At 40.7% G+C, this 71,027-nt stretch overlaps 2 protein-coding genes across 5 annotated transcripts; one reads left to right on the forward strand and one right to left on the reverse strand.

The window, feature by feature from the left end:
- Nucleotides 1-221: 221 nt before the first annotated feature.
- On the reverse strand, nt 222-8,596 carry ORMDL1 (ORMDL sphingolipid biosynthesis regulator 1). Of its 4 annotated transcripts, none has more exons than XM_030454363.1 (5): nt 8,473-8,550; nt 7,479-7,644; nt 6,624-6,804; nt 4,087-4,238; nt 222-1,725 (listed from the first exon to the last, which is right to left on the reverse strand). In XM_030454363.1, the coding sequence occupies exons 3-5, from the start codon at nt 6,795-6,797 to the stop codon at nt 1,590-1,592; spliced, it is 462 nt and encodes a 153-aa protein (XP_030310223.1). In that variant the 5' UTR covers nt 6,798-6,804; nt 7,479-7,644; nt 8,473-8,550; the 3' UTR covers nt 222-1,589. The 4 variants fall into 4 exon arrangements, with proteins under 4 accessions (XP_030310223.1, XP_030310222.1, XP_030310224.1 ...); XM_030454362.1 differs by having other exon boundaries at nt 6,624-6,817; XM_030454364.1 differs by lacking the exon at nt 7,479-7,644 and having other exon boundaries at nt 6,624-6,817; nt 8,473-8,596.
- Nucleotides 8,597-8,604: 8 nt separating this feature from the next.
- PMS1 (PMS1 homolog 1, mismatch repair system component) lies at nt 8,605-58,022 on the forward strand. The gene is made up of 13 exons (XM_030454360.1): nt 8,605-8,660; nt 12,285-12,438; nt 17,141-17,323; nt 19,327-19,429; nt 20,651-20,814; nt 30,751-30,867; nt 34,277-34,399; nt 36,523-36,666; nt 37,959-38,845; nt 44,823-45,278; nt 45,805-45,935; nt 54,972-55,132; nt 57,582-58,022. The coding sequence occupies exons 1-13, from the start codon at nt 8,653-8,655 to the stop codon at nt 57,771-57,773; spliced, it is 2,823 nt and encodes a 940-aa protein (XP_030310220.1). The 5' UTR covers nt 8,605-8,652; the 3' UTR covers nt 57,774-58,022.
- The last annotated feature ends 13,005 nt before the right edge of the window (nt 58,023-71,027 follow it).

Genomic DNA, 71,027 nt, shown 5'->3' on the forward strand with positions numbered 1-71,027 from the left:
TGGGCCGGTACCGGGGGTTCCGGCACCGTGTCGAGAAGTTCGGGTCCTGTCTGAAGATCCTCGCCCCTTCGACACAAAAGGGAGTTTGTTCCAGTGGCCGTAATTTTAGAATTAGCCACGGAATCGCTGTCCGTACAAACAACACAAATAATTCATCATTTCCAACGGCTGAAAAACCAAAGAAAAATAAAAACCCGTGACTCATGGTGTATTTTTTTGACGGCATCTTTATCGATACAGTAAATAGCCAGAAAATCCTCTCAGCAAGAAAAGCAGTATGCCACTGAGGGCTTTTCTCTGGTTTGGTTTTTTTTTCTCCTGTCACCACAACCAAAATGTAAATCAAGTATTTAACAGAGTCTTCTGTTAAACCTCAGCCAGTTTTGGCTGACAGACATATGGCAGGCTTCAGAAATTCATCCTTTTTACAAGATAAGAGTAATAAGTGCTCAGAGCAAGAGCTGTACCTCCAGTCACTCTTCTTCCAGAGTTGATTATGCACAAGATTACTCCTTACTACACAGTACCTCTAAAACACAGCATTCCTCCACATTTCCAAGACATGCAAATTACTTAATGTTTTGTTTTTTGTTTTTTTTTCCACAAAAACACACAGTTAGTCCATGTGATTTGCCTACTCACCTACTTCTAGTTCAGCTTCTACCCTTAGGACCTACACAGAGTTTCTCTTTCGTGATCTGGCATTGTTGGCTGCTTCTCCTACAACAGCAGGAACCCTTTTCCCCCACCATTACCCTCAGCTACTGAAAAATAAACCTGTCAGTCAAGTAGCAGAGAAAATAATTAAACAAAAAATAAATCTATACCTTAAAAGAAATTTCCATTTTTCAAGCTGTCCCATTTACACATGGAAAAGGCAGTATCTTGGTAAGCAAGATGAAATAAACCCACCAGTAGCAGCTTGTAAAAGCATGCACAAACTGAGCCATCAAGTTGTAGAAATCCCCTGAGCTGACAGTTAAGGACTTTCTTCAGTCTTTATGACAAAAAAAACAGAAAAAATAATTAAAAAAAAAATATCACAAGAACAGATAAGGCATGAATTACACCATGCTGCTGTCACAGTACTCACTGTGAGACAAACTTTTACAATGCAATGACAAGCACCACCACCTGCAATCCATAGAGCAGAAACTGGCTACTTAATGTGAGAATGTGGCCTCACCACTCCTTGGCCTTGAGCATCCTGGGTTTCTATGCAAAGTTACCACCTGCATTATGGTTGACTGAGTATTTGTGAAAAGTTACTCTCATTTCAACTGGTATTTGCACCTTCCTAACGGGTCACCAGCATCAGCCAGACACACACAGTCCTGGTGGGAATGACACTTCAGAGCTGGGCCTGCCCAGTTCTTCATGGAAATCTTTCTTCTCAAGGTTTCCAATTCACATTGAAGTATTTGAAGGCATCTTCCTAGAAACTCGACCTCCATCCCAGACAGGGACTAGGAATTGTATCTCAGATGTAAAAGCATCTCTCACTGGATATGATTAGATACACAGCACAGCTGACTACTCATTTCCTTCACCTGGGGAGCACCAGTAGCCATGTCAGGGGGGGTCAGTATTTAGTATTTATTGATGCCAAAGATCCGGACCCCGTGCAGCTGTGGCAGTTTGGGGATAAGCACGGTCAGGAGAGAGGTTGTGTTGAGGATAAAATGTGTTGGATCATACTTGGTGTAGAAACTCGTCAGGAAGTACCTGCCAGAGAGAAGGGAGCAAGCTTAGCTGGTGACACCTTTGTCAAAAAAAATGCAGCAAACAAAACCACAGTCAGAAAAAGTGCTCTAGGAACCAGTCCTGTTTTACTGATTAACAAACTACCTGTTCCTCTATTAAATCTCCCACCTGAGGTTCTAGGATATCCACAGCAAAATCGTGGACTCTGTTCTCCCCACACTTTTCATGGTGCATTTCTCCCTACCCAAGTCTCCAACTCCTGCAGCTGCAAGTCCTGATTTCTGACACAGGTTTTAAATGCTGGAAGATCCATTACCGAAATATTCACAGTTCTGCTACCCCAGCAAGCTCAGTGACAAAGAGTGTGACATTTTCTCAGTGCAAAAAACATTTACACTGCCCACACCTGTGACTTTAAAATGCTTCCTGTCTGGCAGATGTTACCAGCACCTTTTTCTCTTAAGCTTGTCCACAACCTGTTCAGCTGACAGAATAAGAAAATGTGACTCAGAAAATCCAGTTCACTACTGACTTCTTTACACTTTGAGCCAGTAATTTAATCCCATTCTTTGCAAGAACTAGTCACAGAAATGAGGCTATTGGATTGTTAGGTTTTTTTTTCCCAGCAAATTCAGCTGCTTATGCATTATTAGTGCATGAAGAAAACCATACACTAGTGTCATGAATATAAAATTCCCACTGGAGAGTGGGAAGCTATCTTTGAAGAAAATAAGTAAATTTTTTTTTTCAGCACATAATTTTTTTCAGTTTGTTTCATTAGTGAAGCAACTTGTTAATACAATCCAGATATTCCCTTCCCCTCCTGCCCTGCCATGAAAATGGACAGCTTCCTTAAGGAAAAAATAGAAATACTTTTAAAGTTGGTTATTAAATAAATATCTGATTTCCTTCAGTTATGCAGCCACACGTTGTCAACAGAGCCAGGCAGTGTGGAATCCCTGATGTATTTACATAACCGGTACAAACAAAAGACAATTTGAACAAAGCAAAACCAACACACAACATCTTGGAGCCCATTCAGTCAGTGCTGGGCCCAGTGCTGTTCAATATCTTCATTGATGATTTAGATGAGGGGATTGAGTCCATCATCAGCAAATTCACAGATGACACCAAGCTGGGGGGAGTGTGGATCAGCTGGAAGGCAGGAGGGCTCTGCAGAGGGACCTGGACAGACTGGAGAGTTGGGATGATCCCAACGGGATGAGGTTCAACACAACAACCCCATGGGGAGCTCCAGGCTGGGCACAGAGTGGCAGAAAGGGATCTGGGAGTCTGGATTGCCAGGAAGCTGAAGAGGAGCCAGCAGTGTGCCCAGGTGGCCAAGAAGGCCAATGGCATCCTGGGCTGGCTCAGGAACAGCGTGGCCAGCAGGTCCAGGGAAGGGATTCTGCCCCTGTGCTCAGCCCTGGGGAGGCCACAGCTTGAGTCCTGTGTCCAGTTCTGGGCCCCTCAGCCCCTCAGGAAGGAGATTGAGGTGCTGGAGCAGGTCCAGAGAAGAGCAAGGAGGCTGTGAAGGGATCCAGCAGAATTGCTGTGAGGAAGGGCTGAGGGAGCTGGGGGTGTTGAGGCTGGAGAAGAGGAGGCTCAGGGGAGACCTCATCACTCTCTACAACTCCCTGAAAGGAGGTTGGAGCCAGGGGGGGGTTGGGCTCTTTTCCCAGGCAACTCTCAGCAAGACAAGAGGGCAGGGTCTCAAGTTGTGCCAGGGGAGGTTTAGGTTGGAGATGAGAAAGAATTTCTTTCTGGAGAGGGTGATCAGGCATTGGAATGGGCTGCCCAGGGAAGTAGTGGATTCTCCGTGTCTGGAGATCTTTCCAAAGAGCCTGGATGTGGCACTGAGTGCCATGGGCTGGGAACCACGGGGGGAGTGGATCAAGGGTTGGACCTGATGAGCTCTGAGGTCCCTTCCAACCCAGCCCATTCCATGATTCTATGACTGCCACACTCTTCATAACTCACAAGTTGCAAAATGGTTACTAAGTGCTGTCACGTGCATGTGAGAGAGGCAGTCCGTTTCTATTTTCAGTATTTCTGACTTCACAATATCTTAAAAAACTTCAAGAGTTAACTAAGTTTTCCCCAGTGTTCCTAATCTTTAAAACCTGCCCCATTAATAACTGTTTACAACTGTTCAGCGGGTGAATTACAGTGTTGAAAGGTGCAGGAAGAGAGATTGTTGATGACATGGCCTGTAAACATGTGCTCCCTACCTCTGTGATGTGGAAACAAATAAGCAAAAAAAAAAAACAAAAAACAAATAAATGCTTCTTAGAATGTAAATTGCAACCCACTTTGTTGCAGCATTTGAAATTACAGTTTTATGACTCAATAAATAATCCATAATGCAGTTTTTCAACTCACAGAATTATAGGAGAGATTGTGAAGAATTTTCTTGAAGATGTAAATTGTACTCCATAATCCAGTTGTTCCCAGTGTGTTAGCAGCCTGGCTTTCCCCTGATCAGGTGTTTCAAAAGGAGTTCCCTTTACAGCATGCAAAAACACATACATTCCCTGGAGAAAAAAAACAAAAAATGAGAAAAGTGGCACTTTCAGCTGTGGTTTATTTCAAACTGTTACACTGCTCCATGCATTGTGATGGAAAAAAAAAAAAAAAAGAAAATAACATGAGAAAATAAATGAATTCTCCCCCAGAAGAGCTGTTAGCCTGTGACAACAAATTACAGAAGAAGGAAGAGACAAGAAGTGATTTGCCTGAGGTTGTGCAGGCAGTGGCATCTCATCCATCAGACTGCAAAAACTGCATCAAACCAAGAGAATTAACAAGCACTCTGTTAACAAAGTTCAGGATGACCAATTTACATTACTGCTTCCCTAAGCCAGTGTTAAACAAGTTATGAGGTAGAGTCTGTATATATATATATATATATAAAAAAAATAAATCTATGAATAGTGGCAGAATTTCAGAACTTCTGAAAGTTTCCTCAGTCCCCCCCACCCTGTAGCTTCAGATACTTAGAAGCCAACTAACAGCAACCTGTTGAGCACCACCTGCTCATCTCATTGCTGCTTTTCCTTATCCACACCAGACTGTTCTTCACTGTTGTTTCTATTTGATGAGGGCATCCCACATCTGCTCTGAAAAATCAGCTTGTGTCCACAGATCCCTCAGACATGGCACTCCCCCCCCTCTCAGCTTTAACAGCCATTTGTTTTCTATCAATGAGAGCACAGCAACTCCAAGCAGAAAACATCCATTTCCTTTCTTTCAGATGTGTTTGCTTCTTATGCACAAACTGAAATTGTTATGGAGAGCTTTATATAGAAATATAAACATATTTATCTTATATAGATATATTATATAGAGTGAGCTTTATATAACCCCTCGTTTCTTCTGCATTCTTATGAAGGTGAAAGTTGAGAGAGTAATTTCACATCTTTTTCTGATTTTTTTTTTTTTTTAAACAGCCCCCTGACCGAGGCCTATTAACTTAAAAGAAATAATTTGCTTAATTAATTCATGATGCTTGCAGTGTGTTAGTTTTAATAACTTCATCAAAAAAGCACTTCTTGGACAGATCCAAATGCTTACTACACATTTTATTTCACACTGGTAGTTGCAGAAGGGACCACAAAAAATGCTTTCAAGGTCACCTAAGAGTTTTCCATTAGTGGAAAACCAGGGTTTTTTTGTTTGCTAACACTTCAGTGATTCTTTTTTCAAAAGAAAAAAGCACCATTAAAATGCTGAGACATCCATAAGTGCAGTTTATACTCATGTTCCACAAAAAAACTACTTGCCAGTGCATGTTCTCATCATCCCTGTTGTCATTATAGCTACATGCAATTAATTCAGTAAGGCATTTAGGAAATACTTAGTAATTCTTGTCTCTGCCAACATCTTCCAAAGTCAGGCATGCCTGGCTGTTGTCAAACACACAAAATGCTCAAATGATGCTTACTACCTCACTTTTCCTTTCAAGCTTAGCTACAAAAATGTAACCCTTGAATTTTAAAAAAATATTTTTTTTACAGAATTCCAGAGTATATTATCCAACCTCAAACTTGAAACTGAACTCTCTTTTTCCTAAATAAGAAAGAAGCTATCTTTCTGTCAAAACTTCTTTGCTCCTTATCTTAACCAGCTGAGTTAGCAAACCTCAGGCATGATGCAAATTGCTGGATGATGGCCTTAAAATTATTACAACAAAATCACAGTATCCTGTTGAGAGGAGGAAGAAAAGAATCTTAAAGTCTTCACCTTCCCAATCATTTGCACACAAAAGTCATGCAAACCACAACCCACTGAATAACAAATGGTTTCAGGGCCTGGGTCAAGGCAGTCCAGTTTTCCCACTGCTTTCAAATAGGATTTTTCTTATGTCACATTAGTGACAAATTTTTCAGCTGATGTCATCAGGTCCTTCTGAACTAAAACCTATACAGCTTGAGGAGAAATCAAAGCCAGAAGAAAAAAAAGAACACAAATGTTTCTCTCCAAGAAAACAGGTGAAGTGCTGAAATGAAACATTTTGGGATAGTATCAGACTTAGGCAGAAACATTAGTAGATAATACCCAAGCACCACAAATTCAGGATATTTCATGGATTCAGCACAGCTCTAACAATATACAAAATGTTGTAAAGGTCAGTTGGCATGATGATTTCATATTTACAAAATTCTAGCTTCATTAAATGCCTTTTCAGAGAATACATAAAATAGGAGGAAGATTACCTGTTTTGTGCTTAAACCTAAAGGGATCACATATCACCCCTCCCCAAAACCAGCCAACTCATTTAACAAGCCAAGCAGAGCTGGAGTTTGGTCTAGCTGGACATCATTAGCCCTACAGCCTGGCTATTTTCCTCTTCTCCTGCTACTAAAAATAAATCTGTATGACCAACCTTTTCAGACTCTGTGATAAGGCAGGGTACTTACCAGGTTGTGAATCACATTTGTTAAAGTCCAGGCGACAGGGACACTAAAGAAAGGAATGCTGAGCAGGACAATGTGCAGCAAGCCAACTCCGAGCGCGTATGTCAGCCACATTCCACGACTGTTCATCACCCTCGTGTTGGGATTTACCTCACTGTGGGCAACTCCAACGTTCATTTTCACCCTAGAAAACAGAGCTGTTTGAAGAGTGGGGCTGCTATCAGAAAGAAGTACTTAACAGGGGTCATTTTTGAGTTTGGGGCAAAGCTGTATTAAATAAGCAGAGAGTGCGAGTGAAGACGTAGCTCAAGATCTTCAGAGGATGGTTCAGAAAAGGCAATCCAGAGGAGATGATTTTTTTAAAAAAAAAAAGCCTAAACAAAGAAAACCTGAAAGTCTGCTGCAGAAGGGGGACATTTGGACAAAAAAAAAAAACGCAGCAAAAACCAAACTAACAACAAAAAAGTCAATGCAAAGGAGATGTTGAGAACTTGTCTAAACAAACAACAATAAACTTCCAACAAACAGAACCTAAAGGTCTGCTATAGAAGGGGCATTTGAAAAAAAAATCAACCAAAAAACCCACCAAAAATCAGTAAGCTGGAGATGCAAACCCGTAAGAAACCAAGCTTTGTACATTTTGTCCCCTGAATTCCTTTCTCCATCCAAAATATCTGCAGTTCTTTTCCACTTTTCAGACCAGACAATTTTCCTCATGTTTCTCATTCATGGAATGGCTAATGAGGAATTCTACAGTGACCAATTGTCACCAGCTGCTAGGAAGAACCAACAGGGAGTACTTTATGCCTGCTTTCCCTGCAGCAGAGCACAGGTTTCCCGTTTTCCTCCTCTCCCCACCTGTTTGTTTTCAGGCCGACCTTTGCCTTTCAAATCTTGCTGGAATTAGCCAACGGGGCTCAAAACTTCTCTAAGTAACAGCCGTACACAGAGATACAGGGACAAATTTCACACCATCAACTTATTCAGGAGGCTGACAGAACTTAAAGGAGGTGACACTCGCATCCTGTTGTAATAAAATTTGTAATGATAATTAAAAAGCCCTTACTGCGTGCTTCATACTCACATGATCTTTAAGACATTTAATTCATGGGACTGGGATGAAGACTTCCTAACTTCCTCCTAAACCATTACTGAAAGCATTTAACCCCCCGTTTGCTTTCAGTAAGAACTTTGTTTCTTCCTTCGTGCTGCAGAGCACTGCTAACACCCAACTATTTTGCCCTATTAAGCAGACCGGGGGAGGGGGGGAAAACCAGACGTGATGAGCCTGAAACCCAGCCGGGGCAATGCTGCTTTTCACCATTACTTCTTCCAAACTCTTTCAAAAGCTGCATGGAAGCGGGGGACCCCTTACCCGAGAGGGGAGGGACAGCCGAGGCTCTGAGGCTCTGCCCCCCTCATGGCTCGCAGCACCGCAGCCACCCCGTCCCCAGGCAGCCCCTGGGGCAGCCCCTTCCCTTTCTCCCTGCCTGCTCCTCTCGGTTCCCGCCTCCCCACACGGACACCTTCTCTCTCTGCCCCCGGTTTCTCTCCCCAGGGGGCAGCGGGGGACGCCGTGCCGGCAGAGGAACCGGGGCCTTCCCGCACAGCCGCCTCCCTTGCGGGCCATGCACCCTGCGGACCGCCCGCCCGGCCCCCTCCGGGCCCCTTCCCGCCGCCCCGGCCCGCCAAGGCCCCGCCGCTCGCCTCAGGGCCGGCTCGGCCAGCGGCAGCCCCAGGGCCTGGTGGTAACAGCACCGGCGCGCAGCCGGCAGCAGCCGCGGCCCAACCCGGCCCGGACGGACCCGGACCCGGCCCTCCCTCCTTCCCTGCTCGCCCTCCATCTCCCCACCTTCCCGGAGTCCCGCCGGCCCTGCTGTGTCCCGGTCCACTGAGGAGCAGGAGCGGAGCGCAGACCGCCGACCGCAGGTAGAGCCCGCCGGCCGCCCGGTGGGCAGGGCTGCCGGGGAGGGGCCGGGCCGGGCCGGCAGTACCGCCCACGGGAGCAGCGGCGGGAGCGGGGGCGCCGTGGATGCGAAGGTAGCGCCAAGCCCGGAGCCCTGCGGGGGCCGGCAGCCCGGGAAGGGCGTTGCGGTGGGGCAGCCGTCCGGCCCGGGGAACACCGGGGGGAAAGGCTGCTTCCCCCGGGCAGCCGCTGGCACCGCGGCGGGAAGCGTTCGTGGGGAGGGTTCGGGCCTAGGCCCGGGCCTGGTGCCGCGGCCTCTGCAGCGGGGCCGGGCCCTGGCGGGGAGTGAGGCCCCGGTGGCCGGGGTAGAGCCCGCGGTTCCCCGGCGGGAGTGCTTGGTTCGCTCCTCACCGGCCCTCACCTCGCCCCGGGGCGCGGCCGTGTCTCGGCGCTGCCCTCCCGCTGCTTTTCCTGGCGGGAAGCAGGAGCGGGCATGAGCGGCTCGGGGTAAACCCTGAGGTGGTGGCCGCAGGTTTTCATCTGCAGCTTGTCTTCCCCTTCCCCACCCCATAAACCGAAGAATTCCGTGAGTGCGTTGTTCTGGGGGAGCCCTAAGAAATGTGGCTGCTGGAGTGGGGTTTGGGGGCTGCTCTAGGAGGATGTGAGGATGGGAATGTGAAGTTTTGAGGGGTTCTTGCTCAGGGTGCAGCATTGGGGCTGTTTGGAGACCCCGCTCTCTGGGGCTTCCTGTAGAGGGGTAGGAGGGTTGTGTCAGTGATGGTGCTGAGACACACAAAATCCTACACCTTCCCACAGAGCAAGGGTTGCCATGGGTCTGGTTGGCGAGGAGTTAGAGTAGTGATGTTGCTTTGAGCTGAAATAGGAACATTTTATCTAAAATTTGGTGTTAGATGTATTGCCCTCCATTAACATAAACACCATAAGAGAGCCATGGCTCCCTTTCCCAGCAGGTGCCCCTGGGATGTTGCAAGCTGCCTGGTTGACCACACACATCTTAATATCCACCCTGCCCAGGGTGGTTTGGATCCAGGGAAGGGACCTCTGGAAGTGTTGAGGGCCAGGTTGGATGGGGCCTTGAGCAACCTGGTCTAGTGGGAGGTTTCCCTGCCCACTCAGGGGGGTTGGAATCTGATGGTTTTCAAGGTCCTTTCCAACCCAAACCATTCTAATGGAAGGGCACACAGGGGCAGCTTCCTCTCCCAAAATGCCTGCGTCAGTAACACCTTGTAGAAAACTTGTGTTGGGGATCTGCAACGTTTTTTGTTTTTTATAACCCTCTTTTGTCTCAGTGACTTTGGATAAAGATACTCGGCTTTAGTCTGGCAGTTGTCATTAGCTAATCATGAAGCACTTGACACAGGAGTCATGTGTAACACATGAGTGCATGAGCAAACCTGCCTCTGAGTGCAGGATGGGTGGAGAATGAATTGATGGCAGCCCTGAGGAGAAGGACTTGGAGGTGTTGGTTGATGACAGGCTCACCATGAGCCCAGAGAGTCAACTGTATCCTGGGCTGCATCAAAAGAAGTGTGGCCAGTGGGTCAAGGGAGGTGACTGGTGATTCTCCCTCTCTATTCCACTCTTGTGAGACCCCACCTGCAGTACTGCATCTGGCTCTGGGGTGCCCAAAATAAGGACATGGAGCTGTTGGAGTGAGTCCAAAGAAGGGCCATGAAGATGACCAGAGGGCTGAAGCAACTCTTGTATGAAGAGGGGTGAAAGGTGTATGAGAAAGGTGAAGTTGTTCAGCCTGAAGGAGAGAAAGCTCAGTGGAGACCATAGAACAGCCTTCCAGTACCTGAAGGGTCTACAGGAAAGATGGAGAAGGACTTTTTACAAGGGCATGGAGTGATAAGACAAGGGGTAATGGCTTTACACTGGGAAAGGTGTATTTAGGTTAGATATAAGGAAGGAATTTTTCACTGTGAGGGTGAAGGTTCCCCAGGGAGGTTGTGTATGCCTCATCCCTTGAAGTATTGAAGGCCAGGTTGGATGGAGCTTGGAGCAACGTGGTCTGGTGGAAGGTGTCCTACCCATGCAAGGGGGTTGAAACTAGATGATCTTTAAGGTCCCTTCCAGTCCAAACCATTTTATGATTCTTTGCATGTACACGATTAATAATTGGTCTTTCTTCAACAACACACATCTTCCAGTGTTCCCCTTATTTCCCAGTTTGTTGGAAGACTGATTTGTTAGATCTTTTTCCTACATCTGAAAGGCAAACTCCCTTTGGAATAAGTAAAAAGAGAAAACCTCTTTGTAGTTGGTCTCAGAAGTTTTGATCCTGCTTCCTCTTCAAAACACTACACCTTCTTTTCCCCCCAAGTGACCATGTTTTGTCTTTGTCTTTTATGTTTATAGAGTGGCATTCTTCAGAATGTTACCAAGGCAGAAAAGCCTCCTGTAATTGTTGTATCAGCTGCATATGTACCCTGCAGGATAGTGATTCTCTGGGCTGTTGGCTGCAGTCCCTCTCTGTGTCAGGGGAAACCTGGGTTTGCTTCATTCCTCCACACGTGCTCGTGTCCTTGGGATTGGTGCTGAGCTCCTGGCCTGTGTTTTCCAGCAGGCAGCTTGGATGGAGAGGCCAGGGCTGCTGGGATTGTTTGATTTTCAATGTAAATAACATTACATCATGTAACCCAGGAAAGAGAGCTGCTCTGCAGGGGGAAAAAAACACCCAACTTCCTCATAGGACAGAGAGCAGCCCAAGTCTGAACCAATCTGCAGGTGCAAAGAGCTGTCTAGCAATGTTCTTTTTCCCTCTTTTCTCTTACTCATGCTAAAAATGTGGTTGAGTTCTTGGTGTCAGGCTACAAGGATCAACAAAGATTTTTTCCTGGAGTTTGGTTAAATGGTGTCTACTTGGGTACTTAGAAATGGATGAGATCCACTTGCTGTCTCTTAAGGGTGAAGTGTAAATAATGCAGCAGGAGTTTTAGAGCTCTTTGTGTTTTCTGTGATTAAACTGGTTTATAATCTGAGGCATCTCCCTTCTCAAGTGGAAGATAAAGAGATTTAGAAATAAACTGACCTGCTTGAGGGCACAGAGTAAGTGAGATAAGATGAGAAAGGTTGTAATTTAGAAGGTTTTTTGGTTTTTTTGCATTATTGCCAGGAGATCACATTGCCATTGGATCTGACTTTCACCTCAAACTATTGTGCTTCCTCCCTGCTGCTCTACCAGCTCCAAAACAGGATCCCTTCAGGTCATGTTTTTTCCATGAATATCTAGGTGTTGGGAATCATACACACATCACAGACATTTTAAGTGTAGGGGGAAAAAAACAATAAAATTTTCAAAAGTTCTGCTCTTTCTTATGTCTGTGCTGTAGTTAGACCTGGTGCTGGGTTAAGTATCTTACCTCAAGATGTTTCTGACTAGCAGTGTGGGTTACCACATGGTTTATCTGTTTTGTTGTAACTGCAAGATCACAACCATAAAGTATTGTAATTTAAAGGAGAGGACTGTACCTGTTTGAGATAATATACTGTTCTGCTCACATTATCCTGACACTCAGAAAGTTTTTAATTAGAAGTTTAATCCACTTAAAATAATGCTTTCCACAAGAGAAACTCCCATTGACTGCAGAGAAAGCTGGTTCTTACTGTATCTTGAGGATTTTATCTAGCTGTGATGTTGTTTCACCTATATTTAAAAGTTGCAAAACGTTTACTTAGAAAAGTGTATTTGTAACACACTTTTTACATTCTTTTTCTGTTACCTTGTTCTGCAGCTTCTCTGAATCCTGCTTCACTATGAAACAGCTGCCAGCAGAAACAATTCGTCTCCTGTCAAGTTCTCAGGTGATTACATCAGTTGTCAGTGTGGTGAAGGAGCTGATAGAAAATTCCTTGGATGCCAGTGCCACAAATATTGATATTAAACTGGTATGTCCTTCTTTCCTTTGCTCTTGTAAGGAACTGGATTTAAGATAAGGTGGAAGAAAAGTTGTTTCACTGCAGATGTGTCTTTTAGGCTTGTCACTGTTCTGGGAATGGAAGTATATTAATAGTGTTTATACATACGTATTTTAACCTCCAATTAAGATGGTCTGACACCAGTTTTTCCCAGGCTGGAAGTTTTTCTGAAGCCCTCAGGTTTATGAGGCCTCACTGAAACAGTTTTATTTGTGCTTCTGAGTGTATCTTGAAGAGAAACTGTCAGTTTCTTTTACACTACTTTTCCTACTTACACATTTACTTTTTCTGATTAATAGCTTGTTTTAAAAAAATGTTGGAGTTCCATTTCACTGCTGAGCTGGCATGTTTAATTCTCATGTCAAAATCTTATTTAGTAGATGAAAATGGAAACAGTGGAAGAGGTCACTGAGGGCCATGTTGGATTTTTTGGTAGGACAAATTACTGCCTGGTCCCTCATCAGCATGATGGGTTCTGGCTACTTCCAACATTTTATTTTTATAAGATGTGAGAAAGAAGTCAGCATAACCTAAAGATAGTTTCTGAAAAAATAAAATACCTTTCAAAATAAGAAACTCATACTTATTTTTTTCCCCTTAATTGGGTAAAATGGCTAACTTGTCAGCTTCTCTTGCTTCCATGAGCATTTCTGTTTTGGCACTACTTTGCCTCCTACTTAGTAAGCAGGTGAGTTGTTACAGGCTATATAAATGGATTTGTCCAGAATTACACCCACTTTCCTTCCCTGCAAATCACAGTGAATGTATAAGCTGTTCTTGATTTAAATGTTAGACAAATGCTTCTAATTAGGAGATCAGTTAAACTGCTGCTCATTTCTTTCTCTGTGTCACTGCTGTATTTTCTGAACGAGTCTTAAGTGCTTTCCATCTGAGTATGCAGGTACCTTCAGATGCCCAGGAACAATTTATAAGTGAGCTGAGGATGCTCTGTCTTCATGATTGTCTCTGATGGCCTTCATCTCAGTATTTATCTTGCTTTATGAGTTACTCCAAAGTGAGTGAGTAGTGTGTGCACAGTTCTGGGGGTAAAAGTATCAGAATCAGATCTTGTGAGCTGATCAATAACTGCAGGCAGTCAACAGAAGGTGCTGGAGCCTTCAAAAATTATTAGAACAAACTTTGTCTCTTTTACTGGAATGCTGATAAAGAGGCAGGAAGATATCCAGAGGAGAAAGCCCTCTAATCAGCCTGTGTGTCACAGTGCAATACCCAGCTGTTTCCTTTATGAGAGGTCCCAAATCAATTAAAAAGGGCATTTTCAACTCTTTCCAGTGTATGAGTCGTTGCATTACTGCTACATTCTTGGTCAGTTCAAGATCAAGTTCTCCATATTTCTAAAACAAACAAATCAGCCTGGCTTTATACAGCTAGTCAGTGAGTAAATTAAATTTGCTAATTGTTACCCAGTGGGTGCTAGCTGGAGTAGACAGAGCTTGCACTTTACACAGCTGTACATAATATTTCTGTAAAACTGGGGATTCTTCTGGGAATATTTTTTTTGGTGATATTTTTATAATATAAAAATATATAAAATATTAAGAAATAAAATATTTTATATAAAAGTATATATGTAAATATTATTGCCTGACATTTAAATAATGTTGACCACATAATAGAGTTCAACAACCACATTACCTCTGAATTGGTTCACAAGCATAGCACAGAACAGAAACTTTGAAATTTCATTTTACAGCTTGATGGTGTTTACTTCAATCTTGCAAAGTTTTCCTTGTTTTAACTTTTTCCAGCTGGATTGGGTAGGCCAGATGATTCACTCAGACTTGCTACCCAGTTTGCCTAAACAAGGGCAGGAATGGGTTGCTTGAAGACAGACAGGAGTTAACCTGTGGGTGGAAGGATTCTCAGGTAGACTGTGGTAGTAGTCAGCTTGATTTAGAATTTTTGGCTATTTTTGGCTCCTGGTATGTTCTTGTTTGCTTTTTGGTTGAGCAGACTCCAATAGGTGATGTTTGCAGTGTGTATCAATGAGCTTTTATACAACACTGAGACAAACATCAGCTTTCATTGTAGTTTTAGATAATGTGGTCTTTCATTAAAAGCCAGTTCTTTGATTATAAACTGAACTGTGGCTTTTCTGTAAGGTGTTGGGTAGTAAAATATGAGCATGGTGGAGCTTGCTTTGTTGTTACCAGCAGGGTCAAGAGCCTTCTCAGCATGGCTGTGCATGAAGCACGTGTAGAACGATGGGTTTATTCCTTGTGTGGTGTCCTGCCCTCTGGTTAAAGTATGCTTAAAAACCACTGGTGCAGCACTAGGACTTCTTGTGTAAAAGAGATTCCATGGGCATCAGGCTGCCAGTTTCCCTACTGACCTCTAAAGGAAATAATCTTCCCAGTCCAAGACCTGGATTAACTAACAGAGATTAGCAACAGTGTGTGTAAGTAGTTGGAGCAGGATCAGTATTCAGAAAGGGTGAACCTTGGCTGCTCTTCTGTTGCTGGTCTAGCAAATAGCTGCTGTAAAAGGCAGGCACTTGTTTCTGCACCTTTTTTTTCCCAGTGGGTGAAGTGGGAGCTTTAATCCTTGGAATTTTCTCAGGGTGAGGTTCCACTGCACTCCTGATCCATCTCACCACCTGCATCCATGGCACTCCTCAACATTTCTGCCTCCTGTGATCACCTTGATGAACAAAAACCCACCAAAAAAATAACCCAGCAAGAAAAGTAGATTATTTTTGCCTGTTCCATAAGTTGGGTTGACCTGGGTGTTCTCAGGAGTAGCAGAGAACTGAAACAAAGGTGGGACTGTGCGTTTGTAAGTAAAGGAGTAGGGAGTTGCACCACCTGGTTTGGTGTCAGTGATCTGGTAGAGCAACTTAAACATCTCATGGGATCATGATCTCAGTAGTATTTAGGTCATGTAGGATGGTGGGAGTTGGTGTAGCAGAATAAAAAGTTTAAGCACTGTAATAAATAAAAAATAAAATAAATAAAAAAAAATGCGTGCAAGTAAAAATGAACTATGTTAGAAAAGAAATAGAGCATCTCTCGTGTCAAATTCTGATTCAAGTTGGAAAGATACATTTTTGCTTTTCCTGAGCAGTTAAATTGTCTGGAAGTAGAAATCAGCATGGAAAATAATGGCTCACTGAAAAATGCTTGAACCCTTTGTTTTAATGCATACAGCAGCAGGATGTATCTCATTTTGTGTCTTTATGTCCAGTTGAGGTGTATTGCTCAGCTTCTGTTTGCTTTGCAGCAGGAGGTTAAATCAGCTATTAGTACAAGCCTTGCTTTTCACCTCGAGGTAGTTTTAGCACCATTCATTTTTACAGAAAGTGAAGTGCACCCACATGTCTATTGTATAGCAGGTAGTTAAATATCTATTGTTCTGTGCCTAGCTAAGAGGCTTGTGGTGTTTCCTACTGCAGATTATATGTGAACACAGATAATATCTTTAGATCCCTTCCTTTTGTTTTTAATGTCTTTTTTTTTTTTTTTTTTACTTCAAGAAATACTCCTGGGAGTACACTGTAATTTGTAATAACTCTCTTCAGTACATGCCCAGATGGGACAACATGAATCAGCTTTCTCTGAGCAGCCATCCTGTGCTCTGTTCAGTATCATTGGCAGAAGCCACGCAGTCAAGATGCTTTCTAAACAAAGTCACTTTCAAGGTGTATTACACACGACAGTACATTTTCCTGTATGTTACAGCACACTCTTTCCAGCCAGCCGTGCTTCTGTAAAAGAAGTTTAGTTGTGATCCTGCAGCTCTCAATACTTTCTTCTCTTGGCTTGTGGTTCTTCCTTGGTTATGATTTACATGTGCAAATTATAATGTAGCTGAAAGGAAGCATTTGTTTGCTCCACCTGCTTGAAGTGTTATAGAACCTAAATTCCATATTTCGTGCGTGTTCTGGGTTTTCAGTATTTTACTTTGTTTATGCTTTTTAGTGAAATAACATCTGAATCAGAATTCAGTAAAAGATGAGTTGCATATATGTAAAAGTAAGTCACAAAGACTGAACTTTTCTTCCTTGAAAGCTGTTTTTAAAAGAGCCTCTACAAACCTTTGCTTATTTTTCTAGAGAGCATTGTGCCCCTTTACAAGCTCTCTTAATTCTGTCTTCTTGCCATTTATGGCCTGCCCCCATTAGAGCTGCACCTTCTGTCTATTCAGAGAGTGGAAAGACTGCAGTATTGAAAGCATAGAAATAAAAAGTGAAATTGAAAGAAACATTCTCAGTGAGGGCTGACTGACTGTAGTGGATGTGGGGCTGCATTTGTGGAGATGTGGAAAAATTTATACTAGACAGAAAGAGAGGTGAAGAATATTTCACTTTCCAGCTATAGATCTTTTTCTGAGTTTAGGTTTTTCAAATTTCACCATTGTTGTAAAGAGAAATATTTAATTTCTGTTTCAATTTACTGTGTATTTCTCCAAGCCACAGGTACTGAATTACATTACTCACAGCCAAACCAAGAGAAACCATCACTGCTATCCTAACATGGTGCAATTTTTTCTTTCCTTTTTTTAACCCAGCATTTAATGGTTGCTCAGTTCCTCCAAATAAGCAGAATTCCCACTTCTGTCTGGATTGCTAGAGACTGTAACCCCAGCTGCTTCCAACTTGTGTCTTAGTTGTTTTGACTGATTGAGGTCTCCTTTATGTCTTGTTCTTTTTTAGGAGAATTATGGGTTTAACAAAATAGAGGTGAGAGACAATGGCAGTGGCATCAAGGTGTCTGATGTTCCAGTTATGGCAATTAAACACTACACCTCAAAAATAAGCTCTTCAGAGGACCTTGAAAGTTTAACAACATATGGTTTCCGTGGGGAGGCTTTGGGGTCAATTTGCTGCATATCAGAGGTAAGCACTTGCTATAAATGTCTCTGGCCTTCTGTGTGTGTGTTGCTGAAAGTTTTAATAAAAAACAGCAGTTAAAAGGCTTTTAACTTGTTCCAGCAGCCTGCCAGGCTTTTGTTTTCTGAAGAGTTTTGGCTTCTGCTCCCTAGAAGTTGCGTTGAATGGTTAGGAAGCAGTGTGGTTTCCTTGTTAGTGGCAGTCCTGCCTTTCTGTCATACTGGTCACAGCAGTGCTTGATTAATTTCCTATGTCAGAATAACTTTGAGACAGGTTGCTCAGTGCTTCTTTGTTTCAGGGTATAGATCTGTGATTTTCTTTTTTTCTTAGGCTTATCCTCTCAAGTGTTACCAGCAAATGTCATGTCAAAGAGTATGGCTGAGCTTACTGCTTGAATCAGGGTAAATTAAAATGAGGAACAACAGGTGGTGGGCAGGAGAAACCATTTCAGGGAACTGGTAGCCCACATAGCTACCATTCCAGTAATGATTTCTGCCTTGATGTTATCTGGGTTGATCAGCAGTCATGGGATCTTCCTGGGCTCTGTATTGCTCCTTGACATGTGTGTGACTGCAGTTGCTCAAACTTTCATGTTTGTGTGAGTAAACAGGAACTTGCTCCCTGGCCTGAGTCTGATCCATATGTTTGTGTTAGAGGACTGACACTGTACTGATACTTAAGGTTTAACTTGTTACCTGAAGTCACTTGGTTCAAAAACCATCTGAAAAGTGCTCAGGTAGCTCAGGGCTCAGCATCTTGTCTCTCCCATTGTGCTCTGCCTTTCTGTGCTCATGCTGTGCCAAGGCCAAGTGTTGGATTCTTCTTTCTAAGTCTCCCAAGCATTAGATCCTGCAAGAAGATCCTGGGATCTGTGTCTGACTGGAACTCTCAGCTGTTGAGGTCAGGAGAGGTGCCAGAGCTCAATTCCTTGCTACCTTGGGCTACATCCACATCACCCTAAGCAGAAGTGGGTTGTGTGTTTGGATGGAAATTTCCAAAGATGCTTTCAGAAGTGTTGGTGTTTTGACAGAGTGACAGACCTCAATCACTGGGTGCTTCTCCCAGTGGTCAGAGCAGGATGCCAGGATGCCATCTGTCCTGTCCCGGGCTTTTAATCAGCTCTGTGGTACATTTCATAAGAGATGGGAGGTGGCCTGAGTGCATAAAATACTTTAATAGGTATTGCTTTAATCCTGGGATCAGTAATTATGTTAATTAAGCACTCTGGCATTCATTGCATTCTGCCTACCCAAACAGCTCCCTGAAGTTTCAGTTAAGAGGTACTTTACTATTGGACCTTAAGTAGGTCTGTGATATTGTTGCTTCCAATTAATCAGTTACTGGGGTTTATTCTCCAGAGGTATGGCTGAACTCTGAATCATTCATACGAGACACTAAAATAAACCAAGATATCCTGGCTCTCTCTCTCTGTGTGATAACCTTTTTGCCTTTCAGGTGGCTGAAGTGCAGTGGTTCTGTTGTCCAAAGTGCTGATACCTGAGCTCAGGGAATTGTGGCTTTATTGAACTTCTGGTGTATGACTGGGCTTGCTAATGGCAATCCCTCTATTACCTTAACAGCTGACAAAACATGCTACTGCTGGCCATGTTTGGGTGTGGAAAGATACTGTGCTGTTTGTTAGCACTGATTAGATTTGTGGAATTTCTCATGAATTTAAGTTGTCCTTTCACAGAGAATGAAAATGCAAAATTATCAATTGATTTAGTTGCTTATATAGGTGATAGGAGTGGGGAGTTGAGGGGAGTGGCATTGCTACATTTTCTGTATTAGTGTGACAGAAACTTTAGTGGATTTTACTTAAATGGATGAAAAAATCAGTATTAATGAAGGATGTTTCTGTGACTAAGAAGCACCTGTAGAAGAATTTTCTAAACTAATTAATTCTGTTAGATGAAAGAATGCAGTGGGAAGAATGGCAGCAAGGTTTATCTAAGCTCATTCTGAACTTTGTGAATACTTTAACTTTTTTTTTTAATAATTCTTTTCAGGTTTTGATCACAACCAAGACAGCTGCTGATGATTTCAGCACTCAGTATGCTTTGGATAGCAATGGGCATGTAACTTCTAAAAAGCCTTCCCATCTTGGACAAGGTAGGATGTCTTTGTGTTCTGACAGAGGTCCTTTATGTTTCTTTGAGGCTCAGTTTGATGTTGAAATACCTGTTCTGTACCTGAAGGCTGAGTATGAAATCTTTGCAGCTCGTCAACATTTCTTGCCTGTGTCTGTCAACTGAGAAGGTGTTGTTATCCTAACAAATAATATGTCTTGGAAATTACTTTGGATAGTAATTGTAAACCAGTTTCTCCTTCTCTGATTCACATCTTCAAGCTGACAGTGGAGAGAGAGGCTATAGAAATTTGATGCCCCAGGTCCAGGCAGACTTAGCAGATAAGTATAAGAAAGGTTTGTTCAAGACCAAAGTAACGTTCCTGTAGGTAGCAAAATCCTTCCTTAAAGGAGGAAGAGTTTCCCTGCTGCCACACCAAGGAGCTGCTGGAAGCAGCACGGCTGTAGCAGGAAGCAAAGTCACACAGTTCTTTCTAACCTGCAGGAAGGGTGTGACCCTGGTTGTGTGGAAGATTAAAGGTTGCCCTCAGCTCAGAGGTCAGCCTTGGTGGCTCAGACCTGGTGGAGGTTTGGGGTACTATCAATTTGTTTCTCTGCTCAGCTAATTGTAACTCAGCCAGGACCATTATGACCACACCATGTCCCCACAGTCACATTCTCACCAGTGTGTATTCCCCAAAGAGAAGTGATGTGCTCCTTGCTTTTTAAGATTTAGACAGTAGCATTTGCCATGGCTGGAAAACCTATGGGTTTCATTGCCCTGTCTTTTGTCAAAATTGTTAAATGATTGACTGAATTCTGTAACACACTTAATACTTCATAATGCCCTTACAGGCTAGAAATTTATGTGATTGTGTTGGTAGATGAATATTCCTCCTCTTAATGTGTACTGTGCCAGGGGTTTCTGGCTCTTCAAGTGAAACCCCAAGGGCCTTAATGGAGCTCAGTGTTCCTTTGCCTCCAGATATGTCTGATTAGCTTCTAGTGCTAGTTCTTGCTATTAGTCTAATCATTAAAGAAAGGGAATTACAGCTCTTCAGTTCCATTTGTACTTTTTGGGGGGTAGGATGACTGCTAATTTGGTGTATTTCTTCCCATGCTAATGTAATCTAATTTAGTGTCGCTAGGGTCTGTGTTGTATAACAGCTACATACAGACAGGTATCTTAAATAAACATTAACTTTTCTCAATATCCAGTTGGTTGTGTGTAATATCTCCTTGTTGATTTTGTCACCTGTTTGCAGGTACTACAGTAACAGTCCTGAAGTTGTTTAAGAACCTTCCTGTAAGAAAGCAGTTTTACTCAACAAATAAAAAATGTAAGGAAGAACTGAAAAAAGTCCAAGATCTACTGGTAGCATATGGTATCATAAAACCAGACCTGAGAATAACCTTAACTCATAATAAGGTAATAATGAATAGCCTTAGCACATGTAGAGGTAATAAAGAGGTTCTCTGCCAGCTATCTTAAGGATCAGTCTCTTAGGAATTTATGTTGTTCATCTAATACTTACATCAAATCCTTATTTCCTAGGAATTTCCTTCTAGGTTTGTTTTGGACTTCTTTCTTCCCTTCATAGATGTGTATTTATTATGGTTATGGATTTTGATCTGAAACCTACACTTCAGGCTCAGATTTGCCTTTTGGTCTGTTCTGACAGATGCCTGGGTAAAAATATGAAGAATAAAAGTGATTTGATGTGGTACTGGTATAAGATTTATTTTACATGGTAGGGATTAGTAAAGGTGGTGGTGTTCTGCAGGGCAAATCAGTGAGACCTTTCCAGGCCATGGGGCCTCCTGATCAAGTGTTAACCTGAGCCAGCTGAAGAAACTCTCAAAATTTCAGCTGTCTTCTCTGGATGGACACTTTGGCACATACAGGTGGCTTCCTGTGTTTGAGTCACATCACCTCAGTTCACTATGGTGGTTTTGTTTAAAAAAGGAAAGCAGTTTGCTACATCAGTTGAAGCAACAGTAATATAAGTACAGGCTTTGGTTGAGCCAAAGTGCTGTGTTTAGAAAGATTCAGAGGCTGCCTGGGGGCTACTTTGACTTCACAGCCTACTGAGCAGTCATTTTGCAACACAGCTACAGAAATGGTACACACAGCTACAGAAATGTGACACACTGAGCAATTCTCCTTTACCTGACTCCAGTTTAAAATTAGCTGATTTTATTGGCTGCACTCTGATTTTTGGCACCTCTGAGAGAAAAGCAAAAGAATTTCCAAGTTGCCACAAAGCAGAGAGTGACATCTCGTGGCCACAGCCCTCAGCACTTATTTTTTCTGTTAGAAAATGATTTTGTTTGTTGGTCTTACTTTTTGGCCTGCTTGTTAAGCAAGTTTGAGTTACTCTATCAACCAAACAGTGAAACTTCAGTTGCTTTGAAAAGGCAACAGCTTGCTCATCCTGTTTTGGAGTTGTATAGCATGCTCTGGTTATATTTATGTATTTATTCCTAAATATCAAAGTGTAGATCCTGTAGACAACAAAACCACTCCCTGTGGCTACAGAGTAAGTGTTCCAAAGCTGAGTAAGCATAGCTACTTTAAATCTTACTTCACTGGGACCTGAGAAGGTTTGAAACCAGAAATCTTAGGGTTGTGGATTTCTTACTTCATGTTAAGCTCCCTGACATACCTAATAGTGCTTTCATGGTATTGGTCCTAAATATTGATTAGATTTCCTCTTTTGTTGGAGGTTTGAGTTTGCCCAAATTATATTTGTGATATAATTTTTCTCTGGTTAGGCTTGGTTTTTATTTATCATTATTGGCCACTGCAAGGACTTAGTTTGTTGCCAGTACCTTCTGTGGATTATTTTTCCCCCCTCTGTGGCAACTGTAGCTTGCTACCTTCAATTTCAGATCTTAAGTGTGATACAGTGTGTTGGGAAACATGTTATTTATTTTGGAAGATGGTTGCTCAATTGGCCTTCCTGAACTAGACACCTATTTCATGGTTGCTTACAGAGTTTGCAGGAGCTTTTCTGATCTGTTTGGAAAATCCTGTTGATGCCCCTGGGTGCTGGCAGAGGCATGGGAATGTGACTCCTCCATGAGACAGCAGTGATCTGGGGGAAAAGTGGGAAGAGGAGAAGGGGAGCAGCAGTGAAATTGCTGCTGACAGGTTGCAAATTATATATATATATATATTTATTTTTTTTTAATGGTATTTTGGTTCCATCCTCTTTGGTTAGGCATGTCTTGATTGTATGCTTATTTTAATACAGTGGCAGTAATGTATCAGATTCACTATATTTAGTATTTATCTAATCAAATCATTAATATTTATTTACTTATAATACATACAAGTTTCATAATACTTACTACAATAAAGAGCAGCTTGACAGTAGCCATTGCATGTTGGCTGTGATCCCTGATAGGAGCTTCAGAGGTACATTCTTCAAGTGCACAACTGGAGTAGGTGAAACAAATCAGTCCAAAAGAGATGTTGTCTGCAGGCAGTTTGTATTCATTGGAATGACAGAGACAGCATCTCCATTTTGCAGTGCTGGCTTTATCTTCATTTAATTTCTTTAAAAGGAAACAAAGGGAGGAACTGCTCAGTCATGTTTCAACACGAGAGGTCGCTCAGTAGCTGTTGCTGAGCTGGGAGAATCAAAGGCTGAAGACATTGGAGAGGAAGTGTAGTCTGTGCCTCTGCATACAGAAATACTTCAAAATAGTGTGAAAATGGTAAAAAAACTTGGGAGTGCAGATTCCTGCTCTTCTACTGCTGGCACAATAAAAATTACCTACTGCATCATACCTTCTCATAAAGTTTGGAATTCCAGTGCTTAGCAATTTTCAGCTTGCCTTTGTGCATCTGTTTTACCATAGTATCATAAATCAGGAATATTCATGGGGTTTTTTTCCTTCAGTGGCTCAGCAGTATTGCCATTAAAATTATTAATTCAGATCAGGTGTTTTTCTTATAGCCATACTCCAGTATCTCTGTTAGACTGGTACTCCACTCATTAGGGCTGTCTGATTTTTTTATTTTTAAATTGTGATTTATTGAGGTTTTGTGGTGGCTGTTGTATTTCTGTTTGAAATTCAGGAGCACAACTTTTTAGAACAGCTTTATTTTTCATGGATCTCAGAGAGTATATGTTAATTTATTTTTTTTTTAATTGCATATGCAGATTATTCAAAGGAGTTTCTAGAATCTCAGATTCTTGAGGCTGAGCCAGTACTTTCTGTTGCAGTGGAAGAGGATCAGCCTTAGGAGAGCAAAAAGGTAGCAGAGATGAGGTATTGCAGGAGGAGAGGAAGAAAGATGGGTAGAAGGGGTAGTCCAGTAGAGTGTGTTTCAAAGAACTCTTGAAAATAAGTGACTCTAAAAAAAAAATAAATTCTTTATAGTCCTGTATTTTATTAAAAGCTGAAGAAGAATGGAAGAAGGCATAGCCTGGCTTTGCAATGGAACAAAATAATGAGGCTGAAACACTTGTAGAAGTGTCTGAGGTCAGACATCTGGAAATGGTTGCCTAATGGGTTCTAGCAGAAACTGATTTTTCAAATTCAGGCATCTTACTGAGCTCTTGAATGCAGATTTGTGTTTAGGATGCACATGACTTCGTGTGTTTCCCTCACCACCCTGTTGGGTTTTCCAGTGCTCTGTGTCTCGTGCTTCTGGATGAAAATTCCAGAAGTTTTTTCTTCCTGCTGTGCCACAGTCTGTATCTGTGTTAGTTCAGGAAATATTACCATTAAGCATCTGATTTCTTTCCTGTGAAGAGCCACAATGAGTTCTTCCTGCCTTTGGATTGTTTTCTGGGAAGTAGGAAAAGAGCTGTCCTTGTATCAGTCCTGCTGGGGTCCGTTTGTTGTGTCGGATCCCTCGGTGGGTTTCCCAGATAGGAAATATTCAACTGCTCTTTCTGCTCAGAATGTTTTGTTTGCATTAGCAATAAATAATGAATCGCTTTGCAGATCAATCTTTGAAGTACTATTGCTATTTTGACAACTTGGATTAGCTAGTGCTCCTTCTTTTTATGAAGGTTTATCCTGCCAACACATTCTTTGAATACTGATAATGTTGATCCTCTTGCCAGTATGGTTATGTTAGAAAGAGGTATTTTTCTTCTTTCATCACCATGTTCCTTGAAAGCATATTGAATAATGAGACAGCCAAATGGAAATAATTTACATGAGTATTCAGCAGGTTTATTTAAAGTTAACATTATCTGAAGGCGTGCTAAGAACATTCCAAAGTCAGCTACCACTTAAACTGCATCAAACTCTTCAGCACGAAGTGCCATGTTCTAGTCACCCAGGAGCTCTGGCTGTATTTTGCCTGAGGTGGTACAGGGTAAAAAAAAACAGTTTTCACACTCTTCACTGTTTAACACCAGTAGCCCTTGACTCAGTCTTACAAGCCCCTGGTGTTCAAGAAATGCTTTTGTGTGTTGAAAGGCTGATTGATGGTATGGAATGCATCTAGTTCTAGAATGTTCTGTTCTGGTTGCCTTTATTCAACAAATACTGAAATGAGCTCTTAGTAACTGTACCTGTTTTAACGATTCCAGATATTATAGGGCTGAACAAATTATGGCAACAGGTGGTTTAGATGGTGCCTATCAGCAGGTCATACCATACACAACTGGTCCCATGTCTTGTGCAAAGCACAGGTGGGCTGTAAGCAGACTCAATAAATTTTCCAGTTGCTGTTGAGGAAAAATCTGCATAAGGGAATTTTTCCAGTGCTTTTCATGCATAGTATTTTGAAGCCTTGGTCACACACAGTTCTGTTAAGAGCTGTCTTGGGTTCTTGTTTCGTGAGAGAGGTCCAGGTGAGAACTTCTGGATGCAAGAGATCCATTTTGAAGCTGCTATTGTAAGTTTGGATGATATTCTTCCCCAAGTCCCTGTTGTGATAAGGTATTGACCTAAAGGATGCCATCTTAATTTTTTTTTTTCCTTACTGTAAATCTTCTCTTATTTCCAGAGCTGGGTAATCTTGACCTATAGTCTATATCCAATAGTCCAAAACCAGATTTGTTTCTGTGTCTGTGTCCTCTGTGAGAAGTGTGAGTGTTTTGAGATGGAGTGAGTGTGTTAGTTTATATATTAAAATTTACAATTTTTAATAATGGGATTGTGCTTTGCATTCATTCATTTCTGCTCCAGATTGCTTCATGTTGAAAAGAGATCTGCATTGAGCAGAAACAGCAGCACTTGGGCCACTTCTTGAGTTGGAAAGGTTACTCTGTTTAATGTAACGATGATAAATTAAGTCCCTCCCTAATCCATATGTCTTAAAATATAAAGAGGAATTATGATTAAGAATCTGCAGTGCTCTGCAGCCAACCTGGAATTTAGCTCAGCCTTTACTTCCACTCCTTCAGTGGCTCTGCTGAGAAAGTCAAACAGAGAGTCAATTATGGTGTTTTTTGTGCTGAGGACACCTGTCCACTAGGAAATGCGCTGAGACCCTCAACTCAATTTACATCAGCCAGAGAACAGCTGCCAGATGGTAACTACTTTTGGTCACTACCAACCTGGTTGAATTTGAACTGGTGACCTAGAGGTGAAATGCTTTATATCCTATTACTAATTCCCTGAGGTTTCCAGTTTCTCATCCATCACTTTTTTCAAATGACAGCACAGTGTATGTCTGTAATCTCAAAACAATTACTGTTTCACATGTGCAGTGCATGTTGCTGAATCTGGGATGTGCCTTTAGCTCCTGCATGGCCTTCACACTCACTTTGTACACTTAAAGGTTAGTAAAAAAGGATGTTTCCCCTCTTCCTTGCCAATGTACTTTGTCACAGTAAGGTGTGCTGGTTTTATTGACTACTGCTTTATAGAAGGCTTTTAAATCTCTCCTTATTTAAACGGAATTTACTCTGATGATGTACATCCTCTGAATGACAATTTAGGGTTAGAAACTGTGATTTTTGCCAGATGTTTATTCATTGGAAGGTTTTATGTTTTGTTTTGTTTTTCCCGCTGTGGAACTAGAATTTCTCTGAACACCAACAGCTGAACATGTGTGGTTAAAGCATAAAAAAAATCGACAAAAACTTACTCCTAATAGTTGTAAGTAAATCTTGAAAGGCTCTGAAAATGTGTTACCAAATGAAGATTTCCTTGGCTCCTTGTAGTATGTTAGCTTCTCTCCTAACTTAACCTCCCAACTCCTGAATCCAAGCACTGTGTGATGCTGAAGAAAGCCTTTTCATTGAGAGGGTGCTCTTGTACCACAGAAGGGAAATCCGAGCAGGAGCTGTGTTGGAATTTGTGGGATGAATTATGTTGTGGAACATTACTGTCTTTCAACAGACCCCCTTGATAGCTGTAATGTCTGATGCCCCTGGGATAGACAGGTATGTCAGCTGCATCTGATGAAGGGAAAAACAGTGCCTTGAGTTTCTCTGTTGCATGCCTCCACTGGTAGGTGTCCCACCAGCACTTCCAAAGTGGATGGGACAACTGATTCTCTGAGGGCAAGTATAAAATAGATGGGGGAAATAAATGATGCAACTTTCTACATATTCATAATTTTCTCCAGGCTGAATTGAAAACCTGCCATGTTTTCTGTTTTCAAGGGAAGACTGTGCAGGAGCTCTCACTTCTCAAGGCTGAGATTTAAGGAATGTGGTTAAGGCTTTATCTTGATCATAGCTGGTGGGCTTTCTTCCACTGCAGAGGACATGCCAACCCTTGCAGGCAGATGTGCATCATAAGTGGAAGAGAATATATACATTGCACAAGGCGATGTCTTTTTGTTTCCCTTTGGCTTAGTTCAAACTTTGGATATTGCTGCCTGGCTTTGTTCCTGTTTTTATGCTCTCTTAACAGGTAGGCAGGGATGTTTTCAGTTTTGAGCTAATAAACTCCTAGGTTTTGAGCCAGGAGACCTCAGGACCATACACTGGCCCAAAGAGGTAACTCTTCTTTGAGATCTGGGATGCCAGGCTTTTTGAAGCACGTCAAACAAAATAGGAGAGACTGTGAAATACAGTGAAAGACAGTTCTCTTTTTCCATGTTAAAATACAGGTCATGTGCAGTCCTTGCTCTGCTATGCTTGTACACCCTTTAACTGTATTACATGATGAATGACACCTCTTCTATCACAGAACAAATAGAGAAAATTGATGGTTTCTGGGTAGTAAAAGCCCACTTTAAGTTAGTGCTGTCATGTAGTGATGAGGGAAATGGGATGAATCTCTTTAACTTGAAGCCCCATGGCTGTACAGTCAGCAACAGCAGCCAGTGCCCAGCTCTAATGAAGATTTGTCTTTTGTCTGTGATTGCAAGTCATTGTGGCTGCTGCTAGAAGCTCTAAATTATGAAGGATGGTTAAGGATGAGGAGTGTCTGTGTGTTTCCTCTTCCTTTCCTTGGTGTCTTTGAGGAGAGAGATAAAGAACAGCTCTGATTCTGGGACCCCAAGTGGGCAGTGGTTGCACGCTTTTTTTTCCACTCTTTTCAGGCAATTCTTCTGTGCCATGTGTGTGCATCCTGAAATAAGAGGGATGCCTTCCCCACCTCTGCATGGGTGTTGTCATCTCCCATGAAAGTGTGCCTGTGTCCTAGGGCTGGAGAAATACAGACACAAGACAGACCCACACGTACTTCTGTGTATGTGCAGTAGATTTTATATACGTTATGACATTTTGTAAGATCCAGATCATGTAATCCCCTTCAATGAAACAAGGAGGGGGGTGGGATATATTTGGCTAGCTCTAGCAAAGCCTAAGATGGGCCATATGTAATAATATATCTTTGAGTAGGCTGTTTCTGCAGTGTCATCATACTGACTAGAATCAGATTCTTCCTTGGCTCATCCTGGACACCCGCTTTATATGACCTAGAAAAAAAAATAGAGGAGGGGTGGTTGTGGGTGTATTTTTAGCTAAACTAAAGGGTATAAGCAAGGTTAAAAAAGTAGGCTATTGCAGAGACCTCATGGAAACAAGCACTTTTTTGGATAAATGAAGTGGAACAGGCATTGTTTCTTTCTGGATTTTTTCCAGTGCCTGTTGACACATCTGGAGAGCCTAGAAAAATAAATCTAATTGCCAGCTCTCCCTATCTTGTTGCTTCATAATGTGCAGTCGAGTTAAAATGAACACACAATCTATTTTGTGTTTACATAGTATAGAAACTTAGGAGTTGTCTGGCCTTTTTAGTACATAGGCTTTAATTTAACCTATGGAGGTAACTAGTTCCTAAAATTTTGTCTGTAGTTCTGAGTATTAATACCTGACAAATAGACGACTACATAAAAAACCAGGCCCTGAACTTGCTAGAAGTGGATACTGTTAATAAGTTCACATTTAATGAGTTCTCATTTTGCCACAGCTTTCCTAGGACCACCTTACTGAAGTGATCTTTTCACAGTATCAGCCATTCAGCAGGTCAAGCAGTGTAATAACCTTGCATTAATCAGCAGCTAAGATTTATATCTGTACCTGAGGCATCACACTAGTATAAACCTAAAATAACCAGCATGATGTTTATATATTAGTCATGTAACAAGTGTCTTTCTCAGTTTGGTCACATGCATTTAATTTAAAACAGCCAGTAAAGAAAAAATTGCTTGGCACTCTGTGTTTCCATTTTAAGTCATCTGTTTTAAAATAGAAGCAGTACAGGATATGTTTTATAAGAGGAGCTCAAAAGAAGAGGACAAATTCTTTCATCACTCCAAAATGTCGTTGAGGAGATTTACAGCAGGTGGAGAGGAGGGAGGCTGAGGGACAGCCTGCTTTGGGCAGCCCCAGCCTGTCCTTGGCCACTGCCACGCTGGGGACTCTCCCTGCCAGGGCTTTGGACACCCAGCCCGTGGCTCTGCTTGCTGATTTCTCCCTTTTGGAAATTCATTTCCCACCATAAAATGCCCTTTTTGATTGAGGGGTTTGTGCTGGCTGTAGGGTGACTGAGCCTCCATCCTCCAGCACAAGGGAGGTCAGGCTGGTGGCAAGGAGAGGTGAGTGAGATGAAGGCAAGGACTGGAAATGCTTCACAAGTAGTGCAGGGTGTACATGGAAAGGGAGAATTAAAGATTTGGGGAATAGTTTTAGGTTTGACAGTCTCAAAGCTTTACTATTCCACCTGTCCTGTAGGAAGGGAAGATCATTTTACAGGAGCACCGTGTTCTCCTGTGGAATTCACCCCTCAAGGCCAGCAAATATCCCACTGGACAGGTGGAATTTTAAGGCTATGTATTGCATTTCTTGAGATGGGTGCAAATGTGTTCTTTGCTCTCTCACCATGCTTTCACATAACATCCTGTACTAGAATACTGTGAACTCATTTTGAATTTATGGGACACCTAGCACCTATTTAATACATCAGTTTTAACCAGCACTCTGGAGTCAGATTTAAAGTGCAATTTTCTGCATTTTTTTTTCTCTTTTCTGTTGGAATATCACACACTGAAATACACTCTGTGAGCTAACAGAGACAGAAATAGATATAAAGTGAATCTGAATCTAGCAGTCCCCGTTGCCTAGAAGCAGAAAGCTAACTAAGCAAAATATTTTTTTTTGTTGATCCACAGCAATAAGTCAGCAGATTCAGAGTTAAATGTGTGGCTGTTTAGTGCAGGACAGCATTAGTGAGAGACAAAATTTCACCTCCCAGAGCAGCTGATACTGCTCAAGTAGACTTGCAAGGTAACTCTTGATGCAAGTTGTAGTTCATACTGCCCAGCTGAATTAATCTTTGCAATAGCATTGCAAGAAATGTAACTAACTGCAGAGATCCTTTTATCCTTCTTTTACAAAGTTTTCATCAGACTAAAACCTCCTTTTCTTATGAATACTTAGAAACTGCTTTCCTTTCTTACTAGCAAGTTTGTCACAAACCTGGGGTGTCCAGATGAGAGCTATGAATGAACATCTAATAGCCTGATTTCTACATAAATGGCCTATCTCTTGGGTATAAGTACTGTGAGCACTGCAGTGTCTGCCTTCACATGTTGCCCACCATGTCAGGAATGTGTTATAAACCCTCACTTTATGTGCTCCATAAAGGCATCTAGCCTGCTGCTAGGTATCTTAAGAGAAGCAGCACTTTTATTGATTTGTTTTCAGCAATTGTTTCAGGTGCAGAGGTCTGGATTACCTGTCTAACATCCATACATACAAGCTTTGATTAATTTTCCAGTCACTGGGAGTCAAAATAAGCAATACCGTATGAGAGAACCTGCCCAAAAGGACCATATCGTGTCTGTTAACACTGAAAGTTGTGAATGTAAGAGGGTCAAAGTACAGAATGTTACATATACAGTATGTGTGCAGTTGCATAGACATGTTCATAGACATGACTTGAGTTCAACAAATATAATGTCAAAAATTTGACTCTGTGCCATTTGTTTCAGGCAGTTATTTGGCAGAAGACCAGGGTGTCAGATCACAAAATGGCCTGTATGTCAGTTCTGGGAACAGCCATTATGGGCAGTATGGTACCTTTTCAACACTGCTGTGAAGACCCTGAGGTGAGTTTAAACTTCCTTCTTCCAAATCCACATAAAGCCTGGCAACCAAGAGAGCAAAACCCATATTCAAAAAAGAAGGAGACTTTGAAAGACTGTTATCTCCACGCTGACATCTGATTAATGGGGATGATGCTATTGCTGGCCTCCCTGCAAAATTAATTGGTTTGGTGATTGAAAATCCACTCCAAGAATCATCCAGTGAGGACTCATGTGGCACTGATCAAATGGCAGTAAAAACAGTTGTGATGACAAATGCAGAATTGCTGATTGCTCAGAGCTGTCTAAGTTGGGATTCCTGGCCCACAGGCAGGTTGTGCTCTGATTAATATGTAAGCATTTTCTTTCAAGGAAATACTAGGTAGTTTTCAAAAAATTAGTGCACTTGGCTTTCTTTGCTCCTGTTGAAAATGAGGGACTTCCCTGTTATATTCTCCTTTGTTTAATACTTCCTCCATTTTTATTGGAGACATTGTTATAAAAAGGAGCCTTGCTACTGCTGCTCCTTCAAAGCTGCTTTTTCCTGTATCTTACTGTAATAACTCTTGATCAGTCACGTAGATGAGATGGATCACCATCTGTGAACTCACAGAACCTACCACACTCCAGTCAGTGTCCTAAGCTGTGTTCAGTGGCATTGTCCAGACTTCAGTCTTGAGTTTCAGAATGCTTGTAGTATACAAATGCAGTGAAACAGGGGGGGAAAAGCAAAGTTTTCCTTGTAGTTAACAAAGTTTTAGTTGCTTATGTTTGAACAGAACATCCAGAGTTGTTATTACCTGAATACAGGCTGGATGTGCCCCACAGAGCAAGTGCAGGGGACTCCAAGGGGAAGACATGGGGGTATTTAGAAGAGCCTGGCTTGAAGGAGGCCCTCAGGTTCTCACATTACCTCTCTGCTATATCATGAGGCATCCCTATTCCTTGAATAGAAGTTGGGGAACATTCCATCTCTCTCTGTCTCTAAATAGTGTGTAAAATACCACGTGCATCAGTTGTAGGTGTGTAAGTGACACGTGCATATTGCTCAGGCACAAATCTACATTCAGAAACCACGGGCATTCTACATTCAGCCACAAGGAAATGGCAGAATTAAGGTTATCTGTGGAGCTTTTTCTCTCTCCCCTGTGTATTGCAGGTGTTGCAATAGGTATTTAATGAGAAGGCATATGCTGCTTTTTCCCTTCCCATTAGGTGCATGCCTCATTCAGTTCACAGGCCAGAGGGCAGCCCTTTCATTCTTTTCCTTTCCTACTTGCTCATTCTGTACCTTCATACTTCTTTGCTGCAAAGTCTACTCTGAAGACAGAAGAAATATTGCTGTATCAACTTTCTGTGAGCTATACATTACTAACTGGGGAGTTAAAACTTCTGTAACAAGTGATTCAGGGGTTTTATTTTAAATACTGGCTTTCTTCAAAGCATCTCCATTAGGAGCACTGAATGAAACAAGAACAGATGTCAAGCTGACTCCAAAGCATGCCACATCAGGAATTACTGGTAATATAGAAGGAAAACTGAAGAAATAAAAAAAAAAAAAAAAAAAATAGACCCAACTTTTTGCATCTTCATAAGAGTATCTCTGCTTTTCATGTTCCTGGTCTTCTAAATGGATGGATTTGTTTTAGCTGAAAACTTTCACACAGTGAATTTTCCCAGTCTTTTTCTGTAGGGGTTAAGTTTAGCAGGTACACATGCCACTGGGGAAAAGACAAGTACTCAAGAAAAGCATTCTGCTGTCCACTCAGCACAGTTATCTTTTAATACATGTATAGGTAGTGTTATTAACTTTGAAAACAGTTGATCTAATTTAAAAGCAAAAATTTTGTCATATATTCCAGTCTATAATTTTGACCCTATTTTTCTCATACACTTTCATATATGAGAATTCCAATACTTAAGACTGGTAATACCCTTTCATATATGAAAATTCTGATAATTAAGACTGGGTTTGGAAATTGTTGCTAACTTTTAATGAGCATACTGATATTCTACATGGCTTTAAATAGTAACAGCAGTCAGCCACTTCTAAATCAGGCAACCTCTGAAATGAGTTACTTAGAGACTTTCAATTTTGCTTTAATGTATATGAAAATACTGCTTGAAGTGAAAGACTTGTACAAATGTTTGGGAATTAGCAAAGGAGCTTGGAGCACGGGGAAGGAACATTGAGGGAGGATGTGCTAAAGTTGCGGAATAAAATCTAGAAGTGCTGCATGTTGTTTTCTGATAATCATCCAACAGATATTTGACACCTCTTTAACTTGACCAGTGGTGTTTGGTTCTGTGGGACGTTGCTGACCAGAACACTCCAGCTTTAGCACAGAATGCTTCTTACAAGGTCAAGAGGGAATAGGGGAGCAGGGAGCTGGGGTGACGTAGGTGCATGGGCAGGGCAGGCCAAACCCCAGGGATTTTAAGCTCCGTTTCAAATGCATGGTAATTTGGATTCTATTAAATACAAGTGGGTTCTGCCAAAAGCAAAGCTAACAAGGTCTGATTCCTGTGTTCTGTCATGCTACCAGAACATTCTCCTGATTTTCCAAAATCTCCATCCTCACGATGCCTCCGTGTTCCTTCACCAGTCAGTCTGGGTGATGTGTGAGGCATGATGTGGGCTGGTTGGCACATCAGTGCTTTCATGCTGATGCATCTGGTCTTTTTGAGAAGTTACAATTGCCTTTTCCTCAGTAAGGTCATTATCTTGAGGCTGTCCTCTCCAAACAGCTGTCAGTTACCACAGAAATTGTGGAAATATAATACCTTTGGGATTTCTGCTTCTTCGTCAGATTGAATTGAAATCAATCCAACAGTTTCAGATTTGCTTGGTGGGGGGAGAGGTGATGGGACAGGCAGCACAAGTCATCTGCCTCCTTTTGACCTAAATAAACAAAGTTAAATAATCTCAACAGGAAAATTTAAAAGCTTGGAGTGAATGTTAGGTACTGGAACTGTGTGAGATTCTGAGGCTCCTTGGCAGTGCTGTGTGCTCACAGGTTCTGTTGCAGTCTTTGAATCGTGGGTGCTCAGCACTCTTGAGAGTCAGATGATTTGGGTACAGGTGGCATAGGTAAATTTAGGTGCCCTGAATAAATGCCCTGTGCATGCCTTGAGCTTGTACAGGGGTTAAGTTGGCAACCCTACAGTCCCCAAGCCTAAGGCAGGCAGCAAATGGTGCAACTGGCAGTCTAAATAGGAAATTTCTGGATAAATTGATCAAGGAATATAGATACAAATCTACCCTTCTTAACCCCCCCTTTTTTTTTTTTTTTTTTTTTTAAGTACATTTATTTTTGGTGTCATAACTTTTAAGAGTGACCTGGGCTTCTGGAAAATTACCTCACCTGTGTAAAAACCTTCTTTGTGTTCTGTTTTTAAAGACTTTTGTACGGTATTTGTTTTATCACTGCAGATAAATCTTTCTGGATTTCTCCCAAAAGCTGACTCGGACAGTTCTTTGACAAGCCTTTCAAGTTCAGAAAGGAGTTTTGTTTTTATAAATAGTCGTCCAGTTCAGCAGAAGGAAATACTGAAGGTAACATTCTCTGGCTTTTTTATTCAAGAAATAGAAAGGTGGCTTCTTTGAGGACAGAGACACATATGCAGTCCACAGCCCTCTTACAGCATGAAATACCTGGAATATTACAGGTGAAGATTCTAGCTTTTACAAGAGAAAACTCTTCCACAAGTCAGATGCTCCTGGTGCCTCAGTTCTGTTCCAATTGCTGCAGTCACTTACAACCACAGAGCTCAAACTTATGTTTATGACTCTTAAAAAAAAATGTAATTTCATATGCCCTATGCAAGAGACCAGAACAGTTGATTCTTTCTTTGTGTTAGCCTGCAGAAATACACCTCTATCATTTTTCATGGGGGAACTTTATGTGGTTCCTTCTAAGGGAATTATTCTGGAAACAGAGATTTTGTTGACTTGTTGCTGTGGGCTTATGGAGCAAGAACCAATGCTTTCCCTTTAAGTTTGTGTATGCATTGGATAAAAATGAAAGTGATAGTGCAGGAGCACTGGCTACAGCTAGGCATTGTGTAGGCAGAATTTGATACTCTTGGGTTTCTCACACTACTGAACCTTGGAGCAGGCTTGTTCTCCTAGTCCTTGCCCTCCCTGGGGAAGAAAATCATGTTCATGCCAAAGCGTACGTGTGGGTTTTAAAGTAGAGACAGTGAAGTCAGTTGGCAGGCAAAGCTTTTTAAATGTAAACCCTCAACCTGGGGTACATTAAGTGACAAATAAGGCTATTCCATCTCAAAGCAGTGTTTGGTGTGCCTGGTTCTTCTGGGAGTTCAAAGCTGAGCTTGAACCCCATGGCAGAGACAGTTTTTTAACCCCAGAGCACAGAGGCCTAGTTTAAGGTAGGATGAAGTTACATTTACTTTGCTATTATACAAAGCAAAAATTTGTTGCCCTTCACCTGGGGCTTTTCTTGTAGGAATGCAAGTGATGGTGTTATACTAACATTTATTTTTTTCTCCTGTTTTTTTGGCCAGCTGAGGATTACAATATGCCTGTAAGAAAACGTTCTGATGGGTTTGGAAAACAAACTTACTTTTATGTTTGTGCTCTGTATAGGGAAGAAGTGCTGGTGGACTTCATGTTGTTGCATTTCAGTGCCAGCTGAGGACAGTTTGTGGGAAGGTTAAGGTTAAAATAACTTGGAAGTCATAGAATCGTTTTGGCTTGAAAAGACCATTTAAGGCCATCAAGTCTAACTGAGAACCCAGCATTTCCAAGCCCACCACTAAACCATGTGCCTCAGCATCACACCTACATGGCTTTTAAATACCTCCAGGGGTGTTGAATACCACTTCCCAAATTTAATGCTATTTGAAGAATATTTAGGAATTGAAAATCAATGGAAAAAAATTAATATGTGGCAGCTCTTCATTTTTTATGCTTTTAATTTTTTTTTTTCCCTCCTTAATATATTCCTTCTCTGGTAGGTATGTCTGAAGGATCCTTGATATGAAGTGCAAGGATCTTTATTCAATCCTTCAAGTTAACAAGACCAAAATTCTGAAACAACAAAATAATTCTTGTCGTGTTTTGGATGCATTTTTGGGAGGATTACAGGTAGAGGCAATAGGAAGGGTGAGCAGAGTTTGAGAAAAGCTAAACATTTAGAGTTGGGTTACTTAGAAGAGAAAATTAATGCTGTTTTGGGAAATGGGCCAGTCTGTGCTACAGGTGCTCCTTTGTCAAACAGGCTTTAGTTTTGCTGAAAGAAACAGCAGTGTGGTTACATTCTGTAGATTTTTCTTTAAAAAGCAAACAAACAGTAGTATTTGTGTTGATTGAGGAAGCAGGTGTTAGAGTTTGGGCAAACTGTACCTTTTCCTCCAAGTGTGATCAGTACATTCATGCAGAAGGTTGAAATAGCTACTCAGAGTTTGCTTGTTGGGTTGTGGTTGTGGTTGTGTTCTTAATCCAGCTGTGAAGATGTTGAAACAACCATTAACCACCCATTTGGTGATTATTCCAGCACACATATAGACCCACAGAGACCTTGAAATTCCCTGAATTTCAAACAAAACCCCAGCCCAACGAACCAGTTATGCTTTTATAATGTCAGATTTTATTTCTCTGCTTTTGTGTCAATTTTATTGCCTTTACTGACATCTCTTTATTAAATCAATCTGCAGTTAATTCGACAGTATTACAGTCTGGTGATGCACAGGGACTGCACTCGTTTATATCCTGTTTTCTTTTTGAATATTACTGTACCTGCCTCTGCTGTGGATGTGAACTTAACACCTGATAAAACTCAAGTTTTACTGCATTATAAGGTAACTCAGGTTTTAATCTGCTTTTGAACTGTCAGCCTTTTACTTACACAGAAAAAAAGGGGTTTCTGGGACTACTGAAATGTTTGAAAATAAACATTGCCACTGATAGTTAAATGATAGCTTGCCTTTATCACAAGACTGTTCTGTTTGAGAGGTATTGAACAGGTTAAGTGGAGGATTATTCAAAATTAGTTTCCCACTTGATTTCAAACATCATTTTCACTCTGTCAGATAGTTTTGTGTGTTGCTTTTTTTTTCAGATTATGCTGAATGAAGCTAAGTGGCATTATGTGTGTCCCTACAGAATTCTTATGCAAATTCCTAATTACACTAAGTAATCACTTTTTAAATGTCACATACTTAAAAGTGAGAGAAGGAGTTAATATCTGGACAAAGCAATGTTTTGTCATTATATGTGGAGGTTATTGCTGACATCACTTAAGCTTCAGGGAATCCTCTTTGTATTACCAGGACCTGAAATTCAGCCCATAGATACCCATGTTTCAGAGCCTATGGAGTTATAAATTTCTATAAACCCACTTCACTCAGTAGCACTTTGTTTTAATAGTGGCACCACAGAAATAAAGAGGACTACACAGACAGAGTGGTTATTTAGAGTGGTTGTGGGTAGCAGAGTGTATTAATCCTCCTCTTCACTGAAAGTTTCTGTATTTGTCTGTGTTAACCTTGTAAATGTACTGCCTGTAGAGTGTCACTTGTATGAAAATTCACCAGCATTCTCACACTTAATCTAGTTAAAATTTTTCCTTTGGCATTAGGAAAAGGGTTGGGTTTTCTTTTTTCTTTTAAATTTAATTATTTTCTTTTATTTTCATTTCTATAATTTGGTGCAAAGCTGTTAGGGAAGCACGCACCATAAAAGCACCTACCCCAACACACTTACATGAAATGGGATGGTTTTGATGCATCTGTCTTGACTATAAGCTTCTAACTCCCTCTGAGGTGGGAATAGCTGTGCCTCATTCTAGTTTAAGCAGCCAGTACCCTGTTAGAAAGAAAGCAGGTAACCCATTTTGATATCAGAGCAAACAAGTGAAGCACAATACCTTTTGCAAAATACTCGAAGCTAAGGGTGTCCAGTTCAGAGTCTTCTTGAGCATGTGTGTGCAACTGGAATGCAATCATCTGGCCAGATTTGTCTAAATAAAAGAATATTCTCCATGAAATCACGTTGGTTATTGCTCTAAATTCTGGATATCTCTCAGTTACATTTTCAGGTGTGCTTATGTGTGTGACTTCTCTGTTCTGGTTTCCCCCCCCTCCCTCCCCAGGAATCTGTCTTACTTGCTGTTGAAAATGTGTTGAAATCAGTGTATGGGCCACTACCTGCTACAGTCCCTGGTGAAAGTAATAAAACAGATGTTACCTCAGAAGACATGTTTGTTTATAGAGCAGAACAAACAGATGTGGTTGTTAATGAAGTGGGACCATCTGGAAACGATGATCTACATGCTCATACTTCATTCCTTTCATTCAGCAGTGATGTGCAAAACTGTCAAGCAGGAAAAAACACAGAAATCTGCTTAAATCATCAGATGTTTTCTGGTGATAATGCACATAGTTGCCGGGACAAAAAAGAGGTTTCTGAGAGTGATGCTTTACCAGACAGCTCTTTAAATTTATTGTGTGAGGAGGAACAGAATGGACAGAATATGACAGATATTGAAAGTAACAGTGTTCCCCTGGGCCCCAAGTCTAAAAAAGCTGATGAACATCTTCTGAGTTCTCATAATATTGATGAACTAGAAAAAAATGAAGAAGCCTTAGTCCCTAAAGACTTCCCTGAAATCTCTGCTGATAGTTGGAGTATGGGAAGTGGATTAAAAAGCCATCTAGGAGACAACCTGGAACCTGTGAAGATTCTGATTCCTGAGGCTGGAGGAACAATTGATAACCAAAATGATGTTGAACAAAAGGAGCCACAAACCTCAAATCAAAGCATAAAGAAAAGAAATGTGATAAGTGATAAATTTGGACAAGTGACAGCTTATGACTTAATCAGTAGTAGAATAATAAAGAAACCAAAGTCTGCAATTGGATTTTTCACTCAAGAATGTCGTCCAAAATTGATAGCTGATCATCCAAAGACCAGCATGGAGGACATCCTGCAGAATGTAGAAGAGCAGTGGAAGAATTTGAGTGAAGAGGAAAAAAAGAAGTAAGTTTTCAGGCTGTCTTGCTCCTAAATCTGGTACTTACCAATGAGTCGCCTGTAGTGAATTAGAAAAACTGAAACTTACCAGGAAAAATAGAGCAGAAAAGTACTTTTTGCTTTTCAGGATCATGATTGATACTGTGATCTTGCCCTGTGTGCATAGGTGCACTGCTGATTTGAGTTCCTTGTGCCAGTATGCCCTGCAGCAGTTAGGTAGGGAGAGTTTGGCTGAATGGTTATTGAGGTAAGAGAGGGGAAAATGCAGTGTCTGAATCCTACAGAGTTCTGTTTCCCAGGGGCTGCCTGTGTCTTGTCACTCCTGGTGCACTGTCAGTGAAAAGCAGCATGGTGATGGATGAGGCACAGTGTAGCTCCTCCAGAGCTTTTTTACAACAAGCAGTTCTTTTTTTATTGCTACAAAGTGAGGATTCTTTTTCAGGATCTTTAGTACTCAAATGTTTGGTTTACTCCTTTCCTCAAAGTTTAGTCCATATCCCAACCCAGGCTACCTCAGAGTTGTATTTATGAAACAATCAAATCACAGTAGGAATTTCTTTTTTTTCTCCTAAGCAGCTATTCCATTGCTGGGCCAGAGAACATAGTATAGTTGGAATTTTAGTCTGTTTCAGTCTAAGCCAAATTTCTTTTTAGATTACAATTTGAATAGTTAAATTCCATATTCTTCTAAAACTTAATTGTCACTGAATTATTGAAATCCATCTTCAAGTAAGGGAAACATTTTAGCCTGGACAGGGGTTGATGAGTTAAAATAGTAGGTATCTGAGGAACTTATGTTATGGGAAAAGATGAGGTAAAATAACAGATTTTAAGACAATCTAAAATGGTTTAAAAAAAAGAAAACAGAAACAGCAAGTCTTCCACGTTTTGTAGTTTTATAAAATGTACAGCACTGTAGGGCATCACACATGAGTAAAATGAAAGTGGTTCTTTAGCAGTTTTATGTGTAATGATTTCAGTGTGATTTGTAGCATGAAGTTTGGGAAATTAAATTTTGGGGTTGAAGAACAAACTCATTCGAAGTGTTGTGAAAATGTCTTCATGTGACAGAAGCAAGAAGAGGTAATATCACTGAAAAGGAAAGTATATTAGCCAAATGGTGTCATTTTAATTAATTAATTTAATTAATTTATGTAATTTAATTAAGATTTGATTCAAAGAGTGGCAAAAAAGAGGAGCTTTACCTGTTGGATTACTGTTTGTATTTCTGGGGTTTCCTTGAGGTCTTGACCTTTTTTTTTTTGAAACATCTGCATTGTTCTGAATCCCACCTATATCAGAATTATCCAAAACCTTTTTATCCAGCTTCTTTTAAAGCTCAGTAAGCAAGCAACATGCCATGGTTGGAAAGTGTTTTGTCCATCTCTGCATTAGTAGAAGTATTAATGTGTTAGTAGAAATCTACTCCAATTATATTCCTGCTTTTAATGAAATGAAGCAAAAGGTTCTGCTGGCTGTTCCAGAAAGTTTTACTTTGCTGTGCTTTAGCTTTTGTGACTTCATGTCAGCAGCTTTGCTGCTACAACTGTTTTGTTTAAGAGTGTGCTTACAGATCAGCTTTGTATTTCTTCAGGAAGGAGCCTTCTTTGGTGATGAAGTTTTCCTTACATGTAGGAGTGACTGCTCACTGGTTCAGTGAATGTTGAGATGAATGAAAACTTACCACTAGTTGTATGGATACGTTTCAGCTTTGGTTTTCCACTTTTCTGCTTAAAATATTTTAAAATTGCCTCTAAAAACATCAAGTAGGAAGAGAGAACACAGTCATCTTTCCCTCCAAGGCAACAATCCAGAAGAGCTGTTGTGTGCCTGGCAGAGAACCTAAGTCTTGCCTACCAGATACTCTGGATAAATTGGGCCACCTAGAGGTAACAACAAATGTATATACAACAGGGCAGCCAAAGTGCCTCCCTGCTACTGAGTGTGCTGTACCTTTCCTGGAAGCACAGCACTACTCCTGGGCACTTCTCCCCCAGCCTTTTGTCACAAGGTCACGTTTTTACAGTGCAATGGATGTGCTTGCCTACAGCATCTTTATTTCTCTCTCTGGCTTCTCCAGCAGGTCTAAATGAGTTTAAATCCTTTCTGTGAGCAGCACAACCATCAGATGCCTCAAAGTGAAATAGGATAGCTTTGTCTAAACAAGCCAGCATTTATTACTAAACCAGAATGAGAAATGTTATGGTGTTTGGGTTATAATGAAAGAGGAAAGCTTCCATGCATGTCCATGCTGGCAGTATTGTATATCCTCCTGCTCTGCAAAGTCAGGATTTAATTTCTTGCACTCACTCAGCTCTTAACACAGCTTACCTGTGTTTCTGGCCTTAATATTTTTTGTGCATCAAGCTCAGGGAGGAGTGGGAGAGATCCCTCTAAGTGCCATGACAGTGGCAGCAGAAGTTGTCTTGAGCATGTAGGAAAGGTTCAGAGGCACACAGACACATCATGGGGCTAACAAATTGCCTTTTCAGTGCTCTGCAGTAATTCTTCATCAGTATATTAGTTCCTTGGGAGAGGTTTTGTTTCAGGTAGCATGGAGTTTGTTGACAGGCACAGAAGTATGCACATAGCCATGACTGCCTGGTAGCAACTTGATTGTCTGGTAGCTTTTTATTGCCTGATAAACTTCCCATGCCTCATGGCTTGTGTGTGTGTGCATGCATTATTTGTCATTCTTTTACACAGGGGCACTTGTGCTTGCTTCACAATTCTATAAAATATCTTTCTTACTATATTTTAACTTCTTAGTATAGAATCATAGAATGGTTTGGGTTGGAAATGACCTTATAGCTCATCTAGTTCCAACCCCCCTGCCATGGGCAGGGGCACCTCCCCTTCAACCTCCAAGCCTCATCCAGCCTGATCTTGAATGCCTCCAGGGATGGGGCATCCACAGCCTCCCTGGGCAACCTGGGCCACTGTCTTACCACCTCACACTAAAGAATGTCTTCCTAATGTCTAACCTACACCTCCTTTAAAACCATTACCCCTTGTCCTATTACTCCATGCCCTCATAAGAAGTTCTCCCCCACCCCCCAGCTTTCCTTCAAGCCCTGGAAGGCTGCTATAAGGTCTCCCCAGAATCTTACCTTCTCTAGGCTGAACAACCCCAACTTTCTCAGCCTGTCCTCATAGGAGAAGTGCTCCAGCCCTCTTTGTGACCTCCTCTGGACTCACTCCAACAGCTCCATGTCTTTCTTCTGTTGGGTGCTCCAGAAGTAGACACAGTACTGCAGGTGGGATTCTCTTTCCTTTGGATGGGGGTAATTTGGTGACACTCTCTGGCCATTTGCCATCCATTCTATCTCTAGTCAGCTCCATTCATCTGCTGATAGATATTAATAATGAATAAAGGTGTTAATCATAGAATCATAGAACTGGCTGGGTTGGAAGGGACCTCAGAGCTCATCCAGTCCAACCCTTGATCCACTCCCGCTGCAGTTCCCAGCCCATGGCACTCAGTGCCACATCCAGGCTCTTTGGAAAGATCTCCAGACACGGAGAATCCACTACTTCCCTGGGCAGCCCATTCCAATGCCTGATCACCCTCTCCAGAAAGAAATTCTTTCTCATCTCCAACCTAAACCTCCCCTGGCACAACTTGAGACCCTGCCCTTGGGATCTGTTGCTTATCCCTAGCATCTGTAAAGTTATAATATTAGGTCCATGGTCTGCACTTCTAGGAAACAGTGCTAGGAAACCTGCAACCTATGCATTGTTTTTTCCTCCTCTCAAATGAAAGAAATGTAGAAGTAGAATGTAATTTTTAACTGATGGTGATAGCTTGAGATGATTTGGTTTTATTAGACGAAGAGGCTGATGCTGAGAAGGTGTTACACTCAGAAAGGAATTCCAGTCTGTTCTAACCATATATGAGGCTCTACAGGTGGCCATCTCTGGGCAGAGTGTACTCCAGATAGTCAACTTCAGTTTGCCTTCTTTTTCTTAAAAGATCTGAGAGACCTTATATCAAAAAGTTTTTGTTATATGCCAAGTATTTCATTTGGGTTTAAGCAGCAAGGAGAAAATTATGACTCTTGGGATCAATTTTTGTAGTTAAACTAAAGCTGCCTTTGAAATCATACTTCATTTTAGCCTTCTCTTCTTGTACACTGTTTTACAAATCTCCTCAGCTTAAGTTCTGTAGCTTGAGAAAAGTTTTGAGAATTCACAAAGCAGGGAAGAAACAATTCTGGTAGTGTTTATTTGTATTTGCTTCTGTGGAAGGGGTTTTAGAGAGGCAAAGGCTTTTCCCCCTCATACATAGTTTGTAAACCTGCTGTTTTCTTTCATTCTAAACAAATGACTGGTGATGCATCTGAATTTGCAAAAGCCTCACAATCCAAGTCTGAAATGCTAGAATTTTTTCTGGTAGCATATTGTGGCAGGCAAGTTGGACTTCCTTTAGAAGTGCTTTTGGTTTGGATTACCAGTGTATCACTGAAAGCTCAGTTCTTTTACAATTAGTCTCCTGCACGACACTTGTGTCCATCCAAAACAAAACCAAAGTATTTCTTGATCTGGTCAAAGTTACAAATGTATTTGGGATAAAAAAAAAATTCTGTCCAAGTGATTTCATCCATTCATTTTAAAAGGAGCAGATGTTTTTTATCTTAACGTTTACTCCATATTTTCTAGGACATGATTTATTGCAAGAAACTACTTAAGCTGACTTTTTTAGTTAACTAAATATTGGTACCATATGTGAGTGCTAGCACATCATAATTAATTGCAAATGGTGACCCTTTTGTTGACCTTAATTTTCCAGCATGCATACACATAATTGAATCAAACTGTTCCAGCAAGTAGCAATAAATAAATATGACCAGCTAAAATACTTATTTCCAATACTTCCATGTGATAGTACTACTTTTTTTTTTTATTGAGTATTGGACTGTTTTGAATTACCTGCTGGAACTGAGAATATCCAGTAAAGGCAAAAAGAGGGAATTCAGCAAATAGCACCTTTGGCCTTCAAAAAAGTAAGCCTCCTATGTAGTAGGCAATTATAAAGCTGGCACCTATAAAAGCTTGGCTGTTTTCCTGACATTTCCAACCTCGTTAGGAATCCATTAAGGCTGAAGAGCTTCAGTGTGTGGTAAAGTTTTAAATCCTTAGTCAGCATCTAGGAACTTAGTAATGAGTGCACTTTGAAGAGTCTCTGTTTATTAGTCAAAGAATTCTGTGGTAGTTGTATCTATCTTGTATTCTTATGCTTTTTATTTGTGGTTAATTTGGGGCCCTTTGAAGTCAAATGTACTTCTTCATAAGGCTCAGATTTTATTAAATAAAAAGTTTTTAGGCTCCAAACTCTTGGATATCTGCATGGACTCCTCTTGAAGTCTGTAGAGCCCTAGAAGCCTAAATGCCTTGGTGGGTTGGGCTGGATGTGCCTGTGACAGAACCTCTTCCAGAACTAAGCATCTGCTTGTGAGTTAGGCTTGAGCAGTCTTTGGGACTGAGGTCAGAAGCAGCCTTCTGGAGCTCTTTTTTTATGGTGCAGCCTGCTCCTCCCCATTCAGTAACACAGGTTTTGCTGGTTCTCATGATGAAGGAAAATTGCCAATGTAGCATCTTCACAGGGTAATGTAATGGGGGCACAATCCCTGGTCACCTTCTGCTGCCAGCAGAGAATCTTTCAGGTTGGAAAAGACCCTCAAGATCACAGAGCACAACCTTCATCCCTACTCTACACAGTTCTGCCCTAAACCATGTCCCCCAACACTACACATAAACAACCCTTAAACACATCCAGGGATGGCAACCACCTCCCTGGGCAGCCTGTTCCAGTGTCTGACCACTCTTTCTGTGAATAGTTTTTTCCTGTTGCCCAGTTATAATCAAAATAACACTGATGTGGCCACTTGAATGAGTTATTCTGTTCTTATGTTAGGAGTTGGGGTTTTGGGTGTTTTATCTGATGATGCTGTTTGGTTTTGGTTTTGGTTTTTTGTTTTTTAAGTTATGAAAGAAAAGCTGCTAAGGACCTGGAAAGGTACAACAGAGAGGTGAAGAAGGCCATGGGACAGACAGTGCACCGACCAACAAAGGAGGCAGAAAAACATAAACCCAAGCTGAAGACTTCCCTGTCCGACCAGCTGAAGCTTGACAAAATATTTCATAATCAAACTGAAAAGAAGAGCAAACATGAACAGCCTACAAAAACTGTGACAGTGCCTTTTTCTCTGAGTTCCTGTAGACATCACCTCCAGAGACAGGAGAGTAATTGTTCAGATGAACACCAGCTATTCCTGATCCGTCGTCAGAGTTTTCCTGATGTCTGGATATTTGCAACAGAAAAGCAGCTGATGTTGCTGAATCCATATAGATTGGAAGAAATCCTCCTCCATAAAAGGTTACTGATGAATCATAAACTTCCAGTAGAGAAATTGGACAAGCCAGTTGTGTTAACAGACAGGTATGGAACACTGGAGCAAAAACTTGTACATTATTTCAGGCATCATTTGATAATTATTTTCAGAAAACTCTGGTAAGGCCCTATTTGCTAATTCTGTGATCATTTTCTAATTTTTTTGTATCTATAAGAACAGATTTTTATATTTTATGTTCTTTTACATTATAGTAGTGAGCAGACCTGATCACACTGCAGTTGAGATAAGAATGAATTGTGACCAGTTTCATCGGTGAGGCAGTGAAGAAAAATTTCTTCCCCCAGAGGGAAATAAAATGCTTCACATTTTCACACCTTTGCTCTATCTCATTTCTCCTATTGATTATGTTATTACTATTATATCTCTAAATTTGGTCATTCTCTGAGATAAATGAATAGTTGCTATTTTGCTTCTTTATATAAATTAATGTTTCTGAATATTTCTAAAAATCTAATAACTTTTCGTCACTTCTTTTTTCTGTATGTTTCTCAGTTTTAATTTTCAAATGAAGCATTTTAGCTCTTAACCCTTTATTGATTTTTTTTTTTCCAGTCTTCTTGGTGGTTCTCAATTTATGGCTGCTCTTTATACAATGCAGAAGGATTACCAGGGTTTTAATGGATCAGGTTATTTGTCAGATCCAAGGCTTGTAGCAAATGGATTCCAGATAAAAGTGATAGAAGGTATGGTGGTTTTAAAATCTTTTAGTCATATTAGATCTTGGGTTTTATGGTGTAATGATTTACGTGGCTGTTAATGTAGATCATGTCTGGATATTTGCAATAGAAAAAAAGCTAATGTTGCTGAATCCATATAGATTGGAAAAAATCCTCCTACATAGAAGATTACTGATGAATCATGAACTTCCAGGAGATAAATCACTTTATCATTTAAAGTATCTCCTTGACACTGAGATTTTATTACATGGCAAAGAACAATGTCTACATAGAACACTGAGTAATGGTAGCCACTCGCTGAACAGAAAACCTTAACACTGTTTCTAAGAATGCTCTGAAATTCACATTTTCCTGACTTGTTTTTTCTCCAAATGTTGGGTGTCAGTATCCGTAATTACCATTTTGACAAAATTTAGATTAAACTGATGAGACTTCCTTAGTCCTGGCAGCTTCTTCCAAGGTGATACTTCCTTGCAGAAGCTTCTGTAAGCATGTGCTTCAGCTGGTTTTCTGTTGTTGAGCAGCTGAGGAGGTCCAGTAAAGAGCTGGACCTGGTTATGGACTAACTTTCTGATCAGGATGGTAACACAGAGCCCAAAGTGTCCAGCAGAGAGTGGCAGGATCATCACCACACCTTCTGGTAGAGTTTTTCTTTTTTTCACTTTTCTTTGTGACAGCCTGCTTTTCAGTGCCTCTGTGTTAATCACAGAGTAAAGCTGTTTCATAAACAATTCTTTTACCTTAACAAAAGAGATCAAATATTTATGAATTTTCCTGAATAATGACTGATAGAGATGCTGCTGGAAACCCAGGGGCAACTCACCCAGGGTGGGTTCTGCAGGCCAGGGTTTCTTCAGCAGAATTCCAAGGAAAGCAAAGATCTTTGGGGGTAGTACCTAGCTGACAGCTCAGAGAAAAGATTCACTATAAGAGCTGTTAGAAATGCTATAGCTTCATGTGTTGCAGATCTGCACATATGTATGGTGATGACAGATCCACTGTAACATATGGGATCTTTTAAGGGGAGATACAAAAAAAGGATGCAGAGCAACTTGTTCACTCAGGGGCTGGCTCATGGGAAGAAGGGAGACTGAGCTGTTTTCTTTACTGAATCAAGCACAGCAAATCCAAGGCAACTTCTTTGTGACTGGCTAAATCACTGGGAAAATAGCAAAAACTGTGCAGAAGGGGTGTTCCTGGTGATAATCCTTGAATGATTAGGGGAACAAAGTGCATATAATGAGAGGGAGCTCTGGAAAGGTTTATTCAGCCTAGCAAATCAAAAGCTGAGGAGGTCTATATGTCTCTAAGCAAATGTGGGCGGAAGGGATTGCTACTTAGCCTTTTGCTCACATCCATTTTTTTTTCTTTTTTTCACTTGATAGCCTAAATTTGCTCAAAATCTAATGAGTATAAACTGTGTGTGAATGCCTTGAGTGTGAAAATTTGAAGTTAGTTCCTAGGCAGCAACAGAAGAGAATGTCTGACCAGTCTTGTGGTAGTGGACATGGGAAACTACCTTTAAGATAGCTTGATTATTTTCAGGGAATTGTACAATAAACCAGCAAGAGCCTTGACACAGTAGCCAGGAAGCAGGAGCTGTATCCAATCCTGTCTTTCTAAGTAGGTGAAGTTAAGGAAATTAAATCTTTTGAGGAAAACCTCATTTAGTTTAGAATTAATGAAAGTAATTAGTGAAATAGTAGAACTTTATGTGCACTGTTCAGGTCAACACACCCTGGTCGTGGACTTGATCAGTATCATATAGCTATTCCAGATGAAGAATGGGAATCTAATTCAGTTCTCTGAATGTATTTTAACTACTTGAGTGAAATGTTAATAACATCTGAGTCTTGTCAGTCATGTTTATAAGCTTCTGCTGATGACATTATACCAGTTGCAGCCCCTGTTATTAAAAGAGCATACCATTGCAGATGATGGGTGAAATACCAGCAAACAAGTGGAATTTCTCCCAACTGACCTAAGGATTTTTACTTAATACTTCATCAGTCCTTCCTTTTTTTTCCATAAACACATTCCTAAGTATGCTCTCTTCTCCAAATGGTTATTAATGCTGATTTTTAGATACACAGGTATTAATAATTATCACTCCTTATGTGCCCTTGTCTGGGAATTCCACTGTGCAGTCTGAGGCCCTCTAATTTATGGATCCTTGTTGTATAATCTTTACAGAAAGTGACTTGCAGACCAGCAGTGATTTGTCCCACTTACACCTGGGAATCCTATAGGATTTCTCAGCTTTTAGGGAACAAGTTCCATCTCACAAAACATTCTTAACTGTCTTATAGAAGTTTGGGGTTTTTTTTGTTCACTGTCTGAATTCAGTGTCTATTTTTGTGGTCTTTTGAAACTCAGACACAGCCCGAAAGGGGAGCATTCAGATACTGTTGAACTAGAAGTTAACTCAGTGTCATGGGTTTGTTTCTTCAGTTTTGTTCCTTCAAGATATATTGTCAAATTTTTAGGACAGGGACTGCCACTTTTTTATGATGGATGCTAAAGTCAGCTGGCTGTAGAGAAGTGTCTAGAATGCCCTTAACTCACAGATACTAAAGAATTTCACCTTATCAGCATCCATAGGAGCATGCCTGAACCCCATTCTCTTCATAACACCTTATGTACCTTCATAACACATTTTTTCCCAACTTTTTGGGTGAATTGGGTCAGTCCTACTACTTGCTGTCTCTGCTATCAACTCTTTCTTGCTCTCAAGGTCCACTCTGGTATATTTGAAGGTCTGTACTTTGAGATTCCAGCCTTGACATGACATATTTCTGCCCCTGTGCTCAGCCCTGGTGAGGCCACAGCTTGAGTCCTGTGTCCAGTTCTGGGCCCCTCAGCTCAGGAAGGAGATTGAGGTGCTGGAGCAGGTCCAGAGAAGAGCAAGGAGGCTGTGAAGGGATCCAGCAGAATTGCTGTGAGGAAGGGCTGAGGGAGCTGGGGGTGTTGAGGCTGGAGAAGAGGAGGCTCAGGGGAGACCTCATCACTCTCTCCAACTCCCTGAAAGGAGGTTGGAGCCAGGGGGGGGTTGGGCTCTTTTCCCAGGCAACTCTCAGCAAGACAAGAGGGCACAAAGGGTCTCAAGTTGTGCCAGGGGAGGTTTAGGTTGGAGATGAGAAAGAATTTCTTTCTGGAGAGGGTGATCAGGCATTGGAATGGGCTGCCCAGGGAAGTAGTGGATTCTCCGTGTCTGGAGATCTTTCCAAAGAGCCTGGATGTGGCACTGAGTGCCATGGGCTGGGAACTGCAGCGGGAGTGGATCAAGGGTTGGACTTGGTGATCTCTGAGGTCCCTTCCAACCCAGCCAGTTCTATGATTCTGTGATTCTATGATATTAGATGGCCCTTTCTGACTGCTGGTTGATTTCTTATTAAAAGCCTTTAGAGCACAGCTTCCCTTTTCATCCTGGGCTAAGAGTTTTACTTTCTATGTTAGAAAATATCTTTTGTTCCTGAAGGGGCTTCCTCTTTCATGTCACAAGCAAAGGGCCCGTGTCTTTACTTTTAAATTTGAATGTGAAAGTGGTATTTCTGATAATTTCTTCATGCAAAATAACAAGCCTTTTTGTTGATCCATATGGATTAGCCCATCATGCCATCAGTAGCTCTAAGATACCTTCCATCAAAAGAAGAAATTAAGTTGAGGTGCTCCAATTTGATGTTTGGCAGTTTTGGCCATGGAAGAAGAGGCTTTCCTTGACCCATGGTGATCTCTGAAGAGGACTGTCAGTCAAGTAGGTTGCATAGATTATTTATTTAGATCTTCACACATTCTGCCAAAAGAGGAGAGAAGAGCCCTGAGTAGTGCTGTCCATTACCATGTATTTAGTCTGCTCCTACTGTGCAGGTGCTAATTTCAAATACAAGGCCTCACAAGGGCTGTTCCTCGGTGAAGCTACAGGGACTTGAATTCATTGCTTTATTTCCTCTTTGTATGAGGGATGTTTTGCAGAGCTGAGTATTTATTTAATAACAAGAAAATCTGAACAGCTGCCCTAATTTGAAAGGTGATGTTGGTTAATCCCGTGCTGTGCTGGGCTTGCAGCTCAGCTGTGCTTTAAGATGCTTCTTCATTGTATAACATCCTGCCTTGTGGTCACTGATGGCACTGAGGAACTTTTTGTAAACATTTTGATTCTGATAGTTTCTTACTTGAAAAAGAAACCACAAAACCACCATGCATATTGGTTTTTCCTTAAGTGTAAAGACATATTGTCTGTAAGGGACAGTTTCTCATAGGATAAAAAAAATAATCATTATTCTTGCACTGAATTGGTTAGGTCTTTGGATTAATGCTTGGCAACTGAATCTTATTCCCCACAGTGCTTGGAATTCACAAAAGTAAAGCTACAGTAGTTAATGTCCAAGACCCTTTTAGCTAGTGGGGTGGTTCTGAACTTGAGTTACTTGAGTTGCCTACCAGGAATCTTTCTCACAGGTGTGACATGGACAAGCCTCACTCTGAACTCCGTGGCACTGTGTGATGCACAAGCAGGCAGAAATTGGGCTGACTTCCCAATACTGAGTTGAAAAATACCTGTCCTAAGTCATGTCTTCTGTTCTTATTCTGGTAGGTGCTAAAAACCATCTGTACAGTAATGCCACTTTGTTCCCTTTCTCAGTCTCCTCCCTCTTGTGGTCCACTTGCCTAACTGCGGACACTTATTCTGCTGGTTCTGATCCTACACACACCAAAACTGATGTGTTTGACCTCAGCTTGAGCATTTCCAGGACTGTTAGTTGATCGAACATCCAGGCGGTTTTAATTTCAGGATGTTGTGTTTTCAGTTTGGAAACACAGAACCTTATTTACAGATCTTCTGCCACTGCCCACGGGCAGCTCCTAATTTGTTCAGGAGCAGTTCAACACCCCAATTGGGCTGTCTTTTTAAAATCAGAGATGGTATCTTGATCTTTCTTAAAAACAAAAAAGTATCAACTATTTATTAGATTTAATTGCTTAAATGGTAAAATTTTCAATTATGTTAGCTTTATATCTCCAGGATGTTTTTCTTAGACTACTCTTAGTGGTTTTTTGAAAGGTCTTCTTATCCTCTTTCTTCCTAACAGGGACACAGTTTCATGTGAAGTTTTGTTCTTGTTCTGTCATTTTGATGGGCAAGCAGTTTGAACTTCTGTCAGTGTTTTCCTTTTTCACAGATGCAGCTTTTGGATAGTTACTTTGACAGGAGTGTGAGTTTCAGGCCCTATTTGCCATTGTTTCACTTGAGGGGATCTCAGTCCTTTGAATGTTCTCTTGTTTTAAGACAAGAGTGTAATTTACCTTTGTTCCATGTGGTTTGAAGGCTCTGTATGATTTCACCCAGAGTTGTTCTAAGTATCCTAGATCTTGGACATTCCCTGCCTTCATGTTTTTATAGACTAAGATCTTTTTAAATGTCTCCTTTTTCTTCTTCTTTAGATTGACTGCTCAGCAGTCTAAGGGCTTTTTGACTAAGATTTTTCTCTGGATAGCTGACAGTGAAAAACATGTTGTGAAATAGCCCAGAAAAAGCTTCTTGCTGTCACTCTGTCTGTTAGGCAAAATCAATGGTTTCTTTGTGGAACGTGCCAGTTGTTGTGATTTGCAAAGCTGTGACTCTGAGCTCCAGCCCTTCTTCCACTGCCCTCCCACCCCCTCATGTTCTGGAAGCCTTGCTGAGCCTTCAAGTGATGCTACCTTGGGGAGAGCAGCATGTTTGCTTTTACTTAACTCAGTATTCTGGGATCTGCCAGGCTTTTGTTTGCTGGGTACAGCTTGCAATGACCCCTACAAGCATTTCAAGAAGTAAGATGGATTGCTTTCCATCCAGTTCTCCTTAAGATGTGTTTGTTACGTGTGCCCTCCCAGCGCATCTGTCTCTTACCCTCTGTGACAATCCAAGAGAGGAAGATGGGAATTCTTGTCTGGGAAGGAACTGAGAGCAAGGATCAGTCCTTACCTGTTGGGGCCTCAGGCCATGCTCCCAAGCAAGCTTTTAGCCTGGAGTTTTTTGCCTGATAGAATGTGTGCACCCAACATATGGATATACAAAGAATCTGTTTACAAGGCCTGAAGGAGCAGTAATAGGTAAAAAACCCACATCTTCCTTGGTAATATAAGATGCCTCAGCTCTCATTACCAAACAGTGGAAAAATCATACTGCTACTGAATTTCAGTTTGATTTTGACCCTGGGCTGGAAGATAGATAGTCTTACAGTGTCACCTAATCTAGGTGGCAGCTGGAAAGAGAACAGTTTTTCCTTGCCATCAAGAAGGAACTATCCAAAGATGATTGTGAATGCTTTGTTTGGAAAGAGAAAGGGGAAATTTGTAGCAATGAGAAATTCACATTTTTAGTCAATTGAAAGCCAGTTTATTTGTTCAGGGAAATATTTTCCTTGGAAGTTGCAAAGCATTTCATAGAAACTATCATGGAAACTGCTTGAAGACTGCTGTTTGAATACTCAAGAAACTTAACGTATATTTCATCAAAAATTTACAAGTACACTGAGGCTCAGATGTCTGCTTAAACCATCAAGTGTTGCCAATACTGGAATTCCAGCAAATCCCAAGCAAAGGCTTGCAGATAAGTAGATGTCAATGAGCATGCAGCAGGCTACTTTTCAGTCTAAAGAACGCAAGCAGAAAAGGAGAGTGACACAAAAATACCAAAGAATAAAATTTCTCTTGTACTGCTGGTTCTTATGTTATGCTCTTTAAAGCCTTCTTTGATTTTCAGAATAATGAGAACTATGGTGAAGTCAAATCTGGTGTCAAAATCTGCAGACAGTAGAAGTGCAGCTGGTGAAACTGAAGGGTGTCAGGCATCAGCAGTCTCATCAGCAAGCACTTCTTACAAATCTAGAACCTCACTGCCATCAATTTTTTAAGAGGAAGAAGCTCAAGAAATACAAATTTCCTTTTAAACCTTTTTTTCTGTCCTGTCTTTGGTAGCTTAAGAGAGGAAATTACAGAAAGGTTGTCAAGTTAACTAAGTTCTCATTTCAGGAAGAAAGCACATCAAATAGACAGGGTCAGTTACTAAAATCTTGTCTTTCATTAGAGTAAAAATGGGAGAAAAATTAAGGGAATAGAGCTGAAGGAGATTAAAAGCAGACTTTTGCTCATTTGTTTTACTGGCAGGTTTTTCTGTGGGGAAGTACTGGCATAGTACATCATCTTTTCTCACCTTTAATAACTGGTGAACTATCAAATAGTTTAACATTTTGCTTTAAACTGAATCTGATCCTAGGCTTACAGCCATACATTAAATATGTCTTTTTCTCCTGTCCATGATTAGGGAAAGATAGCTTAAAAAGGAGAAGGAAGGCAATGCTGGGTGAAAAAGGAAATAAAATTTCTATTTTAAAGGAGTGTTAAATACTTAGCTGGGAGGAGGCTATGTGATTTTGGGGGGGGGGAGCTGAGAGGTTTGTTCTCTGTATCAAATTTCCAGTCTAGTCAAAGGATCTCTTGCCATGAAGCTTAAAAAGGCCCAGCAGCATTACTTGCCTGGTGACACACAGATATTCAGACAAAAATTCAACCTTCACAGTCATGCTGCTCATCTGTGCTCTTATTGAATGGCTCTCAAACAGTGCCTGCTCATGGGTCTCCTCTGCCAGTACGTCGTGGAGACTTATATTGCATATATATATTTTTTTTTTCTCTCCCTTCTGATGAATGATCCTTCATCACGTTGGGTTTTTTCAGTTTAATCCACTTTGTAGCAACCTTATTTGTCACCATGTTTTTGACTTTGCCAAAACCATTTGTGTCCCAGGATGAATGCAATTTGTCCTACCTGAGGCCATTACCCAGGATGGGTTTATTTTCATTATGAAAATGAAAATAATATCCTGTTCATCTGTGCTCTTATTGAATGGCTCTCAAACAGTGCCTGCTCATGGGTCCCCTCTGCCAGTACATTGTGGAGACTTATATTGCATATATATTTTTTTTTCCTCTCCTTTCTGATGAATGATCCCTTATCATGGGGATTTTTTTTTCAGTTTAATCCACTTTGTAGCAACCTTATTTGTCACCATGTTTTTGACTTTGCCAAAACCATTTGTGACCCAGGATGAATGCAATTTGTCCTACCTGAGGCCATTACCCAAGGATGGGTTTATTTTTCATTATGAATTTTATTCTTCCATGCTCTCCCTGTGGAGGTCTTGTACTTGGGAGTGGAGGAAAAGGGAAGGTAACCATGTGGGTTGGGTTGAGATTTCTGTGCACCCAACATGAGGGAGAGGAGGAGCTCTGGATGAGGAAGAGGATGCGTGAGACCGACACCTGGAGAACTGGCTTCTGACAGGGAGAAATCAAGTCAGCTGTACAGTAGCAATTTCATTAAATGTTTTTGCAAATAGCAGGAATAAGAAGTGAAATCTCAAAGACTGAAAGGGTGTTTTGTTGAGAAGCTTGCTTAAATGTTTTATTCAGCATTTCTGTTCAGAGTGGTACCTGCAGCAGCAGTGGTACCATGTGAATCATAGCATGAAGTCTGTCACAGAGCCTTTAATTATAAGGGCTTCAGTTCTTCCTTTGCTGTTGTAGGAGAAAAAACTGCTTTTTATTTCAGTAGAAGCTAAATTTGTTATGATAACATTTGCACTCTACAGAGGTTTAAATACAGAAAACGGTGCCAACACTCAGTTTCAGTTTTTTCAAACAAAATTGTATTTTATTATTAGCTTTTAATTTCATGTATGTTTAATTAAAACCATAGAAGCTTTAATTAAAGCAATGCTTCAAAGTGGGAATGCTCCAGAATGTTGCAAGCATTTAAACAGTGCCAGCTAAGATTTGGATTAAAGTCAGCTGAGGCAATTTTGATATGAGTAAGCACACATGATCACAATGAAGCACTGAACAAATACATGCTTTATGCTCCACAGAAAGGGCAAAAGAAAGTTTTCTAATTGCATTGGGTTTGTGAGACCAATTTACTAAAGTGATTTTACATCAGTTCAATTTTCTCTGAATTGCTCCAGCATAGAAATCATAATTACTGTTTTGGTTTTGTATTTTCAGGTGCTTCCATGGCAGAAAGTCATCTGGAAATAGAAGGGATGGCACAGTGTGTGCCATATTATGGTATTTCTGATTTGAAAGAAATTTTGAGTGCAGTAGTTATTGGAAATGCAAAGGAAGTGTATGAATGTAGACCTCTCAAAGTGATAAATTATTTGGAGGTAAGACAGAAGTTTACTTTTAAGTATTGTCCAGCTGAATTTTTAATGAATCCTTAAACAGCCTGATCTTCCTTCAGCTTTCTGTTTTAATTAATGAACTTCTCTTCTAAATAGAAATTACTTTTGAAAAGGTGAATCATCATTTCCACTCAAAGAAGAAAAATTCCTATGATTCATTTGAATAAAAGATAGAGGAAGACAAATGGATACTTTTGTCAGAAAAACAAGCAGTCACTGAAATTAAGACATTAAATTAAAGAAATTAAGCCTTATATACAGTGAACTCCATATGCCTCTGTTTTTTTCACACAAGTTGTTATGGAGCAGTTGGAATTGGAATGTATTATTAATATTTGCTATGCATAGAGAATAAAATAGTTCAGCCAGAGACAATCATGAGTGTGAAGTTTCAGAGACAGTTTATGTACTAGTTGAAGTTACTAGTTAAAGCTGTTTCTTGTTAAAACTACAATAGTATTTTTCTATCACTTCTTGTCTAGATGCTTCGCCAATCATAGAATCATCGAATGGTTAATGCTGTCTCTAATCCCAGTTCTTAAGGTTTCTCTCTCAAAAAGGTTACTGAAATATATGTTGTCTCTTCTTACATTTGCTAACATGCTTCCTTGAATTGGCCTACTTTGAAACGGGACTTAGGCATTTATGCAGAATGTGTGGTTTGTCTTTTAAACATCAATTTTATAAATCTTTCCCTGTCTTTTTGGGGCAGTAAATTTATAGCTACCTTTGGGGCAAGTGATTCTGTTGTGAACTGTACTGAACCATTCCCATGTATCTGTGAAAGAAGCTTAAAGAAGAGATGAAATCAGTATTGAGACAGGAATGGTTTGCCACTTGGTTTGGAGGCAGATGCCTTATTTCTAGTTAAAAATACCTATGAGTCAGATTGAGTGAGATGAAGTTGGTTTATATATATATGTGTGTGTGTGTGTGTATATATATATATAGATAAGAGAGAGAGAGATGTATATGCCTATATACAGACATAGATACCCACATACAGATACATCTAAAGGTATATATGAAGATACCATCAAGAGAAGGCTTATTAAAAGCAATGTTTTTTCTGTTAGGAGCTGTTAAAAAGATGTTTGGGCAGCAGTGACAGTAGCTGGAAATGCATAATAACTAGAAAGTTGTGGCTGCCATAGTGGAAAACAAATGCTGTGAAAATAAACACTGAATTTTTTCACCATTCTGTGTGGGTAAACACTGGAAATGCCATTAACTGCCATGTTCAGAATTGCAACTTTTATTTTAAGTTTCATGTTTGAGCAGGCAGCATGTCTGCTGCTCTTGTTGTCTTTTGGTAGACCCAGAAGAAAGAACTGGGTAATGCTTAAAGAAGCAGCCTTCCTGGGTGGAGAATAGTCCTTTTTTTCCACTTGGAAGGGTGTGAGAAAACCCCAGAGATAGAAAATGAGAGGATTCAGATATAGGCCATATCTATTTCTGTCTAGGCAACATTACTGAAGTAAAGGAGAGGAAGTGGTGGCAGGAAAGTCCATCTTGGAGGAGGAAACAGAAAAGCTGGCTACTTGGTTTTGAAGTTTCTTGATTTCTTTGGTGCTACAAAGATGATTAGGGGACTAAGACAACACTCCTGAGGAAGGGCAGAGGGACTCAGAGAAGACCGAGGGGGGATCTTACCAATACTTATAAATAATACCTAAAAGATGGGTGTCAGAACAGTAGGGCCCATCTTTTTTTCAGTGGTGCCCAGTGACAGAACAAGAGGTAAGGTGCACAAATGTGAACATAGGAATTTCCATTAAACACGAGGGGGAACTTCTTTACTTTGAGGGTAGCAGATCACTGGCACAGGCTGCCTGGGGAGGTGGTGGAGTCTCCATCTCTGGAGACATTCAAACCCCACTTGGGTGCCATCCTGTTCAACCTGCCCTAGCAGGGGGCTTGGACTAGATGAGCTCCAACCCTTAACATTCAGTGATTCTATAGCTGTGTTCAGCAGTGATGTCTGCTTTCTGGTGCTCTGAGATAACTGGATGCAACAGACAATAATAGTTTATACCACATTATTCTAAAATTTCACCATAGGGTTTTTAAAACTAGTTCTGAAGTTTATGGTGCACAGTGTGTCTTGTCAACCTGTAAACATCTTCAACTGATGCTGGTGCCAACAGGAAACAAGATATTCAGAAACACAAAGCATCTTGCAAATGTGAACCCTAAAAGAAAAGAAAGTGCAGGCATGACCAGGAGACTGACTGTGTGTGTGTAATGACCAGTAACATATGTTTAGACTTACATTTTGGGTTCTGGGATTTGGATTATCAGCAGAAAAGAGAAGAAATGACCTTTAAACAGTCAGTGTTTTATTCCTGCTTTCTGGTAGCCCCAGGTTAATGTGTTAAAAAGTGGTACTTAAAGCAATTTGGGGTTTTGTTTTTGTTTTTCCTTTCCACAGGGAGAAGCAGTACGTTTAGCTCGGCAGCTGCCCTTACATTTGTCAAAAGAAGATGTACAAAACACAATTTACAGGATGAAGCAACAGCTTGGAAAGGAAAATAAAGGCTGTGTTCATGGCCGTCCTTTTTTTCATCACTTAACAGATATTCCAGAGGCTGACAAGAACAACTCCATGGAAATTATTCAGTAAATGGAACATTTTGTTTGGAATCATATTTCTCTTGCTTAATTTTGATCATTACTCTATAATTTCAGTATGTTTTGTGCAAAGCTGTTGTATAATAATTTTTCACTATGGTATGTTTGCCTCCTAGACACTATTTAAATGCAAATATTTAGTATTTAAATTCAGAATACTATTTGAAAACTGGAAATAAATACTGTAGAGAAACAACTTGTTACTATTTTTGAAAAGAATTTATTAAAGAAATATTCTCAACTGGTTTGATGTTTTTCTTAGTGCTGCATGTTTAGAAGATAGCAATATGTCAAAATGTTTTAGGTGTTAAATGATTTGAAGTTGCTTTCAACAGAACCTGGCCAAGTTTATTGTACTAAAGCCATGGGTTGAGTGCCAGATAGCTGTAGGTATTTAAATGTGGCATTGCCATATGCAGTTGTTATAGTTATACTTTTATGGTGTTGTATTTCTATTTGAATTTTGCTAGCTCTTAGGTTGAACTAGTGAAGGCCTGGTGTCCAGTCTCCAAAAAGCTTTTCTTTATGCAAATGATTCAGAGAATTTTTAATCTTAGCTTACAAAAGTGACTTTGTAATACACTCTTAAAACTTCAGATCAGCAGAAATTGACCAGTGACTTGTTAGATGAAAGGCTTAGAATCACAGGAGCAGAAGTTGGCACTGAAAGCAGATGCCAATACGTGTGTGTTGGTGCCATGCTATACACAAACTGGGGGTGGGAAACAGAAGCAATCCTCCAAAAGGTAGAATGTGGCTTGGGCAAAGTCTGCTACAGAGAGAGCTACTGATTGTGGGAAACTTGTTCATTCTCTTTCTACCAGAACATAATGTTTACTCCATTACTTTAAGCCCTTTTTCTGTAAAAAAAAATCTGTGTCCAGTGATAAAATGTCTCTGGATGACTGTGTTTGCAAAGTTTCAAGAAAGGTCATCTGAAAATTCCTGTCCATTTCCAGTTGTTGGCAAATTTTTGCACTATGAAAATGTGGTGGTGGGACCCAGCTCTGCAGTGTTTCTCTGGCAGCAAGGTAAATGGCTGAAGGTTGCTGAAAGTTGGTGGACAGGAGGAGCAGACCAGACAAGCAGATGTACAATCCAAAAATGAAAATTACTCATCTGTTGCTCTATATCAAACAGTTCTGAACCGGTGCACTAAGTAAAGTGCATCACAGCAATACATGGCAACGTGTAAATTCCTCACTGAAAGGTAATTATTTTGTGCCTTAAAGGAACTTTTATCTTTTCAGATAGAAAGGAGGTTTCTAACTGCGAACTGGAGAAAAGAAAAGTCAGTTTAGGAAACCTAACTGCACTCTTGGTGCAGTCATATTTACTCACAGTGCTCATTTTAAGCAGCTGCCACCATTAATTATAGTGTGTTTGCCTCAAAGTAGCTCTCTTAGTTTTATGATGAGTTCATCTATGTGCACATTTGGAGTGAACTGCTCAGGGGGGATGTTCTTGACAGCAAGCTGGGTGTACCTTGTGCCCCACATAGCTGAAAGGCAGCCTGAACTCAGGGCCTTCTTCAGCACATAAAAGAGGTTTTTGCCCAGGAGGCACATAAAAGAAGGTTTAGAGGACAAAGAATGGAAGCAGAATTGTTTCTTATCCCTTCTGGCAGGTGGAAGAGTGGTGCAAAGGCCTGAGCTAAGATGTAGGTAGGAAACAAGGTGCTTGCTTCACAATTAGATGTGAAACCTTCACAGCTGCTCAAGGAGCAAGAACAAAGAGGAAAGTGCAAACTCCTCTGTTGCTGTTCCCCACCTCTGCCATGCAGGTGTGAATGGTCACATTGGCAACAGCTGGAGGACATCAAGTGAATGCCAGGTGGGGGTATTTAAGTGTAAACTGGGAGAGAAAGGTCTCTTTCTGGAGGAGGAGAAAGTTTCATATTGACTGCTATATGAAGGAAGCCTTAAGAGGTGACCATGAGTAAGTAACTGGTTAAAGAAGGGTGAGGTGGGGACGGATGGGGGAAGAGAGCAGGGATGATCAGAGGACACAAGCTGGCTCTTTGCAAACCTAACCAGTGAGCAAGGCACAAGATGAGAATGTCACTGGGAAGCTGGGCACTTGTTGGCTGTAAATGTCACTCGGTGCAGAAGATGTGAATTTTTAGAATGGAAGTGAGAAGGTGGATGGAGACACAGGAAGGAGACGTGACTTTTGGCTCCGAGGGGGAAACAGGATCCCAGCCTTGAGGTGGATGCAGAAGGTTATAGTTTGTTTATTTTTATTCTTGTTTGGATGCAAACTCTGAGAGTTTAGAGAGTGGTTTAGTAGCAGTGAGAAAAGCCCCAGGCAAGCTGGAGAACAGAAACTGGTGGCCAAATGAGGTTTGTTGGAACTTAAATGAGTATGTGCACCACTTTTACTTAGTTTGGAATATAAAGAGATTAATAATTAGTATTTTTTCCTGAAAAAGGTAAAATAGCTGTTTCTTATGGGTACTGGTGCAAATGCAAGTATCTTTGGTAAGACTGGCATCAATATTCAAGTGCTTTTGTGTCACAGTAGTGTTGTTTAATAGAGGACAAGTTTTTTAATAGGGATTCAGACCCTAAGCTGAGGTAACAAGTGGTGGGTGAGTTGGTGTTCCCAGGTGCTGAGGGGAGCAAACTGGTGTCAGGTGCGGGTGCCGCAGGGAGCTGGCGCCTCTCTTCCTCCGCCCGGCTCCATGTTGCTGCCTCCTGCCTGAGGGCTCCTGGGGATCCATGGCTTAGGTGCACATCTGTACGGTTTGTTTTCTGTCTCTGGGGGATGTTGGGGTGTTGTTGGGTGCTGAGCATGGTTTTGGGTCTGTCTCCTTGCTGGGGGTTGGGGTGCAAGGTGAAAGTGTGAGTTGTTCCTGTGCTGCGCTGGTGTGAGGTGGCTTGAGGTGGGGTGGGCCTCTCCTGGCTGTATCCAGCACGGGCACAGAGGAACAGGATTCTCTCTTTCTAGAGGTGATCTTACTGGTATTTCTGGCGACTCGTCCATTCTTTTTTCCTTACCTAAACCAGACAAGTACCTCAGTTCTAGATTTGCAAGTTTAATGGGAATCAAATGTGATGTAATGCTTCTGGAAAAAAACGACGCTGGCTGTACGGGCAGCGGTGCCGCTCGGGTGTTTCTCAGAGATTTCCTCAAGCCACGAACCCCACAAAGCTCTTGGGTCACCAGGGCTGTCCCTGCAGTCAGTCAGTCAGTCCCAGCTGGGTGTGGGCTGTTTGAAATGAAAACCTAAAACGTGTAACAAAAATGAGGAGACTTGGAGTTGTCTCTGACCTCCTGCCTCAGGTGAGCAGCAAGCACAGGGGCTGCCCATGGCCCTACCCCGGCACTGCCTTCACACCCTGAGTGTCCCTCCGGATCAGGGCATTTCAGGGAACTTCTAATATTTGCACTGCCCTCTGCTGGCGTTTTGTTTTTGTACAATTCTGACCGCTTGAAAGGAGGGGTCTGAGGTTGTCCATGAGCAATCATGGCTCCTTCTTTGCTTTCAGTCACTGGAGGCCAAAGTGTTGCTGCTCGCTCTGGTCTGCGTGTTTGTCTTCCCAAACCATGCAGGTAGCAGTGCTCCCTGGCTGGTAATTGAGCTAACGCTTGCTCTTGTGGTAAAAAATTGAAAAAAACCACTTTTTGTTGTACATAGCTTTTAATATTTCTGATGATCATGTGTATGGTTGGCTTCAGAAGCTGAAGTTCCGGGGGTGTGTTTGCAGCTCAAGTGTCCATCCCGCCCTGGTTCTGAGAAGTTGCTTATCCTTGGCATAGGAAACCATTCCTATGGCTTCATGTTCAGTCAATAGAAATTTTCTTTTAAATACAAGAAATCCTCATGAAAAACAGAATTAGTTTTCCCTGCATGTAAATATGAGCATAAGTCTGAAATGGAGATAGTGTCTTTTACATGTTACTTTTTGGAATGGAATAGGGATCTTAATGATTAAGATTTTCTGCTTTCTCTCAGTTAAGGGCTATGTGTGAAAAGATTTGGAGTATTTCTGTGGAATTTCTTCTTCACTTTGTATGGTTCTTTACTTTTGCTGTTCATATAATAGCAAAAACAGAGGAATGCTTATTTTAGGAGCACTTAGGAAGGTATCTGCAACAGTAAAATCTGTATGATATATTTTGTGACTTGTTAAAATAGGCTTTTCTATATTCCATATCCTAATACGGAGTAATTAAACTGTCCAGCAACAGAATCAACAATCCCAAGCAACACACTGTTTAGTTATACAAGCACCCAGTCTTTGGTCTCAATTTATGCACATAGTATCCTTCCAGTATTTCTTCTACAGAGGTACCGGTATTTCTTTCATGAAAGTAAGCACCAAAGACCAGCTTTTTGGTTTTGTTTTGGTTTTTTTTCTCATATTTAGCCTTCAGAGCTTGCTTTATCTTTCATAAAGCAAGTCTCGTTTTGGGCTGGTGGGATTTTAAGGGGTTTTTTTATTAAGCCTATAAACTGATATTTTTTGTTGTTGTTGTTGCAACAGCAACATTGAAGGATTTTGAATTTTTTTGTTTCTTTCGTGCTCAGCTTTTAACAGCCTGGCTTCAAAATTTTAAGAAAATTAAGGTGTATCATTTAATTTTACAAACGGAGAGCCACCAGAAATTGCTTTTCTTTCTTTCTTCTCTTCTCTTTCTCTCTCTCTCTCTCTCAAAGCATGGAGTATCATATCTGAAACTATGGAGAGTATAAATGTGGAAATGTTAAATCTTTTGTTAATGGCTTCGAATTAAGCACACATTGTTGCAGATGATTTGGAGGACTTATTTAAAGTAAATATACAATTTCAAGCTCAATTATCATTCATAGTTTAACTAAACGTAGCGAGATATTACGTCTGTGAATTTGATACAGTGTTGCTTCATAATTACGATGCTTTTTTTACAGTAAATTTGATATAGAACAGTTGCTAAAGGAAAGCTGCTGAATAGTGTGACCAACCATTTTATGGGACACATCTGGTGCATTAGTTCAGGATGTGCACTGCAGAGGAACAGAGCCTTCTGCACAAAATGAGAAGGAAGCTAACTCCACATGTATACGTTTTGTTGGACATGCAGAGAGGTTAAACAATTACGAGTTAATTGTGTAAGCTAATAGGAGGGGTGTTGGTAATGTCATTTCAAACTAGTGGAGGAGGAAACGGGGGAGAATTATTGTTTAAAAATCTCAAATGAACGGTGTACACCTGTTAATGTTACATTTAGAACAGCTGTTTCTTTTATTATCAGTAAACAGATGCAGAAAGTAATGGAATGTTTTAAAGCAATATGTTAATCCTGGCTCCCACTACTGAACATTCTCACAATAGCATGATTAAATATTAACTGTTGATGCTGCTGTCATCTGCAGTTCCAGAATTCTTACTTATTTTTCAAATCGCTTTTGTCTCTGAAGTTACATATGTTTATCAGAAGTTGCTGTAGTCTTTCATCAACCCACTGTGTTTTTGCACATCAGTAATTTTCTTTACTATTTCATTGGGCTGAACTACTCGGGCAAGGAAACCTTGACTTTGGTTTTGCTCAAAGGTTATTTATCTATTTGTATCTCTACAGAAAAAAATTGCTGAAGGGCCCAGGCTAATGCACATTTCAAATGAACTCCAGATGAAGCTGGTTGGTACAGAGCATATTTAGTTTGGTCCATCCATGCCTCTGGGATAGTACAAGACAGGTGGTGCAGGAGAGGTTCTTGTTGAGTGAATAGAATTAGTTGTTCTATGTTGAAATAATTTTAATATTAGTTCCTTTATTTTACCTATGCCTTATGACAACTGCAGTGTGCTACTGAGAGTTGGAAAGGCAGAAAAGCTACGATTCTGACAGCCTTTTGGAAAAAAATAAAACTTGGAATAACTTGAGAACTGCAGATGCAACACCATATATACCTAGAAAAAACCCACCAAGTATTTAAAAATATTTGGTGCCTGAACTGACCTAGAAACCTGGACCTGCCACTCAGCTGCTCCAAGGTGATAATAGCAGTTCTTCAACTGGCAGTCTGTCTTAGAATTACAGTATCTGTAAATATTCTTAAAAATGTGGCTTTTCAATGAAATAACGTGATGGTGGAGCATTACTAACTCAGCACTCCAAGAACGGAAGTGTAGAAGATTAATTCTGTATGAGTTTTTTGGCAGATTAGTTTTCAGGAAATGTAGAGACCGGTGAACATGGCAGCTGCGTTATTAAAATACTGTATTCAAGTCCAGGTCAAATTGTTCATTCATGCATGGAGTATCTCCCCACTAATTGAATCATTGCATGTTTTAGATATTTCAGATCACCCATATTTTTGCTTCGGCACTTAAAATGCCTGTTCAAATTAAAATCCTCCCAAGGAGCAAGCGTTTTGGGAGAGGAACACTGCATGAAGCATTTCTGTATGAACTTTCACTTATCAGGTCATCCCAGTAATAAACTTCCAGTGATAAAACTGAGGTTCTACCTTATTTCTAATGCCAGCACAGCCTATTTTTGGGTGATTTAAAAAATACTTAGGTAAAATTATTTAAGTTAACATAAAGATGTTACCTCTTTATTATTTTCCTTGTTAGCCTCCCACTGTTCATGTTAGTTAAATGGTAGTGTTCTTGATGAAGAGTAGGAGAATATCTCAGTTGAAAAAGGGAGAAACCCTCTTGTGTTTTAAGTACCTTTAAAAGAGTCCTGTCATCTTCATCTCACTTAAAAAAAGAGTGGAAAGGAAGAGTCTGTTGGAAATAATTTGAGTTTATTTCCTATAGAGTAGTTGTTGATAGGCAAATCAACAGCTGTGTAGAGCAGATCTAGGCTTGATTCTTGTGAGTCTTGGCCCAAACTGACTGGTAATAAATCAGTTGTTTCAAAGCAACCTGCTGTCAGATTTCTCTTCCTCAGTTCAAGCAGGCAGTTTGATTACTGGTTAGTCAGTAAAAATTCTTGATTTCTCTGACAGCTTAGGTGTGTATGATTTAGAACCTGTTAATTGCCTGAGACGTGTGAAACTCTATAGACATGGTTCTACCAAGATGTTCCTTCATCAGAAAAATTCAGTTACTTTTCCCACTGGGTGGTTGCCTCCATCTTCTTGATTCCTGCAATTTAAACTTCACATTTAGCTTCAAAATTATCTTTTTCTGCCCAAGATCCTGTTGCCATTTATGAGAGCTGTAACTTCTATGCTTTTATTTACAGTGGCATTTGAGAAACTGAAAATTCTTCCAACTGCTTTAGGAAATGTGGATTTGAAGCTCCAGTTTTGGCCTGTGCTCACAAATGAGTAAATGTGATTATGCACCACATAGAACAGCAATAAAAATGGGTGCTGGGCTTTTAGACTTCTTGTATTTGACACTCTCAGTGGGCTTTACTGTGGAACCTGAAAACAGCTGATATTACAGCAACCACTTGTGGATTATGGAAACTGAAGAAACAGCTCAATCAACCTGGAGCCAGATGCAGAGATTGAGAGGGGGCTGGAACCCAAAGCTCTGCAGCTCTGCTCCCTCTGTTGCATTTTTCCTATAATGATCATGACTCTAATGGTTAATGGGTGGATTTTTGCCTAATTATGAACTTTTTGTCCTCAGGACTGTAATGTATGACTCTCCACTGCTTCGAGTTGCTGAAAGTTATGCAGATTTTGTTTATTACTGTTGTAAGTTCTGGGTTTTTCTAATTCATTTGCATGCTACATACAGCAAGAAAGTGTTGTGTTGATTTCTCAGATCATTTGAAGTAATGAAGGTTTCAAGCACCACTAGATTTATTATTTTATTTTTTTTTTTTAATTTGTGTGTATGCAGAATTAATACAACTAAAATCAAGTGCAGGTAAGGAAGGATTTAACTGATAAAACACATTGCTATAATAGGTGTCCTAACCTGGTTTTTTCTGGTTGTCAGTCTAAGTCTTTTAACTCTAGCTTAAAAATCTGAAGCAAGTGTTTTGGCATAGCACAGTTTGTTGTAAGGAAGATTTAATAGCTTGTTGTGTCCTATTTCTATAAACAGAAGTCATTTAGAGTTCAGCAGATATATTTAGAATCAGCATTTGTGCTGGTAGTTACAAGCTGAATAAAATAATCTTTAAAAAGCTGAATATACAGAAGGGAATATGCAAGTTCAGATTTGCCTCACAACTAATTCTCTTTCAAGAGGCATTGGCATAGTCACTGCTGCTAACCTACAAAACTGGGAATCACATTTAGTATTTTATTTACAGATATTTTTAATAATGAGTTGAAGTATGTGCAGACTTTTATAGTTTTAAGGCAGTGTCAGGATTATTGCTGTACAAGAGGTCTGACCTTTCACACTTTAGTATGGAAAAATTCCCTCATCTTCCCCAGGGAAGATTTCTCTGTCTTCAGGACTGCCCAGTAAAATGGACTGCCCAGTAAAATGGAAAGCCAGAAGTTTGGGAGAAGTCTTCCCTACTTTGGGCTACTTTGGGTCAAAAAATGGGAGTTTATATTGAGTGATTCGAAGTCTAGTTAGTGGTTTGTTGACTTGAAGGTGTTCATAATACCTGCAAAACATGTGCAAAGCCAGTTTAAAGATGCAAGTTTTATAGCAAACAGTAAGGGAACGCCATAGTGACCTTTTGGTCTTGCTGGTCATGTGCATAAAGTGTTCATCTGTTGGTCTGCACTAATCACAGCAGACAGGAGCAAGGCTCTTCTCTATTTGTTCTTCTGCAGTCCCTCTTATTGAGACAATTTTTGAAATGTTTATAGTCCCACCTTGATGCAATTTCAGCGTATTTTCCATTGGGAAAATAACAAGAGTTCTTTTCCTGTAAGAATAAAGTTAGAATAAGGTGCAGATAGACCTCGGTCCCCTAATTTAAATTGCAGTTGATTTTTCTGCCCCTGCTGCTGACTCTGGTGCTCTTGGTGTGACTGACAAAGACTTGGTGAAGTCTGATAACTTTTACAGTGGGGGTTTCTGGTATTGATTTTGCTAAAAAGAAATTTGAAAAAAATTAATTGAACGTATATTCTATGTTGCACTGAAATATTATTTTCCTTCTGTATCTTACTATCCCTAACAGATGCTTTCCTTTCCCCTATAGTAAGTGTCCATGCTTTCAGCCTCACAGAAAAATATCACCTTACTGAAGAAGTACTTCAGTTCTTTGCAAACAAAACCTTGTAAACTTCTTGTTTAGATATGAGAATATCAAATGAAGTTTATCAGTTTGAATTTTGATTGCTTCAGTAAACACCAGGGAAGTTTGGGGATTTTATTTTGGTCTCGGGCATTTTATTTTTTTTTAAAGCCATCACCAGAGAAAACCCAACTGTGGTTTTTTAAGTTATTTGCACACAAATGAGAGCCCTCTCATGGCTGTTTGTCCCCTCAGTAAAGTGGTGTATTGAGAAGAGGGCTGGCTGGTGGCAGAGCTGGGAACAGGACCTGACATGCTGATAGTGTTTCCCTACTTTAACCACGTTGGAAGGCAACTTGTTGGGGTAAATGATACGCTGGTACCAAATGACAGATCCACATGATGTGCAACACAAAAGATTTCCTGTTTTCAGTTTGTGTGACATGACCTGGGGGCTAGCTGAAGAAAACATCACTGAGAAAGAGCTATATCTACATATACAAGTGCTCCTATTGATACGTTATTTTTCTAAGATTTTGCTGAGTAAAGCTATTTCCATACATAAGTATTTTGGCCATCTGCAACTGCTTGTCAATGAGCCTGGGTTGAGAACACTGCTGGTAATTGTAACCTCAGGAATGTGTGACCAGCTCGCAGCCAGCTGTGCATGCCCTGACTTTTCCCAGGTGTTAAGATACATGGCCACTTTTGTTCACTTTAACCAATGGGGCAAAATACACTCTTTTGCTTTTTTTTTTTCTTTCTTTCTTTTTTTTTTCCCCCCTGGGTTTTTGTTATTTTCGATACCTCAAAGCAAACAAGTAGGTGGTGGGGTTTAATTATTGTGCTTATGGGACAGTGTACTGCATCTGTACTAGAGAAAATACAAAAAGGCTCCTTGATGTGCCATGGACCCTTCAAATCACACAAATACTCTTTTAATGCTGTTTATTTGAAAAATATTTTCCTTATGTTTTGATACCATAGATATTTCTCCAAGAGTCTTTAGCCAGGATGCCTTTGGCTACATTTTCTAGTCAGTTTTATTTTAATGATCCATTCCATGATGATAGAAATCCTAACTAGCAGTCTTCTGCATGAGAGCCTGGTGGCAACTCCTTCTAAATCCAGCCTGGAGCTGTCTGACTCGAGGGGGTTTTAGGTTTTGTCTTTACTTGTAGCATTTTCTTTAGTTCTTCAGTAGCATTTGCAAGGTGAGGCATTATGAATAGCTTGAAAGCAACACATACGAGCACAGGTTTCCTCCTTAGAGGTGCTGGGGGGGGAGAGCACTTTTAGTAAGCATGAAAACAGAATTAGTATCATGGGTTTTGACCCTGTTTAGTCGAAAAGTTGAAAGCATCAGCTTAGCTTCCAGACATGATAATTTCCAGAGTGTGATTGAAGAAATAAATCCACTTCTCCAGTCACTGCTGTTGCCAACAAGCTGACATGACCTCTAAGTAGAAAATAAGGACAAGAAATGAGTTTTTAACTTAGACCAATGTTTTTTATGTCCAAAAAAGACACATTATCCCTAAAACTTATCTACCTATTTTCATGAGTTTCTATGGACTGAACTCAGACCTTCAACCAGAGCAGGTCTGTGTCTTCTGTAGCAAGTTCTGAGTTCATAAAGAATGAATTTTTCTGCCTTTTTTTTGCCTTTCAAAGAACTTGCAGTGTTGGATTTGGTCATCTTTGAATGTAGCAAGGAGTGGGTTCTCCTAAATGTTCAGCAGTCAGGGAGGGATGTGCACGGGTGAAAATAGATGTGCCTAAATGCTTTTCAAAATCTAGTTCTGAGGGACTCAGAAAAGCTCGTTTCATCTTGAAAGTCAGTAAAAAATGAGGCTCCTAAACACTTATTTAACCTCTGAAATATGTCCCAGAGCTGTCTGGGGAGGAGAGGATTCCACCAGTCCAGTGCTAAGCCTTCCTAGAACATGAACTTTTAACAAGATAACTCCCCCTTACAGCTTCCATGCACCACGGAGCACTCCTGCATGGTGACCTTCCATAGAAACCTGACTGATGTGCTTTTCCAAGGGTGTTCCTGAAATTATGGTGGTCTGGGGATCCTCTGGAAAAAGTGGGGATGGTCCCCTCTTCCCCAGAGCACACGGGAGAGCTGCTAAGACCTGGGATAAAACTGCATGGTACAAATCACTCGTAAGTGATTTGTGCCTCTGCCTGACATCTCTCCAGTCAAGACTCCCAGCTCTGTACCAGCATGGTGAGATTCCTGGAACCACTGGTCTTTGGTATTTCCTGTGAAACTTAACCCTAATGTTCAAAATCTGCATCAGCACTGAACTATTGTGTCCTTTGTTTTCCCTTGGTCAAGGTGGCTTTTCTCATTAGCATAAATCACAGCCCTCCTGCAGCAGTAGCATTGGCCATGTGATATACAGCATCTCTGCTGCACCCAAGGAATATTTACAGCCCCAAGTGCCTTGCTTTGGAGAAACCACTCATTGTTCCTTCTGTCCCAGCTTCTTGCATCCTAAGGAGTAATTCTGGTTACAAGATGGGTCTTGAAGAGAAAATCTTATAGATGCTTTTATGATCACATATACCTGGTGCAAACTCGAGCTCACCAAAAGCAAACAAAATGCGACCCTGTGGGTTTAAGAACAGTGAAGTTAAAATATCTCTGGTGCATCACATGTGGCTGCTGGGGTAAAAAGGTTGAATGGCTCTAAATTGTGGGTAACCTGGTTGAAGAAGTAAGATACTTCTGGTGGGGTATGGATCCATAATGTAAACAAAATCAAAGAGTATTTTGCAGTCTCTTGGAATTTGCTCTGAGTGCTTTTGGTTCAATGAGAGTAAAAAGTTTTGCTCCATTATAGCCTCACTTGATAGTGAGGAAAAGGAAGGAAACTTGGAAGCAAGTCTACTTTTTTTTCTGAATTATTGCTTAAAGGTGTCAGTAGAAAAAAAGTAAGATGAGCTGCATTCTTATGATTCTTCCTACCTGCTTATTTTTCTTATTTAATTGTGCCTTTTAACTTAGTATTATTTGAGCAAAAAGGAAGAAAATGCACACAAATATGATATATTCAGAGGTATAATTGGTGAAAATTGCTTATTTCAATGTCTTTATATGTGCTTTAGTTTCTTGCTCTTTCTTGGAGGTTGCCTTTTGGAGGGGGAATAAGTATTTCTGATGCCATCTTCCTATCTGTGTCTCTTTATGATATTTTTTGCTATACCTGCTGGGATGATCCTGAATCCTTGCTTTATGGGGACTTCTGAAGGATCAATAAGAACTGCTCTTGACTGACTGTAGCTTTCAATCACTTTGCTTTCTGCTTTGTTTTCATCAGATATCTCAGACCAAGTAGTATTAATCAGCTTAATAATTTGGTGGAAACCACAGAGAACAACAAGAAGTTGATTATTTTTTTTTTTTTTTCCTCTCCTTCCTGGAGTGGCATACAAAACCAGTTGGGCAGAGCTGTTAGCCTTGCTCCTTCAGGGCTCATATAAATTAAAGGTCCTGAGCACAAGGGGTTGTTAAAATTCTCATAGGGCTCTTTATAAGATGTTAACCTTCGTGGTCTGGCCAGGCTCCAAACGGGGTAATTACATTCTTCCTACCTAAATTCCCCCTGCAATTGCAATTCGATGTGCTGGTATTCCTCACTTCCTCTCCTCCGCCGTGCCCCGTGCAACAGTTGTTGCTTTTCATCCCAGAGGTACTTGCTTTTGGTGACTGATGGAGTGATCTGTGTGTAGAGTCTATAAAGCATTTTAAGAGCCCTTTCGGACAAAATGTAATTTATGACCCTTAATTTTATTTTTTTTTTTTTTTTTAGTTATCTGCTGTTTAAAATGGACCAAGTTAATCTGGAAGAGAACGGGATCAGCAACTGCTGTCCTTCCTCGTTGAACTTCTTCCCAGGGGTTTTTTGAACAGAAGAGTTAACAGGTATAAAAAACTTTATAAAGCTTTAGTTTAGATAAAACTAAAAATAAAAATAAGGCTTTTCTAAAGGGTCCATTACAAAACATATTACGAACCTTTTAGATTTATTTTTGCCCCAGTTGAAGGATGTATTGAAATACATGTGTGTGGGACTTCTTCATAAACATGAAGAAAGAGATTTTCACTGTGAAGTTGACAGCACTGGCACAG

The sequence above is a fragment of the Calypte anna genome, chromosome 7 (genome assembly GCF_003957555.1).
Source record: "Calypte anna isolate BGI_N300 chromosome 7, bCalAnn1_v1.p, whole genome shotgun sequence".
Taxonomy (NCBI): domain Eukaryota; kingdom Metazoa; phylum Chordata; class Aves; order Apodiformes; family Trochilidae; genus Calypte; species Calypte anna.

Coding starts and splice junctions, on each gene's coding strand:
- ORMDL1 (XM_030454364.1), bottom strand. CDS start 6,797: ATGAACGTTGGAGTTGCCCACAGTGAGGTAAATCCCAACACGAGGGTG. Junction 4,239..6,623: donor CAAATGTGATTCACAACCTG/GTAAGTACCCTG, acceptor TTTTTTCTCCAG/GGAATGTATGTGTTTTTGCA. Junction 1,726..4,086: donor ACAATCTCTCCTATAATTCT/GTGAGTTGAAAA, acceptor TCTCTCTGGCAG/GTACTTCCTGACGAGTTTCT.
- PMS1 (XM_030454360.1), top strand. Junction 17,324..19,326: donor CAATTTGCTGCATATCAGAG/GTAAGCACTTGC, acceptor AATTCTTTTCAG/GTTTTGATCACAACCAAGAC. Junction 45,936..54,971: donor CCAGATAAAAGTGATAGAAG/GTATGGTGGTTT, acceptor TTGTATTTTCAG/GTGCTTCCATGGCAGAAAGT.